General features: G+C 45.7%; 5 protein-coding genes and 1 non-coding gene across 6 annotated transcripts; 1 reads left to right on the plus strand and 5 right to left on the minus strand.

Annotated features, from left to right (window-relative positions):
* Positions 1 to 9,963: 9,963 nt before the first annotated feature.
* LOC149125917 (olfactory receptor 2T27-like) lies at positions 9,964 to 10,917 on the minus strand. The gene has a single exon (XM_089334623.1). It carries the CDS (start codon positions 10,915 to 10,917, stop codon positions 9,964 to 9,966), a length of 954 nt encoding a protein of 317 aa, XP_089190749.1.
* Positions 10,918 to 20,234: 9,317 nt separating this feature from the next.
* On the minus strand, positions 20,235 to 21,316 carry LOC149125918 (olfactory receptor 2T1-like). Its single transcript, XM_089334624.1, has one exon. It carries the CDS (start codon positions 21,189 to 21,191, stop codon positions 20,235 to 20,237), a length of 957 nt encoding a protein of 318 aa, XP_089190750.1. The 5' UTR covers positions 21,192 to 21,316.
* A 10,589-nt stretch (positions 21,317 to 31,905) lies between these two features.
* LOC127485912 (olfactory receptor 2T6) lies at positions 31,906 to 32,891 on the minus strand. The gene has a single exon (XM_070075734.2). It carries the CDS (start codon positions 32,889 to 32,891, stop codon positions 31,932 to 31,934), a length of 960 nt encoding a protein of 319 aa, XP_069931835.1. The 3' UTR covers positions 31,906 to 31,931.
* Positions 32,892 to 45,982: 13,091 nt separating this feature from the next.
* Positions 45,983 to 46,501, minus strand: LOC149125919 (olfactory receptor 14J1-like). The gene has a single exon (XM_089335601.1). The coding sequence runs from the start codon at positions 46,499 to 46,501 to the stop codon at positions 45,983 to 45,985; it is 519 nt and encodes a 172-aa protein (XP_089191727.1).
* Positions 46,502 to 49,846: 3,345 nt separating this feature from the next.
* Positions 49,847 to 50,803, minus strand: LOC149125920 (olfactory receptor 2M3-like). The gene has a single exon (XM_089335602.1). The coding sequence runs from the start codon at positions 50,801 to 50,803 to the stop codon at positions 49,847 to 49,849; it is 957 nt and encodes a 318-aa protein (XP_089191728.1).
* Positions 50,804 to 56,933: 6,130 nt separating this feature from the next.
* Positions 56,934 to 57,040, plus strand: LOC149125921 (U6 spliceosomal RNA). The gene has a single exon (XR_016236668.1). It is a non-coding gene; the product is annotated as a U6 spliceosomal RNA (small nuclear RNA).
* The last annotated feature ends 14,468 nt before the right edge of the window (positions 57,041 to 71,508 follow it).

Genomic DNA, 71,508 nt, shown 5'->3' on the forward strand with positions numbered 1-71,508 from the left:
TACGGATTTCAAAAAATTTATGATAAGAACATTTAGAAGTTTTCAAAAGCAAATCCTTGAACTACAGAAATCCTTAATGGACAAGATTGAAAATCTCTCTCGTGAAAACGAAATTTTAAGGAAGAGTCAAAATGAAACTCAGAAACTAGTAGAACAGGAAAGTGTTATAGTGAAGAGAAATCAAAATGAAATGAAGAGCTCAATAGATCAAATGACAAACACATTAGAAAGCCTTAAAAACAGAATGGGTGAAGCAGAAGAGAGAATATCGGACTTAGAAGATAGAGCACAGGAAAACATACAGTCAAACCAAAGAAAAGAAGAGGAAATTAGAAACCTAAAAAATATTGTTGGGAATCTACAGGATACTATTAAAAAAACCAACATTCGAGTTCTAGGAGTTCCTGAAGGCATGGAGAGAGAGAAAGGATTGGAAGGCCTTTTTAGTGAGATACTAGCAGAGAACTTTCCAGGTTTGGAGAAGGACAGAGATATCCTAGTACAGGAAGCTCATAGAACCCCCAATAAACATGACCAAAAGAGATCCTCACCACGACACGTGGTAATTAAACTTACCACGGTGAAACATAAAGAAAAGATCCTAAAATGTGCAAGAGAGAAACGTCAGATTACTCTCAGAGGATCTCCAATCAGACTCACAGCTGACTTCTCATCAGAAACCCTACAAGCTAGGAGGGAATGGCGAGACATAGCACAGGTGCTAAGAGAGAAAAATTGCCAGCCCAGAATATTATATCCTGCCAAGCTCTCATTTGTGAATGAAGGTGAAATAAAGACCTTTCATAGCAAACAGAAATTGAAAGACTTTGTGGCCACTCGTCCGGCCCTGCAAAAGATACTTAAAGATGTGCTACACTCAGAAACACAGAAACACGGCCATCAATATGAAAGAAGGGAAAGGAAGAACACCTACCAGTAAAAGAGCATGGGAAGCTCAAAGCATATACTAGAAAATATTTCCGGGAAAATGGCAGGGCAAAGTCACTACGTATCAATAGTCACATTGAACATTAATGGTCTGAATTCTTCAGTTAAAAGACACCGTTTAGCTGACTGGCTCACAGAACACAACCCAACTATTTGTTGCCTACAAGAAACACATCTCTCTAACAAAGAGGCATGCAGACTGAAAGTGAAAGGTTGGAAAAAGATATTCCATGCCAACAGAAACCAAAAAAAAGCAGGTGTAGCCATATTAATATCAGACAAAATAAACTTTAATACAAAAACTGTTAAGAGAGACAAAGAGGGACACTATATAATGATTAAGGGTTCAATTCAACAGGAAGATGTAACTATTATAAATGTATATGCACCTAATTACAGGGCACCGGTCTATTTAAAAGATATGTTAAGGGACTTAAAGGGAGATTTAGATTCCAATACAATAGTACTGGGGGACTTCAATACTCCACTCTCAGAAATAGACAGATCATCCGGACAGAAGATCAACAAGGAAACAGCAGATTTAATTGACACTATTGCCCAAATGGATCTAACAGATATCTACAGAACTTTCAACCCTACATCTACAGACTTCACATTCTTCTCAGCAGCGCATGGAACCTTCTCTAGGATTGACCACATACTAGGCCATAAAGCAAGTCTCAGCAAATTTAAAAGAATTAGAATCATACCATGCAGCTTCTCAGACCACAGCGGGATGAAGCTGGAAATTAGCAACTCAGGAAACCCCAGAAAGTATGCAAACACATGGAGACTGAACAACATGCTCCTGAACGAACACTGGGTCATTCAAGAAATCAAAAGAGAAATCAAAAACTTTCTGGAAGTAAATGAAGACAACAACACAACATATCAAAACTTATGGGATACAGCAAAAGCAGTATTGAGAGGCAAATTTATAGCAATAGGTGCCTATACCAAGAAATTGGAAAGGTACCAAATAAATGAGCTTTCAGCGCACCTCAAGGACCTAGAAAAACTGCAGCAAACCAAACCCAAATCTAGTAGGAGAAGAGAAATAATTAAAACCAGAGAAGAAATTAACAGGATTGAATCCAAAAAAACATTACAAAAAATCAGCCAAGCGAGAAGCTGGTTTTTTGAAAAAAATAAACAAAATTGACACCCCATTGGCCCAACTAACTAAAAAAAGAAGAGAAAAGACCCAAATCAATAAAATCAGAGATGAAAAAGGAAATGTAACAACAGACACCACAGAAATAAAAAGAATCATCAGAAATTACTACAAGGACCTGTATGCCAGCAAACAGGAAAACCTATCAGAAATGGATAGATTCCTGGACACATGCAATCTACCAAAATTGAACCATGAAGACATCGAAAACCTAAATAGACCCATAACTGAAACAGAAATTGAAACAGTAATAAAGGCCCTCCCAACAAAGAAAAGCCCAGGACCAGATGGATTCACTGCTGAATTCTACCAGACATTTAAAGAAGAACTAATCCCATTTCTTCTCAAACTATTCAGAACAATCGAAAAAGAGGGAATCCTCCCAAATTCTTTCTATGAAGCCAGCATCACCTTAATCCCTAAGCCAGAGAAAGATGCAGCACTCACTGAAAGAAAATTACAGACCAATATCCCTGATGAACATAGACGCAAAAATCCTCAATAAAATTCTGGCCAATAGAATACAACAACACATCAGGAAAATCATCCACCCAGACCAAGTGGGATTCATCCCTGGTATGCAGGGATGGTTCAACATTCGCAAATCAATCAATGTGATTCACCACATTAACAGACTGCAGAAGAAAAACCATATGATTATCTCAATTGATGCAGAGAAAGCATTTGATAAAATTCAACACCCTTTCATGATGAAAACTCTAAGCAAATTGGGTATAGAAGGAACATTCCTCAATATAATCAAAGCAATTTATAAAAAACCCACAGCCAGCATCCTATTGAATGGGGAAAAGTTGGAAGCATTTCCACTGAAATCTGGCACCAGGCAGGGATGCCCACTCTCACCACTGCTATTTAACATAGTTCTGGAAGTTTTAGCCAGAGCCATCAGACAAGAAAAAGAAATCAAAGGAATACAAATCAAGAAGGAAGAAGTCAAACTATCCCTCTTTGCAGACGATATGATTCTGTACTTAGAGGATCCAAAGAACTCTACTAAGAGACTATTGGAACTCATAGAGGAGTTTGGCAAAGTGGCAGGATATAAAATCAATGCACAAAAATCAACAGCCTTTGTATACACAAGCAATGCCATGACTGAGAAAGAGCTGCTAAGATCAATCCCATTCACAATAGCTACAAAAACAATCAAATACCTTGGAATAAACTTAACCAAGGACGTTAAAGATCTCTACGATGAAAATTACAAAACCTTAAAGAAAGAAATAGAAGAGGATACCAAAAAATGGAAAAATCTTCCATGCTCATGGATTGGAAGAGTCAACATCATCAAAATGTCCATTCTCCCAAAAGCAATTTATAGATTCAATGCAATCCCAATCAAGATACCAAAGACATTCTTCGCAGATCTAGAAAAAATGATGCTGAAATTCATATGGAGGCACAAGAGACCTCGAATAGCTAAAGCAATCTTGTACAACAAAAACAAAGCCGGAGGCATCACAATACCAGACTTCAGGACATACTACAGGGCAGTTGTAATCAAAACAGCATGGTACTGGTACAGAAACAGATGGATAGACCAATGGAACAGAATTGAAACACCAGAAATCAACCCAAACATCTACAGCCAACTTATATTTGATCAAGGATCTAAAACTAATTCCTGGAGCAAGGACAGTCTATTCAATAAATGGTGCTGGGAAAACTGGATTTCCACGTGCAGAAGCATGAAGCAAGACCCCTACCTTACACCTTACACAAAAATCCACTCAACGTGGATTAAAGACCTAAATCTACGTCCTGACACCATTAAGTTATTAGAGAACATTGGAGAAACCCTTCAAGATATTGGCACAGGCAAAGAATTTCTGGAAAAGACCCGGGAGGCACAGGCAGTCAAAGCCAAAATCAACTATTGGGATTGCATCAAATTGAGAAGTTTCTGTACTGCAAAAGAAACAGTCAGGAGAGTGAAGAGACAACCGACAGAATGGGAAAAAATATTTGCAAACTATGCAACAGATAAAGGGTTAATAACCAGAATCTACAAAGAGATCAAGAAACTCCACAACAACAAAACAAACAACCCACTTAAGAGATGGGCCAAGGACTTCAATAGACATTTTTCAAAAGAGGAAATCCAAATGGCCAACAGGCACATGAAAAAATGTTCAAGGTCACTAGCAATCAGGGAAATGCAAATCAAAACCACAATGAGGTTTCACCTCACCCCGGTTAGAATGGCTCACATACAGAAATCTACCAACAACAGATGCTGGCGAGGATGTGGGGAAAAAGGGACACTAACCCACTGTTGGTGGCAATGCAAACTGGTCAAGCCACTATGGAAATCAGTCTGGAGATTCCTCAGAAACCTGAATATAACCCTACCATTAGACCCAGCCATCCCACTCCTTGGAATTTACCCAAAGGAGTTCAAATTGATAAACAAAAAAGTGGTCTGCACCCTAATGTTTATTGCAGCACAATTCACAATAGCCAAGACCTGGAACCAACCTAAATGCCCATCAACGGTAGACTGGATAAAGAAATTATGGGATATGTATTCTTTAGAGTACTATACCGCAGTAAGAAACAACGAAATCCAGTCATTTGCAACAAAATGGAGGAATCTGGAACACATCATGCTGAGTGAAGTAAGCCAGTCCCAAAGGGACAAATACCATATGTTCTCCCTGATCGGTGACAACTGACTGAACACCAAAAAGGAAACCTCCTGAAGTGAAATGGACACTATGAGAAATGGTGACTTGATCAGCATAGCCCTGACTGCTAATGGACAACTTAATACATTATCCCTCATAGTATTTTTTTTTCTGTCTGTTCTACTTAATATGACTGGTTTAATTCTGTAATTATCACACAGTTATTCTTAAGTGTTGAAAATTAACTGAAATGTGATCCCTGTTAAACATAAGAGTGGGAATAAGAGAGGGAAGAGATGTATAATTTGGGGCATGCTCGGGCTGACTTGCCCCAATTGGTAGAGTTGGAAACATACCAGGGGATTCCAATTCAATCCCATCAAGGTGGCATGTGCCAATGCCATCTCACTACTCCAAGTGATCAATTTCAGTTCACAATTGATCATAATGAAAGGACTAAGAGTCAAAGGGAGCACATAAACAAGTCTAGTATCTGCTAACACCAACCGATAGAATAAATAAAGGGGAGAGTGATCCAACATGGGAAGTGAGATACTCAGCAGACTCATAGAATGGCGGATGTCCTAAATAGCACTCTGGCCTCAGAATCAGCCCTAAAGGCACTCGGATCTGGCTGAAAAGCCCATGAGAGTATTTCAGGCATGGAAAGCCAAGACACTCTGGCAAAAAGATCTCTGTGAGTGAGATCCCAGTGGAAAGAACAGGTCTTCAAAGAGGGAGGTACCTTTCTCTGAAGGGAGGAGAGAACCTCCACTTTGACTATGACCGTGTCTAAATAAGATAAGAGTCGGAGAACTCAAGGGGCTTCCATAGCCTTGAAAACTCATAACTGGTGCATAGGGAGATTACTGATGCCATAAACAGGAGTGTCAATTTGTAAAGTCAACAACAGGAGTCACTGTGCACTTACTCCTCATGTAGGATCTCTGTCCTTAACGTGCTGTACACTGAGGCTTAATGCTATAACGAGTACTCAAACAGTATATTTCACTTTGTGTTTCTATGGGGGTGCAAACGACTGAAATCTTTACTTAATGTACACTAAACTGATCTTCTGTAAAAAAAAAAAAAGAAAGAAAGAAATTATCAATTCCCAACTTGACTCTCACTGGGCTTAAACATGACAATAGGTCTGATCTGATTTCATCATCATTTAAAAAAAAATCATCTATTATTTTTCACTTTATGTTTCTGTGTGGGAGCAAACTGTTGAAATATTTACTTAAGGTATACTAAGCTGAGCTTCTGTATATTAAGATAATCGAAAATGAATCTTGATGTGAATGGAAGGGGAGAGGGAGTGGGAAAGGGGAGGGTTGTGGGTGGGAGGGACGGTATGTGGGGGGAAGCCATTGTAACCCATGAGTCGTACTTTGGAAATTTATATTCATTAAATAAAAGATAAAAAAAAAGTTTAATCAATCAGAGACTCAGGAAGTAAAACCTACAACTTGGATCCAAGTTGCCAGTGACTGTGTGTTGAGTGTGTGTGTGGCATGCACTTGTGAGCATGAACAGGTTTTTGAGTGTGTATGTGATATGTGTACATGTGAGTGAGTTCTGTATTGTATGTGTATGTGGAGTGATTTAGTATGTCTGGGGCATGTATGTATATATGTTGAATGTGTGTGGCATGCACATGTGTCGTGAGTATGTTTTTGCTTGTGCAAGTGATATGTGCACAAGTGAGTGAGTTCTACTGTATGTGTGTGTGTGTGTGTGTGTGTGTTTGGAGCATGCAAGTGTATATATTGTTGAGTGTATGCAGGGAGGGCCTTCCAGGGCATTGCTTGGGAGAAGCTGTACATTTTAGGACTTCAAGCCAGCATTGTTCTGAGACAGGCCCAGATCCAGGCACTGCTGGTGACCCTCACAGCAGCTTGTGAGAGGAACCCTCCACATGAGGCCAGACAGTATTTCACCAGGGAGGAGAATTTGGCCAGTCCATTCCAACACGTCTGCATGAATCCAGCTCAGCAAGAGCCCTGAGATGTCAGCTGACAGAGCCCTCTCTGTGAACCAACCAGAGTGGTCTCTGCCACCTGTCTCCCTGGTCCTGGGATGTTTCATGGGGGTTTCCTGTGCCACTCTGAGACAGGAAGACTCAGGTGCACAGCAAACAGGCAGAGGGAGACTGAGCAATGTCAGCCCAGGTTTGCCGGAGGAACCATCAGCATGTGGGGTGGGGAAGCCAGGGTTCAGCACCATGGAGAGCTCCCCTGGGCCAGGGAATAGAGGCTGAGGACTTTGGCTCAAGGTATCTAGGAAAATAGGGTGTAGTGCCAGATTCATTTTAGTAAGAAAGTTACAGGATGAAATGGGTGTTTAAGAAAGATACAAATTCTACAGTTCTACAATGTTGAAAGTAATATGAATAATATTAACTGTCACAAAGATGATTAATATTAATTATTATTAATAAGCTTTTGGTAACTATAATTAGCTGTGATCACTGAACTATAACCTTTTTCTGCAATCAGAAATTAGGAAACACTTTGGAAATACTTTAGATGTTAAATAATCAGAGTTTACGATTTCTGGCAATTTCATATCCAGAGGTAACAACTTGTCTTTTTCCTTTGCCTGATATCTAATTCTAATGATCATATATTTTTGTAGATATCCTCTTTACCTGCACTGTTCTTTAAATGGTAACGGATTTGATCAGCAAAAAAAATCAACCAGTACTCTAGTTTCCCTCTTCATCACCACAGCCAATTTAGCATTAAAAAAAAGAAGAAGAACCTTCCCTTGCCTAAAAGAAATTAGCATGATGATGCCACATAGGCATATTTATTGCATATTGACTGCCAGGAATGAGTGCAGCAGGGAGAGTGTAACGTACCTAGAAAATGTCACCAAGGCTACCAGCAATGGAGCAGAAAGTAGAGAGCAGCAAGGTTCTTGGGGTACCTGGTGGATGATCTACAAGCCGAGCTGCCAGCTGCCAGCTGCCAGCTGCCAGGAGGCTCCTATTATCACCCACAGAGACAGGCTTCTGAACAGGGTGTCAGTTTGCCTGCTGGGAAACAGAAGTGAGGACATTGTGTCTGGGCCATGGAGTCCACCCTACTAATGCTGCAGAGAAGGAAATGGGGGCAGGAGAGAGGGGCTTCCCATGGCCCTCAGTGGGTGGGTGGCCGAGAGGCAGAGAGCTGCAAGTCTGATCACTGGGAGTTTGCCACTGCACCTAACAGTCCCCCAGCTCACCACATCTCTGTCCCCATCTGCCTCAATCATACAGCCACCAGCTAGGATGGCTTTGAGGGGATTTCTTTACAGAGCATTATCTTTATTTAAAAATACTATATCTTATGTTTCATGGAGTGAGATGGGTGGTAGCTGTCTTCAAAAAGGAAAAAGAAAACATTCAGCATTTTATTTTTCTCCCAAATATGCAGAACACCTTCACACACACGTAAGAACATACAAAGAGGGTGTCCTTTGCCTCCCAATCTGTCATCCCCTCAATCACACACACCCTTGCCACCTGCCCACACTTGCCTGATATGCCTCCTCATGAACAGGAAGCTCTCTTTCCACCATCACTGTGCCACCCTCTCCCTATTCACTAGATCCATGCATGCCCCTACACCATTGGCCTAATGCTTGTCCATTAGTCTGCTTGCCTGAGTCTGGGCATGCATTCGTCCACCTCTCTCTGTGTTATCAGCAGATAAGGTCACAGCACAGCCAGCTGCTATTGGTTGCAGAACAATTCCCCCCCACACACAAAAAAATAAACACTGCAGTGTTGGGGTAACTTTCTCTGTGCTTCCCATGAAAACCCAAATCCCACCTCAGATGGGCTGAGTCCAGCGTAGGATGTCAGCTGTGGAGTGACCGACTTACTGAGGCACAGAGGTGAGGCTGGGCCAAGAGAAGGGTGTTCATTAATAATAGAGTTCCACCCCCCAGGGGAGTCCAGAATTGATGCCTGCATCAGTTAGCAACACTCAGTACACTGGAGGAAGACTAGCGCCTCTTGTCACAGGCTGCATTCTTCTCCCAAGTGAAAACCTGCAACACTACCTGACATTTAATTATAGAACACCTTGTCTAGTCCTAGCATTGCCCCTGGATCCCTGATCCAGGGATATGGGGAGACCCAGGCTAACCCTAAATGTAAAGGTGAGATTTGACATTTCTCAAAGGTGCTGTGGCATAACAAAAACCACTTCTTTCCAAATCATTGGCTTGTTTTCTTTGGGAAATTATATTTAGTTATAGACATCTGACACAGAGGGCAAATGTTTCTCAGAATTATTCATCTTAGGGGTAGAGTGGAAGGATATCAAATGGTGCAGGAAAAAGGGACAACAGGAAGAGAAAGAAGAAAGCAGGAAAGGCTGCCAGAGTGGAGACCAAGGAGTCGTGGAGGTCACACAGGGCCCTGCAGACACAAATAAAATAGAAATTTTGACATGTGAATTATTTATTTCTTTGGAGAAGAAAATAAACAAGAAGGTGGTCTCGTCTGGAAAGTAGAACAACTTGTTGTAAGCATGCCAACACCACACAACCACATTTTCCTGTTTTACATCACAGCTATTCTGGGGTTATGTTAACCAAACATTGTGTGGAAACAAATGAAGGCAGGTGCCAATGTTCTGGTTTCCTCCCAAATTTGACACATATGTTTGTGTCTCCATTCTACAATAACAGAATTCATTTGAACGATTGTTTCATAGGGTGAAAGCATGTTTTCCAACCAATAATGAAGCATTAATTGAGTTACACATGTTCTGTGAGTGACCAAAAAGTAACCTGTAGAAAAATCAGACCTTGCAATAATACTTGAAATAAGATATAAAGTTAGCACTTCACAACTCAATTGCACATAAAATGATTTGTTAAAGCACCCAAAGAGTGAGGGTGAGAAGTCAGAACAGCAGTGAGCTGTGAGTGTTTCCTTTGCACACTGTGTGTCGCCAGAGCAGGCAGTGGCACCATTTCCAGTGGGATTGTTATGAGCAGAAAGGCTACCACTGAAACCTAAGCTTTGTCCCCACCAGACCCAAAATTCTCCTTTGCTCAGAACCCTCAGACTGCTCATAAAATGAACAAATTCTCAAGATCTCAGCCTTTCTACCCCAGTGTGCTACAGCAGGGCGAGCTGTTGAGGAGGATGGACTCTTCCCATTCAAAGGTGAGGGGGAGTACCGCCCACCTTCAGAATGCGGCCACCCTCCCTGAGCACAGGCCCCGCCCCAGAGCCTTCTGCAATGCTGTGGTGACGTCCTTGTTCCTGAGGCTGTAGATGAGTGGGTTCAGAAGTGGGGTGAGGATGGTGTAGAAGGCAGACACGGCCTTGTCCTTCTTGGGGGTGTGGTAAGAGTGAGGCAGCACATAGGTGTACATGGCGGCCCCGTAGAAGAGGCTGACAACCACCATGTGCGAGGAGCAGGTGGCCACAGCCTTCCGCCGCCCCTCTGCCTCACTCATCCTGTACACAGTGAGCAGAATCCTGGTGTAAGAGGCAGAGATGACAGAGAAGGGGATGAGCAGCATCAGGATGCAGCACACGTACATGGCCGTCTCGTAGGCTGAGGTGTCCGAGCAGGAGAGTTTCAGAAGGGCAGGCACCTCGCAGAAAAAGTGGTCGATTTCCCGGGAGCCGCAGAAGGGGAACTGCATCGTGACTGGGGTGAGCAGGAAACCATCCACAGACCCTCCTAGCCAGGCCGCAGCCACGATCAGCAAGCAGACCCTGCGGCTCATCAGGACAGGGTATCGCAGAGGGTTGCAGATGGCTACGTAGCGGTCATAGGACATGAGTCCCAGGAGGAAGAACTCGGCCCCTGCCAAGGTCAAGTACAGGAAGTGCTGAGCAGTGCACCCCGCAAAGGAAATGGCCCTCTGGCTCGTCACCTGGTCCACCAGCATCTTGGGCACAATGGTGGAGATGTACAGGATGTCCATGACGGACAGCTGGCTGAGCAGGAAGTACATGGGCGTGTGCAGGCGCGCGTCCGTGTGGATGAGCAGGATCATGACGGTGTTGCTGGCTATGGAGATGACGAAGACCAGGAGAATGAGGGCAAAGAGAAGCCAGGGGAAGCGCGTGTTGCTGAACAGCCCCAGGAGGACGAAGTCGGCGTACATGGAGTAATTTCCCCACTCCATGTCTCTGCAAGCACACACAGGGGAGAGCACTGGGGTGAGGGGCAGTGTTGGGAAATGCATCTGGTTTGCATAAAACGCTGCAATGCGGTCATGGACACATCGGAATCAAGTTTGTCTCAGGAAACCCAAGACTTAACTTCCCTAGACCAGGCTGTGTCATGTTTTGCCATGATTCACTCAAGGTACACAATGGCACCTGGGAGACTTAAAGCCCAAGAGTGACAATGGCCCCCAGATCCCCCCCACCCCCAGGGCACAGGTGTCCACATCCCTGATCACGAAGGCTCCTGCCACTGAAACCCATGGCTGAGACCCTGGAGGTCTCCCCAGCATGTCTCACAAAGGGAAAGGGAGGTGTGAGAGGCTCCGCAGTCCTTTGATTTAAAGAGCATCTTCCTCCCACACAGCAGAACTGTGCGTTGACATTGCAAGGCAGCACAGCAGAGTTGAGGGGTCTTTGGAGAGAACAGGAGAGGGGTCTCCATGTTCGCTGATGCATCTATGCTTCCCTTTGAACGTAAGCTTTCTTTCAGTCTTACGTGTACTCTCTAGTACCTCCCGTGTACACCTGCTCTCTTTACCCAGGGTGTGCTATGCTGAGTGGTGTGGCTTGCATGTAATTGCTCCTCAGTGGGCTGACACTCTCACTACCTCCAGCCAGGTTCACTACAATGTGTGATATTGTGGGGTTCATTCTCCAGGAAGGTCCACTGAAAACGAGCTTTTGAAACCTGTCACCGCACTGTTAGGCAGAGTGCTGATCAGCAGTGGACCACATTGGGCTGTGCTCACCCAGTGCTTAGCATCCAAATGCACATTACTGAGCAGTTTTTGATCACCAAGAAGCTTCAACAAGTTATGGGTGCATGCTGTGTTCCTATACTGGGGATTTCTTAGTATGCTTACTAAAGAATAATGATGTTCTTTTCTGTAACTTTGATTGCAACTATTTTCCTCACACTCTCACTTATAATTCTCACTTTATTTGATTTTTAGGCCAAAAGTTTTAAATATATATATATATATAGTTTTAAATATGTATATAGTATTCTGAGTTTATTTTGAAAAACTGTTCTCTATATAGATGTGTGATTAGTGTGCAGTTCTCTTTTAATTCCATTACTTCAAGAAGGTGCTACATTTTTAATACATGTAGAATTCATTTTGATCTTTGTTGGAAACCATGAGTTTCTCAATAATGTTAAGCACGAGCCCTAATTTCTAGTTCTTCAAATAAGCAGAAGAGATCAGGGGTGAGTGAGGGGTAGGAGTGGCTACCCCTCACTGAGTGCTACCACTTCCTGTTGATAGGGGAACACGCTGCCCAGGGTGACATCAGGCGTCCACCCCTGGTGCAGGCGTAAGCTGTGGGACTGAAGAATGGGCGCTCAGTGGTGGGAAGGGAAAGAGAAGCAGCAGCCACTGCTTCCAGACTCTCAGTCCTTTATCTTTCTTCCCAGTAACAGCAAATCCAACAGCAGGCAGCCAGATTTCCTCTCCTTTACCTTTTCTGACATTTCTGTTTCCCTGTCAAGTTCTGCAGGTGATTAATACTTGTAGAATAAAATACATTCTCTAGGATAAAATCATTTGCTGCATCTTTACAATGGCAGAGACATTTTTATAAGGATCAAAGCCAAGGGACTGTCATTCACTCTGAAAGCAGCACAAGGCCTGATCACAGCCCAGCTCCATATGAGGAGAGGCTGAAGAGATACCTTCCCTGCCTGCTGCTGCCCTGGACAACTATGCATCCTTGGCCCTTGGTTTGGTGCCATGGACATGAAAGGTTTGGGGTGAGACCCTGAGTCTCACACCCTACCTCACTCTCTACCATCTATGGTCATATTACTGGATGTCTGACCATCCACTCAGACGTCCTCTGTGCCTCCAGTAACTTATAAACATCAGAGGAGAATGTGTGGTGTGTGCTTCCTGGAGCAGGTGTGGAGGATTTCATAGCAAAAGATTCAGTGGAGATACTGTGAGATGTGAGCCTGAATCAAGGTGTAACTATTTTAAATTAGGCCTCCATCTTGTAACTTGGGCCCGACCAGGCCCTGAACCCTAAGCCAGAAGCTCCTAAAAGTAAATAAATGAACTCCCCTTGCGATAAACTCTCCTAGCAACAGCCTATTAGCAGATAACAGAGAAATACCTAGAGTTTCTGGTGTCTTCTCAGGGCAGATAAGGTCATTAATAGCTTCTTGAGACCCTGCAGTTTGGCACATATACCCCAGCAGCTCGGACCCTATGCTTCGGCCAATCAATTTAAAAGGCATCCACCCCAAAGCCATCCAACCACTTTTAGTAGGTGTGTTCCTGCCACTGGATGAACTAATCAATTCTAGGAGATGTCCTTTGAATTTCCCATGGGATGAGATGATTTGCTAAATGGTACCATGATATATAGAATGTCTCTGAAAACCCTATAAAAACCCTGTTAACTGAAGGGTCGGGGCTCTCGATTCAGACCCGCTGCGTTGGTGTTGATTGAAAGTCCAGGCCTGGACCTACAATAAAACTCTCTGTGCTTTACAATGGTATTGGCTCCTTGGTGGTCATTGGGGACAACTGAACTGCGCATAACAATACCTGTGAGTTACCCAAGGAGATGGAACAGCATAAACAAGTGAGACAAACTCCTTCCCATTTCAACAGTTCAAAATCTCCCGAGTGAATACTCCATTCTAACAGTGAACACTCGGCTGAGTCCTCACATTGAACCAAAACTGCACCAGGTTCTCCTGGGTGGAGAAGTCAGCTGTGTCCTGGTGCATGCAGCCCCTCCCAGAGCCTTCACAGCAGCTGAGAGGACAATGATAAACATTGCTTGAGTAGCACCGAGTTTCAAATACCCCACTTAGAGTGCTGAGACACAAGAACCTCATGTTACCCAGTATTTCTCTCATTTGCAGAAAGGTTCGGGAAGCCCAGTATCTGCTATTTTGAAGACCTGGTAACTGAGTGATACACACTTCTCAAAATTACTCACCTTACACAGTGGCTTCCTCAAATCTGATGATGTAAATGTCAACCAGCTCCTAGTCAGAGAAAAACCTTACAGAACTAAACTAGTCAATGTGGTCATTCAGCCTGTCTTGTAGCTGGGGTGCATGGGCATCTCAGGGCATGAAAGCCAAATCTTCCTGAAGACGTTGTATGCCCTGGAGTGAAGCAGGGCCAGAGGAGAGAGGGAAAGAGGCCAGGAGTGGGCACGTTTTCCGTGAAACCAGAGGAGCAGGTGTAGGCAGGAGTGTGGAGTTACATCTTGTCTGCATGAGGCTGAGGGCCAGTCCCTAACAAATAGGGGACCCCTTAAAATAGATGAAGGCAGACAGCTTGAGGAGCTAGAGACAAAGCAGCCTGGGTCCTTAACTGCTCAGTGAAGATGGTGCAGAGGAAGCTGACTGAAGCTAAACACAAGGAGACCCAGCCACAAATAGAGAGCTTGCATCATGTTGGAGGACCAGTATTCCCACCTGGAAGGGCATTCAATGCCAGAACACTCCTCCCTGGGGCATCTTTGTCCCTAGCCTGCAATTACACAGCTCCTGGAAATATGACAAACTCCTTTCTCTGACTGGATCTGTAACTCAGTCCTTCAGCATACAAAGAGTTGGAATAATGAAACTGCCCCAGGTAAATCAGGTTGCAGGCACCTGCAGTGCCATTGAAATCTTCTCCTGCTTGGTTCTCAGCATTGCTTGGGAAACATCTTTCCTTCCTTTACACTTCCAATTCTTATGCATTCTTGTCTTCAAAGAATAAAGAAAACAAGTCCAAGCTTCTTAAGAAGCATGTCTTGAGGAAAACACTACAGGAGGGGCCCTGTGCCATCACTGGCCTGTGCAGTGGGGATGGAATCCTCTTCCTTTAGCCCTTGATGCATTAGAAGAGAACTCTGTGCATCACAAAGCACATAAGGTATAAAGTGAAACAACCAGGAGCAGCAGGAAAATCAAATTTCTGGGTAAATGGCCATGGCAAACCCTCCTCTCCATTTCTCAATATTCCTGCGGGTATCACCCCCCACCCTGGGTTCTGCCACATGATCCACGTTTGCCTCATTGGTGCCAGATTGGAGTTCAGGGATCCTTTCTAACACTCTGACCCAGGCTGGAATCCATGAGAATCTCCTAGGAGGTCTTCCTGCTGTTACTGGAGGAATGGCCCTGGGGTTCTTGTCTTCATGCAAGACAGAATTCAGGCATGAGACAGAGAGCAGAGTGATAAGGCTTTATTAGGTACACAGCATCTATCAGAACAGAAGGGACAGAGAGTGCCCATTCTCTCGAATGGGGGGTGGGGTGGGCAGTGCGAGGTTACATGGTTGAGTGGAGAGAATACACCTGGGCAGGCCAGGCAGATGGCTCAGCAGAAAGGAAAGAGCTAAGCTCCCTGTCTGTTTGGACTCCCCGGGTTTTTAAGGGAGTCTGTTTACCCACCCCCCTCCCTTCAGGACAAAGGATGGGGAGTCCTGGCAGAAGAGTTTGTTGGGTGAAAGTTAGCAAATTCCTCCCCAGATCTGCTGGCTCCTGGGCAGAGTAGGGGGGCTTCCCTTAGGGCATCTGAGAAGGTTTTATTGCCCCATGTTATCAGGTCAGGTAAGGCCTTTGGTCCTGAGGAGAGAATTCTCCTGGGAGCTTTCCTTGGGGAAGGGCTGGGACCACTTGGGAGGTTATCAGGTTCTGAGCAGGACTTTGAAGTGCAAGATGCTGGGCTTCTGGGGCTTCCTCAGTAGTTGCTGGTCTTCAGGCCTGTCTCCACACACAGGTTCAATTTCTGACTTGCTACCTAACACTGCTGCAGTTTTTCTCCCTACAGCCCACCCTCTGCTAGAACACACTCTCTGCTTGCAGGTCATGATCTGTCTTTCCTTTGCTTAGAACTTCAGCAGCTGCTCTCTGCAGTTTGGGTGAAGGTCCAGCATTGGCACACAGCATCCTGACCTGGCCCCCTGAGTTTTCATTCTTGCCTTCTCTGCCCATCACGAACACTCCCAGCCTTCTGAACTCACTGCTCCTGTTCTGTCCAGTGGTGTCTGCTCTTCTTCCTATCTGGAAGGCTCCCCACATGGATTTTTCTATGTCTAAATCATACTTTTGCTCAAATGGAACCTCCCAGAGGTTGAATGCTGTGGGGAGCAACTGGGAGCAACTCAGACTAGACTAAGTTACTGGAATTAAGACTTATTCTATGCATCTGCTCTCCCACAATATGGCGCTGGGAGAGGAGGAAACAGCTTCTACACAGCTGCCTCCAGTTCAACCAACAAGCTGCAGGACCTGCTCCTGATTGGAGGAGAGCAGCGTACTCGGCGTGTGGGTAGCAGAGTTGGGATTGGTGGAAGAGGACTATAAAGGAGGAGAGAGACAACATGCACCAGGAACATCTAAAGGGAACACCTGAGCAGCCCCCAAGAGAGCCGGCCGGTGGTGTGCCGCTCCCCCGCGGAAGTGGGGAAAGTGGCAGGGGGAACCGCCCTTCCACGGAGGTGGAAGGGACGGTAGCCAACCTGGGAAGAACCAGCAGCAAACCCGGGGAGGGCCGAGCAGACGAAAGAACAACGCAGGGTCCTGTGTCGTTCCTCCACGAAGACAGGGAGCGACATAATGGTGCCGTGACTCGGATAGGAAACCTAGGAGGGAAGAAACGGGAAGAAGTGGGAAAATACCAGAGAGAGAGACTAGCAAAGAGCCTAGGGAAAAGCCGGATGGAAAAGGTTCCGGAAGAAGCTATTGAAAGCCTAGGCATAGACTCAGATATGGACTGTGGGAAAGAAGTTAGGATTGGACGTTAGGGTTGAAAGTGAAAGTGAAACCTAGAAGAAACTTAGACTCAGATACAGACTGTGGGGAGAAGTCAGGAGAAATGAGGGAGGAATATTGTTGGAAGAAAAGTTAGGAAACATACCGGGTAGAGAAAAATGTTAGGGAAATAAAAATGAAGCCGCCGCGGGGCAAGGTGCCGAGAAGCTGCCTCGGGGCGGGCGCCGGGAAGCCGCGGGGATAAGAGAAATAGAAGTTTAGAAGTAAAATGAGAGAAATAGGAATGCTGGTAGATAGAAGTAAAATAGGAGAAATAGGAATGCCTGGAGATAGAGAAATAGAGAAAAACAAGGCCTCCCCACACCATGGCAATGAGAGAGCTTGGATTCGGTCTGCCTGATTAGTAAGACGATAAGCACCTGTGGGCGGCTGCAGGTCACCGAAGACAGGCACGTTATCAACATCAATAAGTCTCCCCACAATATGGCAATGAGAAGGCTTGGATTCGGTTTGCCTGATTGGTAGGGCTTGTAAGCACCTGCAGGCAGTTCTAGCAGAGCAGAGCATGCGCTGCAGGGCACTGAACACAGGCATGCATCAGCACCTAAAAACCTCCTCACAACATGGCGAAGAGAGGACCCGGATTCGGTTTGCCTGATTGGAAGGGCTTGTAAGCACCTGTGGGCAACTCTAGCAAGCAGAGCAGAGTGTGTGCCGCGGGACACCGAAGACAGGAGCGTATCAATGCCAAAAATAAAAAGAAAGGGGGATCTGTGGGGAGCAACTGGGAGCAACTCAGACTAGACTAAGTTACTGGAATTAAGACTTATTCTATGCATCTGCTCTCCCACAATATGGCGCTGGGAGAGGAGGAAACAGCTTCTACACAGCTGCCTCCAGTTCAACCAACAAGCTGCAGGACCTGCTCCTGATTGGAGGAGAGCAGCGTACTCGGCGTGTGGGTAGCAGAGTTGGGATTGGTGGAAGAGGACTATAAAGGAGGAGAGAGACAACATGCACCAGGAACATCTAAAGGGAACACCTGAGCAGCCCCCAAGAGAGCCGGCCGGTGGTGTGCCGCTCCCCCGCGGAAGTGGGGAAAGTGGCAGGGGGAACCGCCCTTCCACGGAGGTGGAAGGGACGGTAGCCAACCTGGGAAGAACCAGCAGCAAACCCGGGGAGGGCCGAGCAGACGAAAGAACAACACAGGGTCCTGTGTCGTTCCTCCACGAAGACGGGGAGCGACAGAATGCCACAGCAAATGTAGCCATACTCTTTCTTTCTTTCTTTCTTTCTTTCTTTCTTTCTTTCTTTCTTTCTTTCTTTCTTTCTTTCTTTCTTCCTTCCTTCCTTCCTTCCTTCCTTCCTTCCTTCCTTCCCTCCCTCCCTCCCTCCCTCCCTCCCTCCCTCCCTCCCTTCTTTCTTTCTTTCTTTCTTTCTTTCTTTCTTTCTTTCTTTCTTTCTTTCTTTCTTTCTTTTTAAGATTTATGTATTTCTTTGAAAGGCAGAGTTACAGCGAAGCTGAGCCAATTCAAAGCCAGGATCCAGGAGCTTCTTCCAGGTCTCCCATGTGTGTGCAGGGTCACAAGGACTTGGGCCAACTTCTGCTGCTTTCCCAGGCCACAGCAGTGAGCTGGATGGGAAGTGGAGCAGCCAGTCCTTGAACCAGTGCCCATATGGGATGCCAGGACCACAGGCAGCAGCTTTACCAGCTGCGCTAGAGCGCTGGCCCCCATAAACCTATTTCCAATGTTCTGCTATGTTGTTGTATGTGTTGTATATTTCACAATAAATTATGAACTACAGGTTTTTTATTGAAGTAAAGTCTACATAAAAAAAGTACTACATATCCAAAAACCTTGAATTTCATGAGTTTTCTCAAGCTCAGCACTGGGTGTGCAATCAGCATTCACATCAGGAAAGAGAAAACTGAGAGCTCCTGAAACCTGCTCACACATCCTCCAGCCGCCGGCCCCCCCAGGCACAGGGTAGCTCTGTTGGATCTGCACTGTTTTCTCAGTGCAGCAGTGGGTTGTGGTCAATCCATGTTGTTGCCAGTAGCATCAGAAATCCAGCTTTTCTGAGATCATACAGCACAGCTCAGGGACTCCCTTCACCATCAGCACATTTGTGCATTTCACCTGCCACCACACCTATTTTGGTTGACATTATACATGGATGGTCTTGCCCAAGGATGACTTGCAGGGCTCTGGATACAGAGATGCCCAGCTGTGGTCACTGCTGCAACACTCAGTGTGTGGGGGATTTATGTGTTTTTTATCTGCTTTCTTTCCTCACTGGAATGCAAATTGTTTGAGTGCAAGGGCATTGTCAGTCTTGCTCACAGGTATGAAGAATTGGTGTACACACCAGTGAGTGCATGAATGAGGATGCTGAAGGGCAAAGGGTCCAATCAACTGTGTCCTCGAAACCATGCAGTCTGGTGCACTCACTCACAAATGTGCTGCTAGTGAAGTCATCAGGGCACTACTTCACATTGCTGGCCTCTGGAAGTCCTCGCATCTCTGAAGCCCACTGCCCTCACCCCTGAACTGGAACTCACGATGAGTGGAGACTGTGGGAGGATGAACAGGCACTACCAAGGCTTTGAGAGATTGATTAGTCTACTTATGTCATGACCATGGTTGTGTCTGGTGCCTGCATGAGCTCCTCACATATCAATCAAGAAGACCGACATGGTCTGTTCCTTCTTGTCCCCTATCAGTTCATGGACTGACAGCGGCATCCCCTGGCCAGTGCAGCCTCCGTTTTGAAGGCATTGGACATGTTTGAAAAGCATTTCACTGTTCCCACCCTAAGGCCTTGCAGGTTTCTCCAAAGAGCTAGAAACACCTGCTCACCCCCGCCATGGCATACCACACTCTCACATTGGTTTCTCTTGGCCATGCTCCTTGCTCTCATACATCATTTTTTACTTATCTGACAAATAGTTTTCACTCACACATTGCAAACAAAACTCAGATGCCCTTTTTGACTGAAAGCAACAAGCACAGAATGGTTTTACTGACTCCGATGGCTGTTTGAGAGAACTGTGCCTAGTGACTCTGCGCCTACCACGCTGGCAGAGCATGGGAAGCAACACAACCCTCTCCCATTGAGGTTGGGCCAAAGACGGAAACAGTGGTCTTCGCTTGACCACAGAGGAGGAGCCAGGCTTCTGGAGTAGTGACCCAAGTCCCCACACAGCTATCCTCCCTCCTGCACGTCTTGATGCCGTCCATGCCACTGAAACTTCCGTGAGACTTCCTGTCCTCCAGGAGGTAGAGTTCTAGAACAAAACTTTCTAATCCTTTTTTTTTTTCTGGAAATCAGCAGGCATTCATTTTGGAGATGTATGAATGAGGCAATGAAAGGAAAGGGATAAGAAACAAAGTAGAGAGGGAGAGATGTCACGAGGACAGTTTTTTTAGTGTTAACTTTTACCCCGTCCCTTGTTGAACTCTTCCTTCCTGTTTCCACGTTTGATGCTAGTGTGGTTGCTGGGACAGTGGTCCTAGTTGCTGTCTGCATGGGCAGGGGTGGGCATCAGAAGTTGCCTCCTGCCACTCTTTGAGAGCCTTTGATTCTACCCAGTGCCCGCTGCAGGGCTCCCATCACGTCCTTGTTCCGCAGGCTGTAGATGAGGGGGTTCAGCAGCGGGGTGAGGATGGTGTAGAAGGCAGACAGCACCTTGTCCTGGGCCGGGGTGTGGTAAGAACGAGGCAGCATGTAGGTGTACATGGCGGCCCCGTAGAACAGTGTGACCACCATCATGTGGGACGAACAGGTGGCAAACGCCTTCTTCCTCCCCTCTACCGAGCTCATGCGGTGTACCGTAGTCAGTATGCGGGCATAGGAAGCAATCACCACAGAGAACGGGATCAGCAGCATCAAAACGCAGCAGGCGTACATGACGGTTTCATAGAGGGCTGTGTCTGCGCATACCAGCTTCAGGACTGCAGGCGCCTCACAGAAGAAATGATTGATCTCCCGGGATCTGCAGAAGGGAAAGCTCATGGTGATAGGCGTGAGGAGGAAGCCATCCAGGGAGCCCCCAAACCAGGAGCCCGCTATGATCATCCAGCAGACCCGGCGGCTCAGGAGGACAGGGTATCTCAGCGGGTTGCAGATGGCGACATAGCGGTCATAGGCCATGAGCCCCAGGAGGAAGAACTCGGCCCCGACAAGGGTGAGGTAGAGGAAGTGCTGGGCTGTGCACCCCACAAAGGAGATGGCCCTCTGGCCACGCAGGTGGTCTACCAGCATCTTTGGCACAATAGTGGAGATGTACATCATGTCAATGAAGGACAGGTGGCTGAGCAGGAAGTACATGGGGGTGTGGAGGCGGGGGTCAGTGTGGATCAGGAGGATCATGATCCCATTGGCTGTCAGTGCGGAGAGGAAAATGATGGAGATGATGGTGAAGAGCAGGCCTGAGGTTTCCTCACTGCCGAATAGCCCCACAAAGGTGAAGTCTGTGGAAGTCATGTTGGACCCGTCCATGACTCACAGCGGTGCTGAGGGAGTCCAGAATTTTCCAAATGACATAGTAGCATTCCAGGGAATCAGAATGACAACACAGAGATTAATGTCAGGCAGCAAACTTCTAAAAGTTAAAAGAGAACATTTAAAAATATTTTCTTGGTACATGGGACCTGATACCTAGCAACTAGTCTATGCCACATTTTTTTAGTAAATAGGCCATTATTAGCTGATACTTCTTTCCACACATTGGACAAGATGTCAGCTGCTGTGCTACAATGATGCTTGTGACAACACCTGAGCAAGTGCACACGGGAGTCGGTGGTTTGTCAGTGTGTATGTGCATGTGTGTGCTACCTTAAATGCATACATGCGTACACATGCATGTGCCACATTGGATGCATCTGCATGCATTTCTTTGTGTCAGCATCACCATCACCTTCAAAGCTCCCTTAATTTTGACTGTGGGCAGTCTCTCTGCCATGAGCCCAGTGCATGAGTAACCTTCCCCTTGGGCCTTGAGTTGCTGTCTCTATCACAAGATTTTGCTTGGTGTTAGTTCATCTCTATTGCAGACAGAATGGATGGCATGAAATGAGCTGAGCAATGGAGGCTACTCTTACAAATTCATCTATACGAGGCATTCACAGTTCTAGAATTTATGATGTTTATTTTTATTCATTTGAAAGGCAGAGAGAAAGATGGATGAGAGAGAGAAGACACACCCATCTGCCAGTTCACTCCTGTAATGGCCAAAATGGCTAGGACCTGGCCAGGCTGAAGCCAGGGACAAAGAATCAGTCCAAGTCTCTCTTATATGAGGAAGAACCTAATTACCTGAGTCATCACTTCCACCTCCCAGTGTCTACATTAGCAGGAAGCTGGAGGTGGAACTTGAACTTAGACGCTCTGATAGAGGATGCAGGGTGAAGCTTCTGGCGTCTCAACCACTAGACCAAATACCCACCCCATCCAAGAATTTACTTTATTTTTAATAAGGAAAGTTCAATTTTAGGATATAGAGAGTTAGCATTAGAATTATGATTAGCATTGCAGTTAGCATGATTAGCAATTGGAATACAGAGGAAATCGAGAGGTATACACATGTTGAGCTGTAACCCACCTGTCAGTTTTGGAAATTGGTGCTTCATGATTAAGAAAAGAGGAGTGACTGTGGTTCATGTAACTTAAAGTCATGGTAAAGAAAAAAAATATCCATAGGAAACTTTCTGAAAGTAAAGGATGATGTCTTATATGTTTAGATACTAAATGTGCTCACTAGGAAATATTTAATTATGTTGGGAGCTAAACTGATCAAACAAATCTAATGATCCTCTTATGTATTTGAAAAATGTGGGCATTATTTAGAATAATGGTTTTAACATTGCACAAAGCTTGCAGGAAAGGAATTTACAGGGAAGCTGGGACGTGGGTACTCGCATGCTGCAGAACTGGCAGTGATGTGTCTGTGCTGTGTGGCCCATGAGCAGGAGCAGGGTTTGGACCAGGCAGGATCAGTCCATCCTGTGCACCTTGCACAGCCCAGGCCTCCATGGTGGCTTCCACACAAATGCACCTGCCATGGGATTGTGGCCAGCTTTCAGCTCCATGCAGTCTTCAGTGAGATTACTGGACGTTAGTCCTGACGGGGAGTGGATCCCATAAGCTATAATCATCAGGGCTATGGAATTTTGGAGTGTAAACTGTCTTCTTGATTTCTTTTTTCCCTAGCTCTGAATGTTTTGTGCTAGGTTTCATGGATTTTCTTGACAACAATTCTATCATCATTTACAATGTGCCTTGTTTCCTTACCCTTGTGAGTTTTCATTCATGGATTGCAGTAAGACCTATGGGGAAACCCACCCAGCTGCAGCGATCCTACTGCTTGCCCCTTCCTGCATTCCAGGTTCAACTTTGATCATCTCTCAAGAGTCCAGACATGGACTGTCTCACACCACCAGAGTCTTCTCTGCTCTTGGCCCATGCTCAAGCCCTGGTCTTCCTCTGCTTGCCTTTTCTGTGGCCAGTGTCAACACTGGCGCTAATCCAGAGGACTCCTCTGCCTTGCAGTTTGCCTGCCTTGAAATGATCAGTGACACCTACTGCGGGCTCCCTGGCTGTGGAGTGGTGCGGTGAGAGGGCCTGCAGTGCTGAGTCTCCCCTGGGTGCACATTGCTCACCTTGCTCTGGTTTAGTCCACGTGAAAACAGCCAGGGAATGTTCCAAACAATTCTGTGCCTGTATTCAAGAAGCTGCTTCTGAAACGCTATGATAGGCGCACAGTGAAATAAATGTAGAATCAGATGAACCGAGTTCTCCTGGTTGTGACGGTGATCAATTCTTTAGCACTGGACTCCCTGCAGACTCTCTGAGCCTCAGCATCTGTTTCTGTTAGGTTGAGACAATAACACATTCAGAGCTGAGCTAAGGATTAAATAAGAAATGTGTAGTACAGGTGAAATATTTGTTTCATATTATACATATTTATAATACAAAGTAAAATGGTGGTGTTATATAATCACATGTAAATTATCTCAAAACTATTGGTAAATGTGTGAGAATTCCCAGCCTTTCACTTAAGGAAGCCACACTTCTCCTGAAGTGTGTGGAGTTGAGATGTAAGTGTCTCCCGCTCAGCAGGCCTGTGAGCCCAGTGAAGCCCCATGAAGCTACAGCAGCTGGGCTCTGCACTTCCCTCCTTGACCTGCAGCAAATGGCATTTAGTGGAAATTCTCAGAAAAATGTCTGTCTTGCAACTAAACTTGTAGAAACTCCAAATGTCTCTGAGGAACACAGATTTGCTTGCTCTGCAAATGGTGAGGACATAGAAAAGAAAAGGCTATTGGGTAAAATAGCCATGGGTTTTAAAGCTAGCCTGCCTGCCTTCCTTCCTTCCTTCCTTCCTTCCTTTCAATTTATTTATTTGAAAGGCAGAGTTACAGAGAGGCAGAGACAGAGAGAGGTCTTCCATCTGCTGGTTCACTGCCCTGATAGCTACAATTGATGGAGCTGGGCCGACTGAAGCCAGGAGCCAGGAGTTTCTTCCAGGTCTCCCACACAGGTGCAGGAGCCATCTTCCACTGCTTTCCCAGGCCATAGCAGAGAGCTGGATAGGAAGTGGAGCAACAAGGACTCGAACCGGCACCCGTATGGGATGGCAGCACTGCAGGCAGTGGCTTTACCCACTATGCCACAGCGTCAGCCCCTAGAGCTGTCCTTCAGGCTTACTTAAATTGCTCATTGTTTCCTAAGACTGCGCGTCCACAGGAAGCAGCACATGGATACCACCCTGACCTGCACAACTTTCTCTCCTGTTCTGCCCAAGGAGCAGGTTGGGTTAGATCAGGATGGCGCCCATTTCTTCCTCCCACTCACTACAGTCTGAAGTCAGGACACTGTCCCTGCACAGGACGGTGATGATCCCTGACGCTGTCCCTAAATGAAGTGACAGGTGTGAGGGCAGCTGTCACCTGCCTCTGCGTGGCCCAGTGCTGCCTGCACTAGTAGCTGCTCATGCACCTTGCTCCTGGCCCTGCCCATCTGCTCAGGAGCAATTTTCTTCCCGTTAAACGTCCGACCCTCCGTGGGATGGATGAGACGGTACACTTGCTCCTCCTCTCCGTGCCACATTGTGCTGCCTCGTTCCTGTCTGCTTCTCCTGCAAATTTGTTGCTGAAATCCTGGAGCCCAAGTGTTCACACGGGTGAATCTTCACAGTGTCCATTGTAAAATGCCGCGTCATCATTTCTCAGGTTCCTGCAGATCCAGCTCTTCCATATGGAACACACTGGGGCCAGGCCCTCTCTGCTGTTACAACAGTCTGCGTGCTGCTGACTCCGAGCCCGCGGAGACTCACAGTGGAGTTTTTGCACGGGGATCTCAATCCAGCTCAGAACACACTAGTGTGACTCTGAAACTAGATACACAGTACGTGTTCCTGAGTCTTCTCTGGGTTGTCTTTATTCTGCTCAGTATTTCAACAATGGGCTCCTTAAGAATAGACTCAGATTGGAGGAAGAACCACAAAATTATCAGTTTCCTCAGTCTGGGGGTGACTTGGGGCCAGGTGTCACTGCCAGCCACACAACCCTCCTGCCTGTCACAAGAACATAAGGCACAGGCAGGCCTCAGGCGAGGGCCCCGCTGTTTCCGACACAGGTTTCTGCTGCATGTGAGTACCGGCAAAGCGCCCCTCAAGGGGTCGGTGTCCACACACCCTTCCATCGTGATGGGGCAGTGGCTTGCAGAGTGACTGCATCTCCAGGTGGAAGGCACAGGGCCCGGGCTCGTGTCCAGCCAGCTGCCAGGTCTCAGGCCAGCACTGTATCTGCCAAGCAGGCACCTCCACTTGGTCATCAGCGCCCTTCCCTGTGAAAGGAGGGCAGGGATACAAGCAGTGTGCCGGGTGGAGACCTGGGGATCCTGGGTGCAGGCTGTGCTTCAGAAGCCAAGCGCCAGCTGTGCCTTAGCCTCTCCATGCCCTCACCCACTCCTGCACAAGAATAACATGCCCTTAGATCAATCAGAAAATAACAGTAAACAGAAGCAAAGGGTTTGCTCTAATTCTACGCAGACAGGGAAGCCGGCCTTATAAAGGAAAGAAGGCTGCTTGCCGGGTGCCCTCGTGGTCCTCTCCCAGGCTGAGGCTCGCTGTGCCTGTGCCAGGCTCTGCAATGACCCTGTCGTCCTGCCGCCGACGTGCACCTGTGTCGTGCAGCCCAGCAGCTGCACACAACCCTGCTTCATTTCCCTGAGGCTCAGCCTGAGCGATTCTTGCTTGTGTCTTCTGCGAATGGCTTCCAGAAGCTTCATGGGAGATAGAATCTAAAGATATATTGATTAGGTGTAATTTTTTTAAAAGCAGATGTGTAGGAGAGATCTTCAAAAACTCATGAATGTGCATATAATGAAAAACCTAGGGGTGGACTTCACTTTTTTGAGCCAAAGTAAATTTACCTTGTGATTCTATTTTTCCACAAACCGTTTGCAGTATCCTAAGAGGGGATGTGAATTCACTCATATTGCTACGAAATGTTGAAGAAACTCAGTTATTTGCTCTCAAACAGATGTGCCAGGCGATGCTTCCTGGCACCAGGCCGGGAGCACAGCCCCATCCAGACTGCCACCTGAGGAACCCCATCTGGCTCTCCTTTCCGGGTTTGGAGTCTCAGAAAGGGAGCTGGTCTGATGGTGGCAGAAGCTGCTAGGGGAGTCGCTGACTTGCTTACTTTTAACCAAGAATTTCTCATCATTCAAACTAAACATCAAGCTATTTAACCCAATAGTTTAAAACCTTAAAATAATTTATTCGCTTTTCCTACATCACCTCGTATCCATCTTGTCATGAGTCTACCGCACAGCCTGAGTGCCTGCGGCTCCAGAATCAAAGTCCCACACGACCCCTAGCAGGTGTCCAAGAATGAAGCACACATTCCTAACGTCAAAACACATCTGAATGCCCAGAACGGCTCTTCTGTCACTTCCTGAGTGCCCACATCTGCAGGTGGCCCTTTGGACTGCAGTGCTTTGATTACAAAGAGATCACCAGGCATGGTTTAGGAAAACCACAGCTTACTGCAAACCCAGGAACTCGGTGCAAGCAGAGAAGGCGTGGAGAAACAACAGAGCTAAGAAGTGGAAGAGCTTTGCAGCAAGGGGAAATGGCGATGCTCAGTGAACTTACCTCCTCCTCCGCTTCATACAGAGATGGAAATGCCAACACAACCCCCAGCCGTGGCCGTCCAGGAGAGCCCTCAGGGAGTGGTCACTCTGCATGCACAGGTGTTGTCCACAGTGGCCTCTGAGGACCCAGTCCTTTGGACCCTGCTGCTTGACACAGCTGAGCTATCAACTGAGGGTGGAGTCGGCACAGAGACAGACAGCGGGTTACTGGGAGCTGTTCTGTGATGTGCTTGCAGAAGGTAGAATCGTTACAACAAACTAACAAACACTGTCCCAGCTATCCCGGAACCACTGTGCATTACACAACCCATCACACAACCCTCCTAGAAAGAAACGTGTGATGACACCCACCTGCCATCTTGCTGGGAAATACTCAGCAAAGAGGGACAAGCAGATGTGAAAAAGGAAAAGGCAGGCAGCAGGGTCCCTGGCACAGCAGGGAGTGCACAGAGCCAGAACAGCCAGATGTAAATAGTTTACTGGGAGCTGCGCAACACTGCTGAAAAGAGCAAGCCCCCTCCCCCAAGGGTCTCGGGAGACTTCCATGAGGCAGACGGGCCACAGCTAATGAGCAGGTGATGGGTGCAAGAGAGCGCCTGACACCACAGGAGCACCCTGCTGTCCCCGGTGCTCCGTAAGAGACCTCGGCCAGCACAGCTTCCTTGGGGAAATGTGGGGACAAAGACAGGCATGCAGGGGCAGCAGGAAGTAGCTCCTTTCTGCCGCGCTGTCCTGCCATGACGGTGGTTTAACCGGATCATTTTGCCTGGCTATTCAGGCAACGCTTATCCCCTGGAAAAAGATGTGAAAGCTTACAAATGCTTCCCTCCCTATAAACCCAGGGAAAGTCATCAAAAGCCTCATACGGCATCTACCTTTGCAAAACTGCTTTCCACTGTGTGTGCAGGTGTGTGACGTGCTGGTGTGCTTACACACACATACACATACAACCAAAGAGACTTCACAAAGTGTGTAGGAAATGGACTTAAAAGATAAACTTAGTTTGGCCTAACAAGTTTCTGAAATGCACACATACCTACGTCCATTCTGTGCATTCTCCATGCATTTTCTGGAATCCCTTCGTGGCTTTTCTTGGATTAGCACCAGCCATGTCACTCGCTGCGATGTGACTGACAGCCTCACAGAGCCGCTCTTCTCATCGAGGCCTGTACCCAGCCCTGTGGGCCAGTCAGGGACTGCTAACTTTCTCCCTGAGATTTGTGATCTGGGGGTGGGTGCTGGCTTAGCAGTTAGGATGTCATGTGGGAGGTCCATATTCCATAACCAAGCTCCTGGGTTCCAGGCTTGGCTCTGCTGCTGATCTCAGCTTTCTGCTAAGGCGCATACTGAGAAGCACCCATGATGACTAGAGCTTTGGTCCCTGCTGCCCATGTGGGAGTCCAGCATGGAGTTCCTGGCCCCTGGCTTCAGTCTGCCCTAGCCTTGTCTGTTGTGAACATTTTGGGGAGTGAATCACCAGGTGGAAGATCTCTTTTTGTCTCTCTTTCTCTCTGTCTCTCTGCCTCACTTATATGTGTGTGTGTGTATATATATATAAATTATTATAAAGGTTATGATTTGTATGTAGTAGATAGATACGCATGTGTGTGGCATGTAGATATGTATTCATGTATGCATGAGGTGTGTACATGTGTGAGTGGTATATAGAAATGTGTTGTGGTTTAAATATTCATATGTGTGTGTGGTGTAAATGTATATGGTGTGCACATGCATGCTCTGGGTACCTCTCACTTTACTTTTGTTTATAATTAAATTTACCCCAAATGTTTATTTATTATTGCTTCTGGATTTTTAAAATATTTATCAGTGTTTATTTATGGCAAATTTGAAGGCTTCTGATTTTTATATACTAATTTACTTTTTAATTTTACTGATCTACAACCTCTAATTAGTAAGTAATTACTATTTAGAATAATAACGTTGCCTTTGCTTACATAGTTATTGAATGCACAAACATAAATATTTCCATTTTTTTAAAAAATTTTGAAGTTTTCATAATATGCATTATGTTGTCTAAAATTTTCAAAGCTGTGCCAGCCACCATGCATGGGAATGGGACGTCGTGCCCTGCTTGTGGCTTCAGCAGTGTCACACAAATGGCTTCATCACTGCACGGGGATCCAGCCCAGGTTTGAGACTTGCCAGGTCTTCTGTGGACACAGACCTCACTTTTCAGCAGCTGGTTTCCACCAGAGGAAGCCACAGTCCCGAGATGTGCTCTGTGGGCTCTGGGCACTGATATTCAGCTTTTCCTGCAGACACAGCCAAGGCCGCTCAGCTTCAAATTCTGTCAAAGGCCACGTCTGTCTGGGAGCTTAAAGTGAGGCTTTCAGTGCTGGGTGAGAGGGGTGATGTTTCCTGCTATCCTTGCACAGCTTTGATGATCTGAACTACATGACATTTTAGGGCATTCTTGGGGAATGGTACTTGCTATGATAGATAACAACCTTCTAAGAAAAAAATATGGAAGAAAGTATTCCACTCACTCTTGTTTATTAATTTATTTGAAAGGCACAATGACAGACAGAGATTCCATTTGCTTACTCATTCCTCAAATACCTGCACCAGCTAGGGATGGGCCAGGCTGAAGCCAGGAGCCAGGAACTCCACCTGGCCTCCCATATGGCTATCAGGAGCCCAAGTCCTTGGACCAGCATGCGCTGCCTCACAGGGTGCATTAGCAGGGAGCTGGATCCAGAGTATAGCGTGGTCAAGAGTGGCACTGGCCCTGAATGGCATGCTTCATCCCCTGCTCTCAGTCTGCTAAGGCTTCACCCTGCAGTGCAGCCTCATCTCCAAAGGCTGTGTCCTCTTGGGGAGAGGGAAGTCAGAGTGCAGGAAAGAGAGTACTGTCTCTCCTGAACACACAGGTGGTGCAGACAGGTATCTCCTGTGCACGGAAGGGAGAGGAACATGTGATGACAAGGAAGTTCTGCAATATCCCCTGTGTGAGACTAAAACCACCTGATCCATGGTCTACAAAACACATGGGATTAACGGCCACCTGACCCTCATCTACAACATATGTGAGACTGACGGCCCCCTGACCCATGATCTACAACATGTGTCACCACCTGACCTTCATCTACAACACACAGAAGACTGATGGCAACCTGACCCTCATCTATAACATGCATGAGGCTGACGACCACCTGACCCTCATCTTCTACAACACACAAGACTGACAAACACCTAACCCATGATCTACAACACACGTGAGACTGACGACCTTCTGATCCACATCTACATGTGTGAAATTGATGACCACCTGACCCTTTTCTTCTACAACACACATGAGACTGATGACCACCTGACCCATGATCTACAACACATGTGAGACTGACAACCACTTGATCCTTGATTTGTAACATGTGTGAGACTGATGACCACCTGAACCATGACCTACAACACGTGTGAGACTGACAACCACTGGTATGCAAGAATTATGCACACCAGCCTCACCTCCTCTCCCATCCCCAAATACACATCACCAAAGCTCTATACCAAGCCAATTAAACCAACAGTTACACTGCATGCCTGCCTCCTCCTTACTTCTGCCTGGTGACGGTTTCTTGTGGCTTATTGACTGAAATACAGCATCAGAAGTTTTCCTGGTCTCTAGGAAGATGTTGTGAACAACATTATGTTTTAGTACAGATTCAGGTTTAACTCACCAGATCATACAAAGTTCCTTCTTCCTCTCACTATCAGCATATTGCTTGTCATAACTGGTGAGTCACTTTGACACGTGACTGTTAATTAGGGTTGTGGTTCACATTAAGGTTCATATTTTTTGTTCCATGGGTCCGTGAGTCGTGGAAAAGGCTTCCCGTCCTGTGGCCTGCCACTTCTTGTTGTCTGTGGTTGGTCCCCTGCCCTGAATCCTCCATGTTCTGTTTGTCCATCCTTCTCTATCCCCTGACCTTAGCAACCCCGGGTCTGTTTACTGTCTCTTGGCCCCACATAAATGATACTCAGTCATTTCCAAAAGCATCCCAGGTCTAACCTCCAGATGGAAAGCTGGCATTTCTTCCCATTGTGTACTGTTTTCCAGTGCAAACCGGTGTTATAAATGCATGTTGTTCACTATTTCTTTGGGAGAAAAGTGTTGAGATCCACCCCCAGAGTGGCAAACCTTAGCAGACTAGACAAAACTGGATGGTAGCTATGAGGCACCCATTTCTCAACAGTGGTTGTTTGTCCCACAGAAAATACAACATAGTAGAACCCTGGTTTTGCATTTCTACAAAAACTCATGAGTCATTTTTCCCATGTGCAGATTTAGAAAATACTCTTTTTCCAGTTGCTAGTCAAAGAAAGGGTTATTTGGATTTTCTAAATCTGTTTCTTTATGTAAGTATTTCCTTTGAAGTCTTTCGTTTGTTTTTGTTTTTGTTTTATTATTCAAGAGGCATAGAGAGAGAGAACACTGATCTGCTGGTTCACCCCGCGGACGCCTACAACCTATCCCTGACTGAAGTCATGAGCCAAGGACTCCATCTGGGTCTATACCACATGGGTGGTAGGGATCTAAATGCTTGGGCCATCACTGCTGTCCCTCTGGACTGCATTAGCAGGAAGCTGGAGTCAGAAACCAGAGCCAGGTATTGAACATCGACATCCAAAATGGAACACGGGAATCCTAATCATTGTCTTAGCTGCTAAGCCAAATGCCCTTCCCCTGTTGAGGTTTAACAGTGCTTCAGATGTCAGAATCCCCAAATATTCCATCGGTTCCACAAACTGGCCATTTAAATCCTGTAGCCAAAGTCACCGGTCTTAAGAGGACATTGAAGACGGGCTGAGTATGAAACAGTAGCCAGGCATTTAGGGACAGTGGTAACCACGAAATGCGATCAGAGCTGAGATGAAAGAAGAATTGGAACCAGTGGAAACAAAGGAGGAACAAAGCCAAGTCGTGTGTGCAGGGCTCTGGCACTGCTTGAGTGTGGAAGCCAAAATGGAAGCATGGCTGAGCCTGCTTTGACACATCTGGTGTGGTAGCTGCCGCAGCACCAGTGGCACTGTACTAGAATGAGCTGTGGAACAGGTGCAGTTCTAGAATTCTTTCTTTGCAACACCACAGGCCCCTCGGTGTCTTGCCACAACCCTCTTGAAGGCCCCTGCCACGTCCCTGTTGCGCAGACTATAGATGAGTGGGTTTAACAGGGGGGTGAGGATGGTGTAGAAGGCGGAGAAGACCTTGTCCTGTGCTGGGGTGTGGTAAGATGGTGGCAGCATATACGTGTACAGGGCGGCCCCATAGAAGAGCGTCACCACCACCAGGTGTGAAGTGCAGGTGCCCAAGGCCTTCCTCTGGCCCTCCACGGAGCTGAGCCGGCGCACAGTGAGCAGGATCCGGGCATAGGATGCTACCACCACGGAGAAGGGGAGCAGCAGCATCGCGACGCAGCACACGTACATCACCATCTCATAGGCGGCTTTGTCCCCGCAGGCCAGCCTCAGCATGGTGGGCGCCTCACAGAAGAAGTGGTTGATCTTGTGCGAGGCACAGAAGGGGAGCCTCATGGTGAGGGGCGTGAGGAGGAAGCTGTCCAGAGCCCCACCAGACCATGAGCTGGCCAGGATGAGCCAGCAGACCCGGCGGCTCATGAGGACAGGGTATCTTAGTGGGTTGCAGATGGCCACGTAGCGGTCATAGGCCATGAGCCCCAGGAGGAAGAACTCGGCCCCCACGAAGCCCATGTACAAGAAGTACTGGGCCGTACAGGACACGAAGGAGATGGTGCCCCGGCCCAGAAGGTGGTCCACCAGCATCTTGGGCACGATGGTACAGATGTACATCATGTCAAGGACAGACAGGTGGCTGAGCAGGAAGTACATGGGGGTGTGGAGCTGGGGGTCCACGTGGATCAGGAAGACCATGACCCCATTGGCCAGCATGGCCGAGAAGAAGATGGCACAGATGATGCTGAACAGGAGCCCAGCGGCACTGCTGTGAGGGAAGAGGCCTGCCAGGGTGAAGTCCCCAGAGAGGGTCCTGTTGCTCTCATCCATGGCACTGAGGCTGAACTGGGGGCAGAAGAAGAGAAGCGTGGGGTTAAGGAGAACCGCGAAAGGCACAGGGGGCATTTAGGGGTTTGTGCAGGTGCAGGCGCTGTCACAGTGAAGTGCTCTGGTGGCTGGTGTTGGGCACTCTATGTGATGTGGGTGTGCATCTGGTTTCCTGCCCATTTCTTCTTCTGGAAGAGGAATTTGGCAGGTTTCCCTGGTGTGGTGGTGAGGATATTTGACAACTGATGCTCCAAGTAAGCTGCTTTAATGACTGTGGACCATCTGAGCCTGGGAAGGGATTCTTCACCTGGAGTGGACTCCATGTATTTCAATAATTTTATTTATGTTCTTATTTTTAAATTTTACTGTTTATTTTTATTTGTTTGAAAGAGCGAAGAGGAGAGAGAAAGTGTGTGTGTGTGTGTGTGTGTGTGTGTGAGAGAGAGAGAGAGAGAGAGAGGAGAGAGAGGAAAATTCATTCACTGGTTCACTCCTCAAATGCCTGAAGCAGCTGGGGCTGTGCCAGGGAAATCTAGGAGCCCAGAGCTCAAATCATGTTTCCCATGTAGGTGGCAGGGAGCCAAGTGTTTGGGCTATCACCTGCTTCCTATGAGGGTGTGCATTTGCAGCAAGCTGGATCAGACATGGAGCCAGAACTTGAACCCGTACACTCTGGCATAGGATGTGGGCATCTCAAGCAGTGCCTTAAACCCAGTGCCAACTGCCCACCCCACTTATTGAAAATGTGGATACGGCAGCACCATGATTGATGCAATAAATTCAAATCACCAAACAATTTAATAAGATGCTTGATTGAATGGGGAATTTTGGTGGCAATTTTAGAACATCATTCCCAACTGGAAGTATCATTCCATTGTAGACACAGCTGCAAACTACAGGGAACTGAAGTGAATGTGATAGCTGTGTCACCCGTTGATCATCAACCATCCTTGGATTCCTCCACTCTGTTGCCGATTTCTCGTTGGTTCATTTACATGTACTCATAGAGAGTCCAGTGCCATGTTTTCAGGCCTGGGAGACTGTAATAAATAAAGGAACAAAGCAAAATATTTCCATGTGATTTAGGAGGAAGCCAATAACCAAGCAACTAAAACATACAAGGGCTGGCCTGTGTCACAGCAAGTTAGACTGCTGCAGCTCGTGATGCCAGCACCCTGGATTGGAGTGCTAGTTTGAGTCCTGGCTGCTGTGCTTCCCATAAAGCTCCCTGCTAATGGGCTTGGGAGAGCAATGGATGATGATTCAAGTACTTGAGTCCTTGCCATCTGCATGAGAGACCTAGATGGAATTCTGGGCACATGGCCTCAGCCTAGACGAGCTCTGGCCAATGCAGCCATTTGGGGAGTGAACCTGTGGATGAAAATCTCTCTCTCTCATTCCCTCTGCCTCTCCCTCTGTCTTCTCTCTCGGTTGCTCTGCCTTTCAGATAAATAATTCTTTAAAAAGAAGACATACAAATAGCCAACAGATATATGAAAAATGTTCCTCATGGCTAGTTATCAGGCAGATGCAAATCAAAACCACAGTGAGCTCTCTCTCACTCCACTGAGAATGTCTGCTATCAGAAAGACAAAAGATAAGACTCTGGCAACAACCTGGAGAAAGGAGACTGCTTGTCCACTGTTTATGGGAATGCAAATTAGCCCACCATATGCAGAGCAGTGTGGCGATTCCTGAAGAAAACATTAAAAGCAGAAGCTCCAGATGTTGCAGCAATCCCATCACCATACAAACCCAAAGGAAAAGAAAACCCAGCACCAGGGAGACCCCAGAATGCCCATGTTTGTTGTAGCACTATCATGATAGTCGAGACACAGAATCAATCTCTGTGTCCCACAGTGGAAAGAGGGATACAGAAATTTCGGAGGCATACACAATGGCATACTATTAATCTATAAAAAGAACAGGACTTGGCACTCGCTGCAATGCAGATGAACCTGGGAGACACTATGCTTAGTGAAGTAAGTCAGACACAGAAAGACAAGCACTGAATGATTTCACCAGTTTGTGGAACCCGAAACAGTTGATCATAAGGAACAGAGTGCACAGTGATGACTGGAAGCTGGGGGTGGTGGAGGCGGGGGATGGGGACAGTACAGGATGCACATGAATAGGAGGAGTGATTGCTAAGGCATCAACACCCTTTCTAGTGGTGCAACCAAAGGGAACACCTGACGTAAAGCACACAAGACGGGGACCCAGGGAGGGAGACAACTGCTTTGCCAGTTGTCTTCTGAGTTATTAAAATGATAGGATCTCAGAATGTTCTTCCCCTTCACACAAATATTTGTCAATACTGAGAATGCTCAGAACCAGGTAAAAGACATGAAAGATGATCTTCTGGGTAAATGCATTCCAGGAACAAGACCATCCTTGTTCAATGTTAACCTCAGAGTAAGACACCAATAATCATTAGCACTGCAGGGATACCCAGAACCTGCAAATAACTTAGTTATCAACACACTTTCCAGGGAGGCATGTCTTACACATCTCACTCATACCTTGAAGCTGCATAAAAATCTTAACTCCTCACCAACACTGAAACTGAGAATCTTGCTCAATGGGGAAAGATGGGCACTAATCACTCCTCAGTTGGGAAAGACCTATGACCTCCCCACCTTTGACCTTTATAGGTGCAAGGTGTTCGGGTGTGGACTACTCAGGAAAGGGTTGGCTGCACCTCTCTGGGCAGCTTCTGGGCTGGGGCAAGGTCTTCTATGCCCCGTCTCACCCTCCGAGGAAGAAGAGGAAGGTTTTCAGGTAGACCAGCAAGCACAGTGCCTGGAGGAGCATTTTCCCCACAGTGAGTGGTGAAAAACATGCAAGCTTGCTAGAAAGCTAACCTTTTTCTGTCCGAGTTTTCTAGGACAGACACAACTACAAAGCCCAGCTGCCCATTAGGGAAGGGTGGTGAGGGAGAACGAGGGGATGGTGGGTTAGTCTGTCCCCATCCGTCTCACCTGTGGTCCACAGCGGTGACCTGGAGACTAGAAGGGGCCAACAAGGCTGGGAGGAGCCAAAGGGCTGCAGAGCAGGGGACCTTCAGGATACTCAGGTAGGGCACTGCTTTGCCTGCGGCACTTAAACAGTACTGGGAGGAACAGTGACTGGAGAGACAGCAAGAATCGGCTGATGGCGTGAAACTGTACCTTGCGTGAGGACAGAGCTTGAATAGCCCTCCAGGAACACAGAGAGATGGATGCTCAATGTGAAGAAGAAAATAATAGACATGGAGTAATGAGCATACAAAAGCAAAATAAAGTATTCAATGATTCTAAAAGAATAATTCCACAAATTTAAGAAAATTATAAGTAAAAACTGAAGAAAGGAAAAATTTTATTAAAGGGACAAGAAGACCGTGGAAAGATGTCTCACTGAATACAAGGATGCACTCATGCATATTCCAGCAAGTTATTTGAAGTAAAAGCATCTAGCAGCTCGCACACAGATGAAAGGAAAGGAAAACAGGACCACCTTCAGCAGATTGGAGTTCACACTAGCCTCAGATGATAACATCCACCAAGAGTGAAGAAATCTGCAAAACCAAAACAGAATTTGGGAGTTAGAACCAGCATTTTCTTGGGTTTGGTTTCCATTTCCAAATGTGTGATCGCAGGCAATTTGTTTTGCATCAGTTTCCCCATTTTCTCTGTAAAAATATGAAGGACACAGGTTTCCAGGGCAACTTCATTAGTCCACGGAAGTTTTTTAGACTGGTGTTGAAAACTGCTCTGTGCTCAGTAAAAGTTACTGATGATACTCAGATCCACTGGAGGAGCCAGTAATGTGTCAATCAAGCAGGAAGACGTTCTGAGACATATTTAGGTCTGACAAACACTAAAATACACTCCACTGTTTATGTAGATGAAACAAAACTGAGACTAAGAATATGGAAGAAACCATGCAATATCACTAATAGTAAACATTAATTCAGTTTTAATATCCATGTTTACCAATCACGTGATTGAAAAATTGCATAGAATTCCAAGCAATTCACAGGAACAGATCTATCTACTTACCTATCTCTCTAAAAGCGGAATGCCGATTTTCTGCATAACACAGATCACGTTCCATGGAATTGGGGAATTAGGAAGCACCAGTAAGTGAATCCCGTGCGTGCGTTGCCCCAGGAGCTGAAGACATTGTCACAATACCCCCCTGTGTGCAGCACCCAGTGAAGGGACTGGCAATGAATGCATTTGTTTGCAATTGTCACAAGGCTAACATGTAGATGAGCCAGAAAAGATAGACATTTACAGATGGCTCCAACAAAGACAACTACAAGGGTGAGGACAATTCTGAAAAGCACTAGCAGAATTGTTATTAATAATATGTGTGTATTCTAAAATACCAGAAAACATGGAAGAAAAATGTATAATGTAACAGCAAAGAAGATTCTTAAAACTATTAATTAGATTAGATAAGAATGTTAATTAGAGTTACAAAATTCTGCAGGACAAACACCCCCTTTTAAAAGCATGGATTTACTCTTTAAAGAAAGAAAGTGCAAAAACAAAAAGATAGAATTAAAAGACACAAATTACAATCCATACCTATTATATACATGTATTGAAATGTCACAATATACCCCATAAATGTGCATAATTACTAAGTGGCAATTAACTGTAATTAATACACAGTTATTCTTAAGTGTTGAAATTTAACTGAAATGTGATCCCTGTTAAACATAAGAGTAGGAATAAGAGAGGGAAGAGATGTACAGGAGTCACTGTGCACTTACTCCTCATGTAGGATCTCTGTCCTTAATGTGCTGTACATTGAGACCTAATGCTATAATGAGTACTCAAACAGTATATTTCGCTTTGTGTTTCTATGGGGGTGCAAACTGTTGAAATCTTTACTTAATGTATACTAAACTGATCTTCTGTATAAAAAAAAAAGAAGAAGAAATTATCAATTCCCAACTTGACTCTCACTGGGATTAAACATGACAATAGGTCTGATCTGATTTCATCATCATTTAAAAAATCATCTATTATTTTTCACTTTATGTTTGTGTGGGAGCAAACTGTTGAAATCTTTACTTAATGTATGCTGAACTGATCTTCTGTATATAAAGAGAATCGAAAATGAATCCTCATGTGAATGGAAGGGGAGAGGGAGTGGGAAAGGGGAGGGATGCGGGTGGGAGAGACGATATGGGGGGGAAGCCATTGTAATCCATAAGCCGTACTTTGGAAATTTATATTCACTAAATAAAAGTTAAAAAAAAACATTTTGAAAAAATTTTAAAAGATGCAAAAACAGAGTGATTTGAGTGTGTGCAGAATATTATTTAAGGAAATAGTGAAATGGAGCAAGGAAATCATTTTATAATGTAGATTTTAAGAGAAATTGCGTTATATCTTTAATCTATTCCATTGGTCCGTATCACTGAGCCAGTAAGAAATACAAAACAAGAGCAGACTTACACGTACTCGGAGTAGAATGAAAACACTGCTTAAGTAAAGGAAGCTCAAAGCTGCGCCACAGCAGGAATATTATGTAGGGAGCCAAAGGCTACCCAGAAAATGTTTTATTATTGCACTTTGCAACGTAACTGTTACAGAAGAAAGATGTGATAGAATAAAAGATCCAACCTAATAAGTTATGAAAACATGCACCTAATAAATTCAAATAAGAGGTGTACACACGTGGATTCTAATGTAGGGAGACTGGGTATCCAGGAGCTGGCCTCTGTGTGGAGGCTGCAGGATCAGGAGTGCCCCGTGCACCTCACCTCACCTGGCATACACGCAGAACTGTTTATTTCCTGCCTTTTCACATGAGGTGGATTAGACTCTGGTGGTTACCAGAGACCGGTGTCCGTGATGCCCCTAGCTTCTGACCACTGCGAGTCCCACACGGCCCCCTCCCATCATCACCTCCAGCTTGCACCCAGGCTGGTCTGCCTGGGTTTGTCTGCTGTGTGTTTCTGTCTTCTCAAGTTACAGAGAGTTGAGGGTGAAAGTCCTCTGAACAGTCAGTGTGTACAAGGACACTTCATTCAGTTCAGGACAAAATGAAATTAAAACATGTTTATCTGGGTGCAAAAAACTGGCTGAGACACATGCATAGAGTCTTACAATGCACATTTTATGTGAACGTTTTGAGGGTCCCATGTATGTGGGATTTAAAATCTTTGCACCAAAATAAACTTACGTTTTCATTCCATTTTTCACAGAATTTGCAGCACCTTCCTAAAGTGCCCCTAAAACTGAATGACTTTGACTCTCAGTCTTTTTCCATTGCAAATGTGTGCGATTATTGCTTTGATATCCTCAAGGTGTCACCCTGTCCCCCAGGATAATTCTGAAGACCACGGGGGTGGGAGGGAGCCTCGTGTCTGAAAAGAAGGAAAGTGAAAGGCAGGGGCCAGAAGTGCAGAGGAACATGCAGGCTGTCCAGTGCCCTGCAGCCTCACACCCAGCGCAGCCTGGCTGACCCTGCCTGGCCAGCCACGGCCACAGCTACGGGAGCAAGTTCCTATCTTCCACGCGCTGCCTCCTGATGTGTCCAGAGCAGGTCATAGGAAACAGTGGATGAAATCAGTTCACTGAACATTGGTGGCCTTGTGCAAGGCTGGAAATAGGATTTATTGTTTGGTCATCTCTGATCTGGACACCAGGGCCAGGAAGTGATGACCCTCATCAATGAGTGGAAGTTTTGTACACAAAAGCCAGAAATACAGCCAACTTCACCAAGTGTTTCCATGACTCTTGCTGCTCCACTCCACTAACTTGCCAACATTTCACTCTCACCTGACACGCATCCTGAAATGTGCTAAATGAATACTCTGGTAACCGATGCTTCAGTCCTGTCCAAGTTTAGCTCACTCTGCGGTCACAGCTGGTTTGTGCTTCATATTTTCCAACCTTGTCTTCTCAGGGCAGTGTCCTCGCTACTCACATCTCCATGGCCGTCCTGCTTTCCAACTGATTTTCTCCTCTCCCCCAGACCCTGCACGTCTAGCTCACATTAGGCGTGTGGGAACTGAACATGCACAAAACGTGAGTTATCTGAAAGCATTACCCTTCCTTGCCCGTTTTCCTCTCACCGAAACCCGGCACACAAGAGAACAAGCATTTCCCTTACCCTGACACTGGAGATGGCAGCTGAAGACAGCAGACCCCTCACGGTGTACAGTGTCTCTCCAGGAGGAGGAATGCTGGTCAGAGGCGAAGTTGTTCACAGAAATTTTCACCCGAGGGCAGATCTTAGGAACTGGAGAGAAAAGCCGACCTCCTCGTCTTCCTGTTTCATGTCTCCATTTTAGTCTCTTCTTTTCCCTGAAAAAAAGGACATTCACGAGGAAAGGCACAAAAGTTAAAAAAAGAGAGTGTTAGAAGTGTTCCAAGATGACCACTGAAATGCAGGCCTGGGATTCACACTGCAACACTGCACACTGGGGCACACAGCAGAGCACAGCCAAGTTTAAAGCCCTGGTGAGTGACAGAAGAGGCCCCTCCCTGAGCCGGCATGCAGTGAAGCTGTCCCCAGGCGGCTGTGACAGCCTTGCTCCCCACCTCTGCGCGGCAAGCACCGAACAGGCTCCAACCAGGGCTGCGCAATCTCCTCCCCAGGTCTGGTTTTAATTAATGATTTGAGAACAACTGTTGAATGGATGTTCCATGGCCACACTCCTTATGTCCCTCTTGCCCCAAGGGGGCAAATTAGTAAAATCAGGAACACAGCCAAAGGAAGGGAAGAGCCGTTCTTCGTGTGGTCTTTAATTCCTCACTGCAGCAACAAGTGTGAGCTCAATTCCCATCCGCCTCCTTGCCTTCTGTTTTTTAAGATTCATTTATTTATTTGTAAGTCAGAGTTATAGAGAGGGAGAGGCAGAGGCAGAGAGAGAGCAAGCGAGCGAGCGAGCGAGAGAGGTCTTCCACCTGCTGGTTCACTCCTCAAATGGCCACAACAGCCAGAGCTGGGCTGATCTGAAGCCAGGAGCTTCTCCCGGGTCTCCCACGTGGGTGCAGGGTCCAGGCATGTGGGCCGTCTCCTACTGCCTTCCCAGATGCATCAGTACGGAGCTGGATGGGAAGTGGAGCAGCGGGTAATCGAACCGGCACCCAGAGGCGATGTCAGCACTGCATGCAGAGGCTTTATCTGCTATACCACAGCACCAGCCTCCCCCCTTGGCACAACTTTCCAATAAACAGTCATTAACTAAATGGCACTGAGTAAATGTAATCACCAATTTAGTAAATATATCAAAGAATCTGCTAAGAAACTATATTTAGGCATGTATCGGCTGCACAGATTGATTGATAACTGCAGAGATCCAGTTTATGGAAACTGTTAAATAATTGCTATCAAACCTTTCTGAACACACGATCAGAGATCAACATGTTGAAAAGTACCCGGGTTGAGGATTCTTATTACGTGAGGAACACATCACTTCCATTTGGGAAAATAAGCTTCTGCTTTATTTCTAAGGCAACAATGCATTTTAGAGAAATTGAGAGGTATGGAAAATCCTTATGCAAAGACTCTACCTCAAAGAAGTAAAAATTAATATAGTCAATCAGAAAGCTTCACTGTGCTCAATTTCTCTCCAGGAAAATCAGACTCACAGGTCTGGAATGAACTTTTCTCGTGACTTTCCAAATTTAGAGTAAGTGAAAGTAATTAAAACTATCAAAACCACGACACTCCACCAAGGAGCTGGTGTTACATGTTGGTGCACAGTCTTACCTTTAATACCTTGTATAATAAGATGGGTATGCACAACCTCTGTGTCAGTGAAAAATAAAGAAACTTACAAAAATAAAATAAAATTGTGCTTAAGATTATGTAGGTAAAATATAAAGATCAGAAAAATAACTCATAACATGTACAGTAGCTATACTCTTAGAGAAACATTTAAAGTGACTTTAAAATTTAATGTGGTATAGGAAAATCATTTAGTTAATCAGAATTGTAGAATTTTCTTAATCTTATGCTCAAGAATTTTATGACTTAGATGTTTTTTGAAAGAGTAAAAGAAAACGACGAGTGGTATAAAAGTATTGAAGTGATGAAAAAGCAAAATCAAATTATAAAATACATTGAAATGAATTCCATGCCCAATGGCATTGAAATGGACTAACAATAAAAAACAATGAAAAAGTTTAAAGAATATGACATAGTTTAGACTTTTGAAGCATATATCTTTATTAGAAATACAGAAACAAAGCAGAACATTATGTATGTTACATATGTGATGACATACTTAAATGTACCCAAACAAAAGCATCCAAATACCCTACCAAACTCAAGGAAATTTGTTTGGAATGTGATTCAAGTCGACCCACCATGAAGTTATCTGTTTTCTGGTTCAAGGAAATTTGCAGGGTCTGTGTCTACTGGTAAGCCTCAGCCCTTCTGAAATGTGCCATGTAATTGTGTGAGACAGTGGAGAAAAATCAGCAGGACCAGGACCACTGAGTCTTTTGCGCTGCTGCTGTCGTCTGTGTGTTGTGGAAGACACAGACTCTGATTTTGGAGAAGAGCAAAGTCTGAGGCTTCCGAAGCACACCCTGCTCGAACCCAGGTCTCCTTGTCCTGGTCCTGAACTCCTCTTATTCCGTGCAGTTTTTGAATAATTATGGGTTATATTTATAATCTCCTACAGATTTAATTATTGTTTAATTGTAAGGTAATTTAATCCATTTAATTTTATATCTTAATATTTGAATACCAATTTCACATGTTATTGGACATGATCAGATAATGTGACCTGGAAATTATTTCTGCATTTGACCATTAGGGTCTCCTCCAAGACATTTACATTGACATTTCCTAAATATTTGTTGAGACAGAAACATCAAATCTAGAATGATTCTAAGAAATTATCTTGAAGTGTACAACCATTCATTAAATCATGCAGTTCTGAAAATTTCTTACACATCTTGTGGAGGATAAAAATAAAGGAAAAAAGGAGACACAAAGCTATTTCTTGGGCTAATTTCCCAAGTCTCAATATGATGATATTGCAGTAGAAAGACTATTTTGTAAATCCAGCAAGGAACTGCATTTTGGATAACTGAATTCCTCCAAGGGAAATCTGGGTAGTGGTATAACATGTCTTTATAACATTCTTGAATAAAACTTTCCTAGTATTGTTTTCCTTACAGTTCGCTTTATCCGTTGGTTTGGAAGATGGTAGACAACAGGATTCAGCTGCCACCAACCAGCACGATGGAGAGCAGAAGTAAGAGCCCACTGCTGAAGCTGTCAGAGCAGGGGAGCCGGAGCAGACAGCAACAAAGGCACTCAGAAAGGTTCACACCCGCAATGGGCTAGGTATGACCTACAGTACACCCCCTCTCCTCCATTATGTCCAGCCTTGGAGTTCTGTTGTTCCAGTTGAGAATGAATTTGTTAATTTTTCTAAAGTACCTAGGGTGGAATAAATTTCCAATAGCATTTCAGCCTTTTATTTTAAAGTCTATGTATTTATTTGAAAGTCAGAGTTAGAGAGAGAGATGGGAGAGACAGAGAGAGAGGAAGATCTTCCATCTGCTGGTCTTCCATCAGTTGGCTGCAATGGACAGGCTGGACCAGGTGGAAGCCAGGAGTCAAGAGCTTTTCCTGGGTCTACCACATGGGTGCAGGGATCCAAAGACTTGGGCCATCTTCCACTGCCTTCCCATGTGCATTATCAGAGAGCTGGATAGGAAGTGGGGCAGCCAGGACTCAAACCAGTGTCCATAGGGGATACTGCCATCGCAGGTGGTGGCTTTACCTGCTAAACCACAGTGACAGCCCCAAGCACTCTTTTCTTGTTGAAATGCCTAAGCACCCTTGTTGAAAATCTATTGGCTATAACTCTAGGATGTTTTTCCTCAGGAGTCTCAATTCCGTTCTGCTTATTTGCTTGTCTATCCATTTACGAATAACCCATTGAATGGATTGTGAAGATCTTTACTGCATCTTAAAATTGAGATTTATGAGTTCTTGACTTTGTTATTTTTCCCACTGTCCTCTGGAGGGTGCTAGATCCCACTGTGTTCCTCAATTTCTTTCTTTTTTCATATATATATATATATATATGTATATATGTATATATAATTTTTATTTTGATTTTTAATTACTTTTAACAGATTCGGTGTGATTTGGAGATACAATTCTAAGAAGTCAGTTTCTGAGGAAAGTAAGATTTCCAGCTTCTAATTACCTGCGATAATGTCTCAGATTTTGCCGTTTTAACTGATAGAGTTTACACATGTACTTTTCTTTATAATAGAAAGTGTTTTGAAAATGAATTGTGAGTAGATTCATTAATTGAAAACTTATTATTTTTAGCCCATATTTTCTTTAGCTCCTATGAAAAGTAAATATGTCACCTGTCATATTGGTCGTGCACCTGAGAATTACATTAGGATTGTGCTCATTCTTCCTTCCATCTGCACAGCTTTCATCAGAGGGGTATGCAGCCTCTCCTCTGGATGGGTGCTCAGACTTCTTACAGGAGATTATGGCATGTGTAATTCACGCTGAGGCCCTATGTCTTCAGAATGCATTCAGGGAAGTCATTGGTGAGTAAATCTGTGCACTTGACAGTGAACTATTTTGTTCTCCTTGACAATATATGAAAGTAATTCTGGCATCTGCTACTTAATACAGAGTTTCATCCGCTGGCCTCTAATATACATCTACTGGATATAATTTTCATTTAACTTTTTATTTGATTAGAATATCTTTCTACCCACATTTAATAAAACACCAGGTTTTTAAACCCAGGGATGACTACTTTTTTCCATTCTACTCTTAATAAATCTATTACCCTTTCCTCAATCTGACTACTCCATGTTCTGCTTAAGTTGCAAGATTTGGTTTTATGATTTCTTCCATGTGGGCTCATTTTTCTTATTGCAAATTCCTCCTCCTCTTCCAGCTTCTTAACATCCCAGAATTTGGTGTTTTCTTCCTTCACGGCCAGGCTTTCTTTTTTGGGGATGGCTTTCTTTTTTTTTTTTTTTAAATTTTTTTTATTGTTATTTTTTTTCCAGGCTTACTTTTGCTTAGCTCATAAGCTGGCTCTTTCTTACCATCACTAGGCCACATACCCTCAATTTAAGTCTCTTTTTCTGGGTATCACTTTTGAAGTCCAGCTTTGTTACACAACAGCCCAATTTGAAGTTTCTAATAACATGCCTGTCTACTAAGATGGGGATCCTTGTCCCATTACCCTGCAAACGTCCCCTGGGGCGGGCTCTGCAGCCTCTCACCTCCTAGATCCTTGCTCCACTCCCATCTGTTGACAAAAATGCAGTCAGTGCCCCCTCTGTTCACACCCAGGCAGGACTCACCCTCTGCTCACCGTGCTACAGACACCCCCTTGTTCCTCACAGCCCTCACAACAGTCTACACAGGCAGGACATGGCTAACCTGCTGTGTTCACGGTGTCTTGCCTTTGATCTCCTACTCTCTGGATCAGGCCACATCTTTTCTCTGCCTGCCTTGCTGTCCTTAAGCAGAGCAGATGTTACACCCTCCCTTCCATCTGAATGTCCTCCCTGCCAGGATACCCTCCCCACACACGTCTGTGCAGGGGCCACATCCCCACCTCCGACTTTCTGCTGAAACATCACTTGCTCTGGAGGCCCCACTTGAAAAGTACAGCCCTCTAAGAGCCCCCGTAGCACTGTACCTTGTGGGTTTTCTGTTTATTCTGTAACATCCCTGAAGTCACAGAACTCAGTTTACTTCAGCCTTCCCTGGTGGGAGATCAGCTCCCCATCCTGTTCAGTGAAGTGTCCCGAGACCTTGAATAACTGTGGCACATACCAGTGAATGTCGTGGCATATAACAGGTCATTGAGGACCACACACAAATTTTCCTAGCTTTGAAAATTACTTACACATGTTTTCTATTTGCTGTTAAAAGGGAGAAATCAAAAATGTAAAACTGGAAAGATGGAGTTGGATGAAAATTGGAGATAATACTGAGCTGGAGGAAATTGAGGCAACTGGAATACAAGCAGGGAGAACTCTAGATAAGGTAGGCTATTAAGAATATCACCCAAGGGAATTAACAGGTGCTATACCAATAATTTCAATTGGCTATCCTAGACTTCTATCCCTTCAGCAGGTGATAGAATCAAACGACAGGATCTTTAAGTATTTCCTCACAGCAACATTCACGTCCTTACTCCTTAGGCTGTAGATGACGGGATTAAGGGTTGGGGGGACTACTGTATAGAACACAGACACCAACAGGTCAAAAGTCGAGGATGCATCTCCTGCTGGCTTCAGGTAGGCCATCGCAGCACCACCGAGGAAAAGAGTTACCATGGCAAGGTGAGGGACATAGATGGAGAAGGCCCTGGACTGACCCTCGGTGGAGGGAATCCTCAACACGGTAGAGAAGATGTGAGTGTAGAAGAGAGCAATGGAGAGAAAGCAGACAAAACCCAGTGAGGACGTGACGGCGACTGCCCCAACCTCAGCCCAGTAGTCATCTGAACAAGAGAGTCTGAGCAGCTGAGGGATCTCATAGAAGAACTGGTGAACCACGCTGGACACCACAACGGGCATGGAGAAGGTGGTGGCTGTGTGCAGGACTCCAGAGAGTCCGCCGCTGAGCCAGGAAAGGGAGGCCATCTTGATGCAGGTGTGTGTGGTGAAACCAACACAGACACTTTTTAATTAAGTCATGTTTGGTTTACTTGCTGTATTTGTCTTAAAAGAATAATTGCTATCTATAGGACACTTTGGAAAATTAGCACTCTTGTGTAGGGTAGAGCTCACTGGAAATGTGTGAACCATGCAATCCTTATCAAAGGCTATTGCTGAGTTGAAGTGTGCAGCATGGAGCCTTTCTGGGCAAGGTGGCCTCTCTGGAGGTTGGGCCTTGTGTGCTTTAAGGCTGGAAAAATCCCCCACCAATGATTTACTCCCCTAATGTCCACAGCAGCTGGGGCTGGGTTAAGCCAATGCCAGGAGCCAAGAACTCATTCTAGATTTCACATGTGGGTGGTGGGGACCCAAGCACTTAGCTATCACTGCTGCCTCCCACCACACACATTACCAGGAACTTGGAGTTGAAAGCGGAGTTGGGAATTGATTACAGGCACTTCGATATGGGATGTCGGCATCCCATGTGACATCGTAACCAGTGTGCCAAACACTCTCACTTGTTGTTTATCTCTCATTTAGTTACCATAGCTCCTGTGATTGTATTTCATTGGCAGATAGTTGTTCAGATTGACATTTCTGCAGAAGGATGGCTGCTGGAGAACCTATTCTGCAATTTTGCCCGATCCTCCCTCCTCTCCCTTTCATCTGTGGTTTGTCTACCTGGTTCTTCTTTCCCTTTCCTTTCTCAGTCTAGCTAAATGTTTGTCAATTTTGCTTACTTTTTCAAAAGACTAACTTTTAGTTTTGTTAGTCTTTCCTGTAGTTTTTCTAGTCTCCATTTTATTTCTGCTATGATCTTTATTATTTCTCTTTTCTCATAAGTTTTACTTTGTTCTTCTTCTATTTCTTTATTTTGTGTATTTATTTCTTTTTTAAAAAGATTTATTTATTTATTTGGCAAGTCAGAGTTACACAGAGAGAAGAGAGGCAGAGAGAGAGAGAGAGAGAGGTCTTCCAACTGCTGGTTCACTCCCAAATTGGCCACAACGGCCAGTGCTGCACTGATCCGAAACCAGGAGCCAGGAGTTTCTTCCGGGTCTCCTACATGGGTGCAGGGGCCCAAGGACTTGGGCCATCTTCTACTGCTTTCCCAGGCCACAGCAGAGAGCTGGATCGGAAGTGGAGCAACCGGGTCTTGAACCGGCACCCATATGGGATGGTGCACTTCAGGCCAGTGCATTAACCCACTCTGACATAGCGCCAGCCCACTATGTATATTTATTTCAAAGGCAGAATAACACCTACACACATACAGAGACACACACACACACACACAGAGAGACAGAGACAGAAAGAGTCAGAGAGAGAGAGACAAGGAGACAGAACTAGACAAAGAGAGAGATCTTCCATCAGTTGCTTTGCTCCCCAGATGGACTGGGCCAGCCTGAAGCCAAGAGCCAGAAACTCCATCTGGGTTTCCCATGTGCGTAGCAGGAGCTCAAGTACTTGAGCTGCCATCTGCTTCCCGGGGCTTGCATTAGCAGGAAGCTGGACTTAAAGCCAGGCGTGCAGGTGTCCCATGTGGTGGCTTAACCTCCTCTGCCACCCTGCTCCTCTTTCGTTCTGTTTTGTTGAGGTATGGGTCTAGCTCACTTATTTGTGACATTTACTCATTTTTAAGGCAGAAGCTTATTACAACAGACGTTCCTCTCAGGACTGTCTTTGCCGAATATACTTAGTGTTGGTATGTAGTGTTTCCATTTTTATTTGTTTCATCATATTTTTAATTTCCTCTTAATTTTTTCTTTGAGCTGTTGGTTTGTCAAGAGAATAGTGTTTAATTTCCACCTATTTCTGGGTTTTCTAATATTCCTCCTGACATTGATTTCCACTTTCATCTTATTGTGATCAGAAAAGAGACTCAGGGCTGGCGTTGTTATACAGCAGTTAAACTGCTGCCTGCAACACCAGGATCCCCTACAAGTGCCAGTTGGAGTCCCAGACGCTCCATTTCTGGTCCAGCTCCCTGCTAATGTGCTTAGGAAAGCAGCTGATGATGGACCCTGACACCCATGTGAGAGACCTAGATGGAGCTCCTGGCTCCTGGTTGCATCATGATTCAGTCTCTGCTGTTGTGGCCATTTGGAGAGTGAACCAGCAGATGGAAGATATCTCTCTCTCTCCTTCTCTCCCCATCTCTCTATCTGTCTCTCTCTCTCTCTTTCTGTAACTCTGCCGCCTTTCAAATAAATAAATAAATAAATACTTAAAAAAGAAATGATAAAACAATTTCAATATTTTAAAATTTGTTAAGACTTGCTTTGTGGCCTAACATATGCTCTATCATGGATTATGTCCCAAATGCACTTGAGAAAAATTCCTATTCAATTGCTATGATGGAAGCAAGTATCTATGGGGTCCAATTGGTGAAGCACAAAGCTTCCTTAGGGATTTTCTGTCTAGATCATATGTCTGTTGTTAAAAGTAGAGTGTTGCTATCTCCTACTGTGACTGTATTGCAGTCTATCTCTGCTATCAAGTCCATCTGTAATGAGTTTGGTGCCCTAATGTTGGGTGTAACCATATATATTTATAACTATTATATGCTTATTATGAATTGACCTATTTATCATTTATAATGACCATAGTCTCTTTTGAAAGTTTTGCCTTAAAGTCAATTTTATCTGAAATAAATATAATTACCTCTGGTCTCTTGGTTTTCATTTGCATGGAGTAACTTTTCCTTCCCTTCGCATCCAGTCTATATATCTCTTTTAATGTGAACTGAGCATCTTGTAGGCATCATATAATTTCATCTTTTAAAAAATACAGTCAGGCCTTCCATGTCTTTTGAATGGGGAATTTACTCCATTTGCATTTCAAGTGATGCTTGATAAATAAGGATTTACCCTTATGATCTTATTACTTTTTTTCTGATTGTAGACTTTTTTGTTCCTTTCTTCTCCTCTTTATTCCTCTGTGATCTGATGGTTTATTCCACATATTTCTATCTACTAAGTGTTTTCACTCTGGTTACCATGAGGCTCACATAAAACATTAGGCTATGGAACACAGATATCAACTTAACTTTGATCACTTGCTCAAACTCTACATTTCCTCCCCAACAATTTGTTTTTGAACTCATGTTTTACATTTTTTATTAACAAGTTATTTTAGCTATTATTTTCATAACTTTCAATTTTATCCTTCATATGAGAGACATAATTGAGTTTGGCTATATATTTACTTCTCAGTTCATTAACCTTAGTGATGGCTGAAATGGGTAAATATTGGGTGCTGGGATATGTTGGTCCAATCTTTACATTTTTAAGCATAAAGTATAAGGAAGAAAGCAAAGCATACAGATAATCAACCAACCTGATGTCCAGACTTGCGCTTCACCAGCACCTTCCTGAGGGCTCTGGCTACCTCCTTGTTGCGTAGGCTATAGATGAGGGGATTCAGCATGGGAGTGAGGATGGTGTAGAAGGTCGACACCACCTTGTCCAGTGTGGGGGAACGGTGGGAAGTGGGCCGCATGTATATGAAGATGGCCGCTCCATAGTACATTACCACCACCATGAGATGGGAGGAGCAGGTGGCAAACGCTTTGCGGCGCCCCTCCCCAGAGCCCATGTGAATGACAGCCCGAATAACCCGCACATAGGAAGTAATGATGACTGCTACAGGCAATAGAAGCATAACCACACAGCAGGTGAACATTATCCTTTCAAAGGTCGAGGTACTAGTGCAAGAGACAGTGAGGACGGAAGGCATGTCACAGAAAAAGTGGGGTATTTCCCGGGCACCACAGTACTGAAAGGACAGTGCAACTGCAAGGACAATTACACCATCAGAGGAGCCAAGGAGCCAGGAAGCAGCTGCCAGGAGCCCACAGATTTTCTGGCTCATGAGAATCTGGTATCTCAGTGGGTGGCAAATGGCCACATAGCGATCATAGGCCATGGCAGCCAGCAGGAAGCATTCTGCTCCGAGTAGGGAGACATAGAAGAAGATCTGGGTTCCACAACCAGCCAGCGAGATGGTCCTCCTGCCAGACAGGTAGCTGAGAGCCATCTTGGGCACGATGGTGCAGCTGAGCATGAGGTCCATGAGGGAGAGCTGGCTGAGGAGGATGTACATGGGCGTGTGCAGCTGGGGATCCAGCTGGATGAGAAGCACCATGGCAGAGTTCCCCATGCAGGTCACCGAGAAGATGGTTAGGACGAGGGTGAAGAGGAAGGTGTGGGCGGGGCTGTGGTCGAAGATTCCCAGCAGGATGAAGTCAGAGGTGAAGGTCTGATTATTGTAGGACATGAGGAACATGTTCCCTGTGGAGACAGAACACGCAAGGAATGGCCAAGTTCGTGTCCTAGAAATATGAAGAACTTGAGTGTGAGATCTACAGAACTCCCTCTGCCTGGAAAAGTGATTTATGTGAGGTATAGTTTCTTCATCAGTGAACTAGGAGTCAGGCATCTTGCTTTTTAGGTTGAAATGATTTTCAGATGTAAGGTACTTGCACGGCTTACAGACCCAGGAGGTTTCTCAAGAGGAGGACAGCCTCCTTTGAGCAAGAAGTCAAGTGTGTAGTGTGTTTTCCTTCCACAGTTAAACTGAGAGCCAGAGGACTGACAAATTCTGGGGCGCCAGTGACATACTCTGTTCTCTTTCTCCACTCAAATAAGCACAACACTCTGTGACGCCAATAACAGTCCTGTCTTCCAAAGGGAAGGGGAGCCAGGACTGGAGGACATGGGGCAGTGAGCCAGACGCCAGGAACCAAGAAAGCAGCACTCAGAAGCCCAGGAGTGATCTTTATTGCCAACAGTGCTGAGCTGCCACGGAAATATGTAAAACACGAGTTCAGAAACTAATTGTTGGGGAGGAAATGTAGAGTCTGAGCAAGTCATGAAAGTTTTGGCCAAATTTATCAAAATTTGGTGCATTTGATTAACAAAACCTCTGCATTGTTTTACAAATCTTATACTAATGTCTATAGGGAGAAATGTATGTTTAGCCTATTACTGTTTCATACACCCACAATGTTAAATTGAAAATCAATTAAGCTTGAATGAAAATGTTATCATGCAAATACATATAAAACATTTCAAGAAAACATCACTGATTCTTAATACATTCAATACTATTTCAACCAATGTGTATACCCTGTAAGAGAGCAGGGTTTTTATTCCATACCCCCAAATTATTGCAAAATAGTATCCAGGCATGGTTTTGTGTGTGAGAGAATTATGTGAATTGTTCTAATGTAAATCACAATGATTAAATGTCTATGGAGTGAGTATTGCATACTTTATTTCTCCTCATCTTTTAAAATAATCAATTAAAAATCCAATTATAGTTTCAGTCAGGGATGGCTTCGGTTTAATATGGTACTATTAAACTATTTTCTTCTAATATTTTCAGTGGGAATATATGTGTGTGTTTATTTACTTTTTATGGGTCTGAAACACAACTGAAATGTGTGTTGAGTGTCATGGGTGGGAATTGTATATGGATCTAAACCGATGTGAACACCATATCATCACAGTGAGGGCTCCCTCAGATCACCCCAGAATTACCTGCAGTGTAGTATCTGTCTCCTATGCCGACCTGTTGCCTGCTGTGGGACTTTCACGCATCAGTGTTCTCTCTCTCTCTCACTCTCGCTCTTGCTCTCTCTGTTGTGCAAAGAAATGGGTCCTCCAATCCCTGCCCTCACCCCCTTTGCTTCCTGCCTCAGGAGCCCAGCTCCTGCTCTCTCAGCCGCTTGATCTGGAGCAGTGGCGCTGGGAACTGGACCAAGGGGGATATCCTCCAGCCCTTACAGCAAGTCCCTCGTAGCCCCGTCCTGCTTCACAAGGCTCTCCTGCCTTTCTCTCCAAAAGTGATGCCTGCAACACTCATTTCCTGTTTGGTTTGGTATTTCCTCCTTTCTAGTGCACGTCTCCTTTGCGCCTTCAGTGCCTTCAGAGGCGGGGGAGGGAAGAGGCAGAGTGCAGAGGTGCAGCTCTGCCCACAGCAGTGGCCACTTCATCCTTCACCGCGAGGCAGCTTGCACCTTCGGCTCTGCCCTGGAGAGTTCAGGGGCTCCCCGGCCACAGTGTGGGCAGGCTGGCTTTCATTCACGTGAGGGGTCTTCCACAGCTCGTGGGAGATGGATATCGTGAAGCACGCTCCACGGAGCTCCCCTTTCAGCCCTGTTTTCCACATTGCCTTTGGAGTGCCTTTGGGCTTCCTTGGGGCGTTGTTTCATTTATTTACCTGCTTCCCCTGCTTTCCCGCATCCTCCTATGTGCTGATTCCTAACCTGCTGATTAGTTATTGTCACAATGAAGTCGTCTCCTCTTCGCATTGGCGGGCACCGGGACCACAGACAGGAAGTGAGAGCCTGGCCCTGCTCCTGCGCTTGCTTGTGTCAGTGTCATCCGTTGTCTCAGAGGCATCCTCCACTCACCTCTGAACACACTGTAAGCTCACACTGAGTCTCCCACCCTGGTCTGCTCAAACTCAACTCTGCGAATACAACACCACACTGTAACTCAGATGTTCCACCCCACATTCCTAGTCAGCTCTAAGTTCCTGAAACTGTCCACGCATTGACAAGCTTGCACAGAAACTCGACCGCCTCCGTGAGCACGGCTCTAGAGGATGCCTGAGCTTTCTGCAGGGACTTTGACCTTCCACACTGTTCCTGCACAGTCGCAGTCAGAGCTCTCCTAAGCTGCCTGCCTTATTCATCCTCAAGCAACACTGTCAGCCAATGCCGATCTTCCCAAAACCAGCAACCAGCACAGCGCCTGAGACAGGAGTTCAGGGTGAAAAAAGCCCCGGAATATTTTCAGCTTGCTGACTGAAAGAGTGCAGCAGGAAATCACCACCTCACTGGGCTCGGAACATCACCAGCCCCTGGAAGTGTCCTGTGCTTTCTGCTTTGTCTTCTCTTACGTTGTTAGGCACATGTAAAATTCTCCCTCTCCTTGGTTTGAAACGTAATTTGTGCTCAAGGTTCTTGGACAGTTCAACCTACAGCAGGTGAGCTGCTGAAAATGTGTCTCTGTGTGTGGTTCTGTGAGCTCAGGTGTCAGCTCCATGTGCTGTGTCCAACCCGCACACAGGACATCAGACTCCTGGCTTCTTCCAAGTGGCCCCTGAACTACATCATTACCTGCTACAAACTCTCACTTGGTCAGAGTAAAGAGAGGCCACCGTAAACATGGTTCATGTTGTCCGAGCACTTTTTTCTAAACACTATCAACTCAGGCATGCGACTGACATAAGCAAAGCCTTAGTAGGAGTCACCTGTGTGAGACCAAGAAGAAGTTTAATCATAGATGCAGTAACATGAGACGCTGCGGAAGATGTTAGAGCTATGTGCTTCAAAACGTAATGCACATCACGAGGTGGCTTGATAAATATTCCATCATTCCCCTATAAGATTATCCACAAGCTTGCAAATTCTCATCAAACCTCCTGTAGTATGAATTAAGAGTATTTGTATGCCTTGATATCTTTAATGCACCCTGCAATACACTGTAGCTGAACGGCTAACTTGTGCTTCTATATTTATGGGCTAAACGGGAAACTGAGGAAAGTAGGGTTGGAGACAGGAGATAGAAGGAGTTTTGGTGGCTGAGTAGAGAAAGGGAAAATCAACAGAATACAGCGAGGAGGTCGTAATCACAGAAAGAAGTTGTACAGGAACTGTTATCAGTAGAGAATAACCGAGAGAACAGTGAGGCGAGAGAATGTCAGTGGGATGGCTGAATCCCACGTCTGCCCTCAAGGTGCTGCGTTCTGCCAGCGCACAAATCACGTTCCAACCTCCAAAGACAAAGAGCTGGCACTGCTCCTCGCAGAGGCTCAGCGCTCCAGTGACTCAGGTTTCTGCAGAAGGGGCCTTGTCTCCTTGCAGATTTTACTTGCAAGGTGCTGCAGGAAGTTGTTCTAGTCTCTGTGCGGATTTCAGGTCATCTGCTCTCTGCTACCCAGTGCACACCCAGGCATCTCCTCTCAGGCCTCTGCCACACGCAGGTGCAGGAGGTGTTCCCCACATGTAGCGTCTTCCCTCCCACCATTCTTAACCTGTGCGTCACCTCCTCACCTCCTGCAGGTTGCAGCACACACGCGTGCGCCTCTCTCTGTGCCTCCTTCTTCACTCGGTGCGGCCTGAGCTCTGTGTGTGCTGAGCTCACAGAACACGTGTGATCCTACCTCTGTTACATAAACGGCAAAGACTAGTTTATGTCTGAAGCCTCCGCCAAGCACTCGGTCACCAAAATGATAAATCTCTCTGAGATGTAGTCATTTCCTGCAGTGTAGACAGAACAAGTTAACTTTCATCAATGCCACATCGAAGCGCACCTCACAGTATTCATTTTCAGATATGCGTTATCACTCTGCAGTCCTGCCACACTTTTTAAATACCGCTGCAGTGAGTGCCGCTGTTACTTACCCGCAATGACTCTTGGAAATGTTTTCTTATCAGATTGCTGGCTCCTGACTGGTCAGCTGTGTGCTTGTTTCTTATACGCACTTGATCAAACAAGCGAGTGTGACATACACGTGGAGTCTACAAGTTTCCCGTAGAGACTGAAACCAGAAACAAGGAGACAGACCCAGTACAGCGTCCCGTGGTGCTGGCGATGCTTCACCCAGCTGCTGTTCCACTGCTCTAAGTAACGCCCTGCATCCACTTAGCACAGCAGAGCTGCTGCGTCGCTGAAGCTCAGAGCATCTGTGGTAAATAAAGCAAGAAAACGCTCTAATTTATAGATGATGTGAAGGAATAGAGCACCACGAAAAACGATGTCCGTGTGTGCTGGACTCCGAAATACCAAAATCTCCTATGACAGCTGCTGACTAAAGTGGGTTTCCACTTGTCGACCTGGGTGATGAGTGCAGTCTCCCTGACTTCCCTCCTGGTGAGCAGCCCAAGAGCTGTGCCTTTCTAGAGAAAGCCAAGGGAGCAGGTCATGTGTGGCTTAAATCTGCAACCCCACAGGGTTATCCTGTCCCTTGTCTTTAATTAAACGCTGCACGCTATCAGACATGTTGGCCTCCTAGGGTTTGAGACTAAGTTAGCTACCTATCCTGAAAATGTGAATTTCACTGACATTTAAGATCAAATGAAGGATTCTGCTCCTAGATTAACAAATACAAACTCTCTATTTAGAATAAAAATTTCTGTGTGTTTCCTGGCTCATTCCTGATTTAATGACCCCATTTTCACTGTGCTTTAAAAAAAATCCTTTGAGAGGGTGTTATTCTATTTATTTGAGAGGAGAGAGAGAGAGTGAGAGAGAGACATTCCCATCTGCTGGCTCATTCTCTAAATGCTGGCCACAGCAGAGGGCTGGGTGGGCTGAAGCCAGGAGCCAGGAAATAAATCCAGGCCTCCCCCATGAGTGACAGGAGCTAAAACCCTGATGCCTCCCTGGGTCCACATTAGCAGGAATTTGGAAGTGAGCACTGGAGATTTGCACCCAAGCACTCCAATATGGGACACAGGTGTCCAAACCAGTATCTTTTTTTTTTTTGACAGAGTGGACAGTGAGAGAGAGAGAGACAGAGAGAAAGGTCTTCCTTTGCTGTTGGTTCACCCTCCAATGGCCACCGCGGCCAGCGTGCTGCGGCCGGCACACCATGCTGATCCGATGGCAGGAACCAGGTACTTATCCTGGTCTCCCATGGGGTGCAGGGCCCAAGCACTTGGGCCATCCTCCACTGCACTCCCTGGCCGCAGCAGAGAGCTGGCCTGGAAGAGGGGCAACCGGGACAGAATCCGGCGCCCTGACCAGGACTAGAACCCGGTGTGCCAGTGCCGCAAGGCGGAGGATTAGCCTAGTGAGCCGCGGCGCCGGCCCAAACCAGTATCTTAATCACTAGGCCAAATGCCTGTCCTTGCCTTTTTTTTTTTTATCTCTCATCCTTTCAGACTTTTGTCTTATTTACTCCACAGGCATGAAGGAAAAACAGGCTGCTGGATTTCCCATTTTTTAGATGAAATAACATCATCACGGTGCTTTGCCATTAGTTACCTGGAATCAGCACTCTTATTTTATTTTATTTTATTTTTGACAGGCAGAGTTAGACAGTGAGAGAGAGAGAGAGACAGAGAGAAAGGGAGAGCAAAGAGAAAGGTCTTCCTTTTTCCATTGGTTCACCCCCCAAGTGGCCGCTACGGCTGGCGCGTTGCGACCAGCGCTGTGCTGATCCAAAGCCAGGAGCCAGGTGCTTCCTCCTGGTCTCCCATGCGGGTACAGGGCCCAATGACTTGGGCATCCTCCACTGCTTTCCCGGGCCACAGCAGAGAGCTGGACTGGAAGAAGAGCAACCGGGACAGAATCTGGTGCTGCAACTGGGACTAGAACCCCAGGTGCCAGCACTGCAGGCGGAAGATTAGCCTATTGAGCTGTGGCACTGGCTGGAATCAGCATTCTTAAGAGTTCACCTCGTGCTCACTTCGGCAGCACATATACTAAAATTGGAACGATACAGAGAAGATTAGCATGGCCCCTGCGCAAGGATGACACGCAAATTCGTGAAGCGTTCCATATTTTTTAAAGTGCTTTTGTGGAAAAAAAAAAAAAAAAGAGTTCACCTCGTCCCAGGGCCCTACACCTGCACACCCCACTAGGGCACCTGCCAGGATTCTGTGTTCAGACAGTTAGAGTCTCATTTTTTTTTTAATAGAATGCAGGGTATTTTAAAGCCATTCTTGATGATTTCTCATTATTATCAAGAGGAATAACCAAAGAAACATTGAAATTGCACAGTTAGATAAAATAGTCGTGGACTATCTCCTTGAATTCTTAGTCATTGTGGTTCCACATAATTATTTTTAAAGTCTGTATGTGATGGTTTTACCTTTTCCTTCACAAATATGAAAATCATGTAAAGTATTTTCACTCTTAAATATAATTTTTATTTCATTCCTGAATACTTCTCTTACTCTCACTTTTCATAAAATAAAGCATTATTTTCCTTCCTCCAGTCAGATATCAGTTAATTGGTTTCACAAATAATTCACACATAATTAAGCAAAGGAAGGACAAAATAATGGGATAAGATTTGGATGCAGTAATCTCCTGCTAACATTCCAGAAGTTTTGATGACAATATGAGAGAGAGAGAGAGAGAGAGAGGGAGAGAGAGAGAGAGAGAGGTCTTCCATCTGCTGGTTCACTTCCCAGATGGCTGGAGCTTCCACGCGGGTACAGGGGCCCAAGGACTTGGGCCCCCTTCTACTGCTTTCCCAGGCCATAGCATAGAGCTGGATTGGAAATGGAGCAGCCAGGACTCAAACCAGCACCCATTTGGGATGCCGGCCCTACAAGTGGTGGCTTTGCCAGCTATGTCACAGCACCAGCCTCATACCATTCTTTTTCAACCTATTGTATACTCTTCTATTTCTTTACATTCCATAAAGCCTGAAAATTAATATGCTTATTTATGTTTAATAGTAATAATTTTTCCAGATCTGATGATTCTCTGAAAAAATGGCTTAAGATATCCCTCTGGATAGCCTCAATTTCCTTTGGCAGGTGTATTGATAGCTTATAGCTGAATGAACGATCTCTCTGAGTGCATCAGGAAGTGAACCAATAAATATGATGTACTTCAAAACATTCACGGGATAAACGAATCAAAGATAAAATTATTTGATGCAAACATTTTTAAATCCATGCATTTGAGGGGTATTTAAAAAGTTCATGGATAATGCATGTTATTAAAAAACATTCATACAATTAAAGTATTTTTGTCTCCTTCAGGATCTTGATCCCATTTGTTACAGTCTGCACTGCTGTGTCTGCCACTGATCTGGACACTGATGGAGCAGATTGCAGACAGTGTGTCTAATCCTGTCTACACAGGGATTGTTAGCAGATTGCAGACAGTGTGTCTAATCCTCTGTCTACACAGGGATTGTTAGCAGATTGCAGACAGCGTGTCTAATCCTCTGTCTACACAGGGATCGTTAGCAGATTACAGACAGCGTGTCTAATCCTCTGTCTACACAGGGATCGTTAGCAGATTGCAGACAGCGTGTCTAATCCTCTGTCTACACAGATATTGTTAGCAGATTGCAGACAGTGTGTCTAATCCTCTGTCTACACATATATTGTTAGCAGATTGCAGACAGCGTGTTTAATCCTCTGTCTACACAGGGATCGTTAGCAGATTGCAGACAGTGTGTCTAATCCTCTGTCTACACAGATATTGTTAGCAGATTGCTGACTCGTGTCTAATCCTCTGTCTACACAGGGATCGTTAGCAGATTGCAGACTCGTGTCTAATCCTCTGTCTACACAGATATTGTTAGCAGATTGCAGACAGCGTGTCTAATCCTCTGTCTACACAGATATTGTTAGCAGATTGCAGACTGTGTGTGTAATCCTCTGTCTACACAGATATTGTTAGCAGATTGCAGACAGCGTGTCTAATCCTCTGTCTACACAGGGATCGTTAGCAGATTGCTGACTCGTGTCTAATCCTCTGTCTACACAGATATTGTTAGCAGATTGCAGACAGCGTGTCTAATCCTCTGTCTACACATATATTGTTAGCAGATTGCAGACAGCGTGTTTAATCCTCTGTCTACACAGGGATCGTTAGCAGATTGCAGACAGTGTGTCTAAACCTCTGTCTACACAGATATTGTTAGCAGATTGCAGACAGTGTGTCTAATCCTGTCTACACAGGGATCGTTAGCAGATTGCAGACAGTGTGTTTAATCCTGTCTACACAGGGATCGTTAGCAGATTGCAGACAGCGTGTTTAATCCTCTGTCTACACAGGGATCGTTAGCAGATTGCAGCAGTGTGTCTAATCCTCTGTCTACACAGGGATCCTTAGCAGATTGCAGACAGCGTGTCTAATCCTCTGTCTACACAGATATTGTTAGCAGATTACAGACTCATGTCTAATCCTCTGTCTACACAGATATTGTTAGCAGATTGCAGACAGCGTGTCTAATCCTCTGTCTACACATATATTGTTAGCAGCTTGCAGACTGTGTGTGTAATCCTCTGTCTACACAGGGATTGTTAGCAGATTACAGACAGCGTGTCTAATCCTCTGTCTACACAGGGATCATTAGCAGATTGCAGACAGCGTGTTTAATCCTCTGTCTACACAGGGATCGTTAGCAGATTGCAGACAGTGTGTCTAATCCTGTCTACACAGGGATTGTTAGCAGATTGCAGACAGTGTGTCTAATCCTCTGTCTACACAGGGATTGTTAGCAGATTGCAGACAGTGTGTCTAATCCTCTGTCTACACAGAGATCGTTAGCTGATTGCAGACTCATGTCTAATCCTCTGTCTACACAGGGATCGTTAGCAGATTGCAGACTCGTGTCTAATCCTCTGTCTACACAGGGATCGTTAGCAGATTGTAGACAGCGTGTCTAATCCTCTGTCTACACAGATATTGTTAGCAGATTGCTGACAGCGTGTCTAATCCTCTGTCTACACAGGGATCGTTAGCAGATTGCTGACTCGTGTCTAATCCTCTGTCTACACAGATATTGTTAGCAGATTGCAGACAGCGTGTCTAATCCTCTGTCTACACAGATATTGTTAGCAGATTGCAGACAGCGTGTCTAATCCTCTGTCTACACAGATATTGTTAGCAGATTGCAGACAGTGTGTCTAATCCTCTGTCTACACAGATATTGTTAGCAGATTGCAGACTGTGTGTGTAATCCTCTGTCTACACAGGGATCGTTAGCAGATTGCAGACAGCGTGTCTAATCCTCTGTCTACACAGGGATTCTTAGCAGATTGCAGACTGCGGGTCCGAGCCCTCTGCATCCCTGAGAATTGAGGACAATCGTTGCCTGCTCCAAGGAGACAGCACTGGTTTCTGTCACATGCTGCTCATTCAGTCTCTGCCGTGGAATATTTTACTGCTCTGAGTAAGTTGATTTAGTTTTACTGTTTGAAATAAACCTGGATTTTATGTTTTAATGACATAACCACATATTATGATCTGCCTCATCCTTGAAGGCACTAAGTAGAATGTCCCCAATACGTCCTTCAGATGAAATTCACGTGCCATAAAAGTCAGTGGATTAATATGCACAATTCAGTGGATTTTAGTGTGAATATCAAGCTATCTAATTACAAACATTTTTGTTCTCCATAAAGAAAACTCGCAAGCGTAAGCACTTCCCCTCTCCCTCCCACTGCTTTTCCAGGCAGCCACTGCTTTTGTCTGCGATTTTGCCTCTTGTGGCCACTAAAAGAATCCTTGTTAATCATTCATTCTTGATGAAGTGCATCAGTTCATTTGCTTGGTGCAAATCATAGCATTCCTTTGAAAGGCTGTGCCACATTTTCTTTATTCACTCAACCATTGATAGTCATTTGGGGTATTTTCACTTATTGGCTATTATGAATAATAAGTACTATGCGTACCCATATAAATCTGTGTGTGCAGTGTGTTCAAATCTCTTGGGTTTACACAGAAGTGAAATTGCTCAGTCATACGGTAATTCTTTCTAATTTTTAAATTTAATTTACTTGAAAGGCAGAGAGACAGAAGGAAATGAGGGAGATGTCCAATCCATTGGTTTATTCCTCAAATGATCTCAGCTGCAAGGGCTGCAGCCGGCAAAAGCCAGGAAACAGAACTCAGCTCCAGTCAGGGAGCCAGCTACTTGAGCCATCAGCACAGCCTCCCAGGTGTGCATTGGCAGGGAGTGAACCCAGGCCCCGGACACAGGCTGCAGGTACTCCACCTAGCACCTTAACCACCAAATTCCTGCCGCTGTCACTGTTAAGATTTTTGAGAAGCTGCCCAATTGTTTTCCACGGTGACTGCAAACTCTGACATTTGCACCAGCAGTGCAGAAAGACCCAGTTTCTCCATATTCTCACCAACGTTTGTCACTTCCCACTTTTGGATTGCAGCCACTGTATCTGGTCCTTGTTGATTTGTACTTCCTGACTAATGATGCTTGGCATTTTTTTTTCATTTATTGTTGATCATTTGTGTATCTTCCTTGAAGAAATGCCTACTCAGGCCATTTAAATTGGATTATTTGTCTCTTTGGTGTTGATTTATGAGAGCTCTTTATATTCTCTGGAATCTAGACCCAAATAAATCAGAAAGATTTAAGCCTATGTTTCCTTCTAAGAGTGCTACGGTTTTATCTCCTGTGTATGTCGCTAGTCCGTGTTGATGTGATTTCCTTGTGCACCTGCCATGAGGCAGGTGTTCAGCTCCACTCTGGCATGGATCTGGTTGTCACTGCACCACTAGTTCAGAGTTCATGTTTTCCCTACTGAATTCTCTATGCTCCTCTCAGTGATCAATTGACTATATATATATATATATATATATATTTCTGGACTCTGAATTCTGTTTCACGGATCTGTATATCTATCTTATGTTAATATTATACGGCCTTGGGTTTTTTTTTTTTTTTTTGACAGGCAGAGTGGACAGTGAGAGAGAGAGACAGAGAGAAAGGTCTTCCTTTGCCGTTGGTTCACCCTCCAATGGCCACCACGGCCGGTGCACTGCGGCCGGTGCACCGCGCTGATCCGAAGGCAGGAGCCAGGTACTTATCCTGGTCTCCCATGGGGTGCAGGGCCCAAGCACTTGGGACATCCTCCACTGCACTCCGGGCCACAGCAGAGAGCTGGCCTGGAAGAGGGGTAACCGGGACAGAATCCAGCACCCTGACCGGGACTAGAACCCGGTGTGCCGGTGCTGCAAGGCAGAGGATTAGCCTAGTGAGCCGCGGCCAGCCAGCCTTGGGTATTATAGTGGGTCCTCTTACTTTTTATTCTTGGCTGTCTGTTTCTGCTATTCTGGGCCTCTTGAATTCTCATATAAACATTGGGATCAGCTTTCTGTTTCTGAAAAAATGATAGGGACGCTATTCCATGTGCTGATCAATTTGGGGACTATTTTTACTTTAACAATAACTCTGCTAATTAACAGATACCAGATATCTTTGTGTTTTTTCATTTCAGCCTTTCTTTCTTGAATATTTTGTAGTTTTGTGGTATATATATTACAAAATGTTATTATTGGAGTGTCACATGTTTTACTTATGCTGATTCTGTTATAAATGGGCTTGTTTTCCTAAATTTGTGTTTTGATTGCTCATTGTTAGTGTCAGTGTTATTTGTTGACTAGCAGATGATGCTACATTTGTTGGTAGTTCTGACCTATGTCTGATTCTTTCACATCCTTTTTTATGACCTTTCTGTATTTTTATAATCATCTTTATGGAGATGGTTCATTTAGTAATCAAGTAATTCAATACTAAATCTATGTTTTCACTATTTGTGTCGATGAAGTCACCTGTCAGGTTCCCTTGTAGAACCCTCACTTGGGTTAACTTGTAGTGCTTCTTTGACAAATGCTTAGTTGACTGTCCTGATAAGTAAACTTTGGAAAATAATCTTCCACATATTCTAGAGAGATTTGTATCATTCTTGTCTTACACATTTTTAATTCATCATCTATGAATGCAAAAACTGGACTTGAATATTGCTAAAAGTTATACAAGTTATATTCCACAGAGTTGAACTGAGAGCAGCAAAAGGTTTCATTCAGCAGGCAGCACTCAGGGGCAAAGTGGTTGAGAATGTTCCAAACTACCAGGGTGCAGGCTGTGTTCACAGCTGGAGAAGCAGTGCAGAGTCTGAGTCGCTGCAGCGTGGTGTTCGCCATGCTTGGTCTAGTTTGGTAGCCTCCAGCCTCTGACTGGCTGAGTTTTGGCAGCTGCAGTTGGTGGAGCATCACCTGACTGGTACAGGAGTGTACCCTTGGGTTACAGCTGGCTTATACATTGTAGGGCTTTGGCTCACTCCCTGTGGAGGCAGTGTTTTGCCACACTTGATTCAATTTAACAAATTTACTTTGCAGATGTAACTAAGGTCACAGATCAGGGGACCTGAGGGTACCGAGAGCACAATTTATACCTAACCTAATCACAAGGAACATTTTTTGACTTAAAAAATTACTTTATATATGAAAGGCTGAGGGTTGGCTGAGTTTAGAAAGGGAGAGAGAAATCTCATACCCACTGGTTCACTCTCCAAGTGCCTGCAAAACCTGTGGCTAGGAGAACTGAACCCAAGTCTCTCACATGGGTGGCAGGGACCCAGCAACCTGAATCATCACACCTGTCTTCCAGGGTGCGCACCAGCAAGAAGGTGGAATCTGCTTCTAGCTAACCTTTGGTCCATGCTTTTCCATATGACCTGAATCCAGCCTCCTCTTGTAGGTGTAGGGAACTGCCCGAATGAGGAAAATTCTGAAATACTCACACTTCTTGCACAGATTCAAGCATATGTAAAAGGAAATAAAACATCCTAGAGAAGGAGGAGCTAGCCTGTGACTTACTTGTGACAACTAAAAATGATTCTTCCTCATGTTACACATTTTCTTTAATTTCATGAGGATTTCTCTAACAACCTGTGTTTATCAGCCCTCATGATTTAACTTCCTTCCATTGTCAGTTTAGTACTCATGACTGTTAGGCAGGAAGTTAGGTATGAGCTTATGTGTGTGTGACAAAGGCCTCTGGAGAAGACTTGATGTCATCCCGATAATGCTTCAGGGGCAGCCCAGTGTTCGCATCCTGCCCTGCCCCCTTCTACATGATAACCTGCCAGGTGGAGGTCCCCACCCCTTCTGCCTGAGAAATCTTCCACAATCTCCCAGATGCAGCCCAGTATCTGCATTTCAAACACTCTGCTCCAGATCCCCATTCTCTAGGGGGTCCTGCTCACCCTTCCTCTGAACCCAGGATGGCACCAGTTAGGCTTCCTCCTGTCTGATACCTTCAAGGGAAAACTCAGATAGGAGCTTCTTAGTATTTACAGCCATAAAATCCTTTGTTTCAGGAGGAGATGTGTGAAGACAAAGACCCATCCCATCTCCTTAACCCTCCCCCCCACCCCACCCCACCCCCCCACCCCCCCCCCCACCCCGCCTCAACCAGACTGTGCGCTCAGCCCTCTGCCTTTCTGCTGAGCCGCCCACCTGGTCTGGCCAGGTGTATTCTCTCCACTCAACCATGTAACCTCCAGCCACCCCCCCCCCAGTCTCTCCCCATCCATCCTTACGGATGTCCCTTCCCTAATAAACCTTGCTATTTTACCTCCCACTACTCTCTGTCTCATGCTTGAATTATTTCTTGTGCGAAGACAAGAACCCTGCAATTTCTCTGGTAACAATGATCCAATATCCAAACCTTTTATTTCCAGTCTCATTGTCCTGCACCTGCTGGGCCAATGACCATGTTGATTCTGTCCACTTCTGTCCCTGAGTGCTGGCTGATGGGACAGGTTCTTGGCTTTCTTATTTGGGGGCCGTTTCCATAGTCACCTGCTTTGCAGGTTCCCCAAACTACCCACACATTCACAAGGAAGGCACACAAGCCTCCGTGTGTGGCTTTATTCACATTAAAGTTTACCACAAGGAAACAGTGAGGATGTACAAGGGGGCCACAGGGGAAAGAATCCTGAGGAATCCATGTGCAGAATTCCTCACGCTCTCTCCCCTGGTGCGTGCTCGTGCTGAGTACACTGTTCCCCCACACAATGCGTGTGCACCAACACAGGTGCCACGACTCTGCCCCAGGAGTCCATGCATGACTTAGTGCTCGTGGTTCTCATCCAAGACTGACCACACTGCCACACATCAACACCACAGACCAGGCAGGCAGCTGGAGGACAGGTGTTCCGCATAGACACAACTCTGAGAACATGCAGGGCCAGATCTGAAATAGGCACAATGAAGATATATACATTTGTTGCTAATTTTAACAACTTAAATACAATGAAGTGCTAGAACATAAATGACAGTGCATTTCCAATTGATAATGGAAGTCCACCTATGCTGTGTGACAATAACATTTGTTGTAAGGCAATATCCAAGGTGACATATTACTATTTAAAGATACACCCATACATTAAGGTTAGGAATCCCATTTAGAAAAAAGAGGCGTCACTGGAAGCTAAGGGTGAAACCGGTTTCTCATCAGCACCTGAGGGCAGAGCATGGGAGAAGTTGAGTCTTTCTCTTGCCGACTCACGTCCACTTGTGTTTACATGCAGCTGGCCACGCACCGAGCCCCACGCAAACTTCTTCCTGCTGCAGTAAGAGCACCGTACCCAGCAAGGCATCAGCAATTAAGCCCCTGCCAACTCCATTTGCCTCACTCCGCTCTCCCCCGTGGGGACCATGCTATGCTGCTATGATTGAGCAGGGCTCCGATGTCACAACAACAGTCTCTGAAATGCCCCTCCTGGAATGCACTGTTGCTTCTGATTTCACTGTTGCCCGTGGGGAGGGTAATGAAAGCTTCCACTTCCTTATCCCACTGGCCCTAACTGCACAGCTCAGGGGACCAACGGGATGACAGCGACAGTGTGAAGCATTTCTGTGGATTCCATTGCTGTGTCCTATGGGAAATTAACACAGAGATGATTACAGTCAGCATAGCAGTGCTCCTGTTTCCCTTCTGATCAGAGGGCAGTGATGCCGTATCCCAGATCCTTGTGTTTCCAGTGCTTCTTATGTCGTTCCCCCAAGCTCAGCACCCCTGCATTCCATGGGCATCGACACCACACCCCCATCAGCAGTGGCACACCCATCCCGTCTTGAGGACCTTCTCCCAGAGCACGCCTCCTGTAAGCATCCCTGTCCCAGGACTGCAGAAGGTGAAGCCTGAAACATTGGCTCAGGCTCCGCCACATCAGCAGAGAGGACCCTCCAAGGGTGCGGCCAGGGAAGGAAGGGAAGAGATGTGGCCCTAGCCCGCCACCACCAGGTCACTAGTGGTGTGATTTCAGAAGACCCGTGCACTGTCCTCCTCAGGGGAGATAGGAAAGAGGAGAAATTGCCCATGGGAGCTCATCTGCTTCCACGCTTTTGAACGGCACACACGCAGTCAGCAGTTCTGCGTGCCGCTTACTGTGTTGGTGTGAAGAGGCAAGCTCAGAGAATGCTGGTCTGGGAGGGTGGATGCCTGATGGGTGCAGCCCTCTGAGAAAGCAGCTTGGCTCTAGGCAGTGAGACAGAGTGCATGAATAAACAGACCCACAGCTCAGCCTCCAGCTGTAACCAGAAACAGGCCCCACGGAGGTGCACCCTGCGGGCTTGCAGGAGACCCTTCCTGGATCATTGTTCACAAGCACCGCAGTCTGGAAACAGCCACTGCTTTCACCCACCGCCTTCAAATCCTGTTGGTTCAGGCTGCAGGTGAGAATGTGCAGACCATAGAGAAGTGAGAACGGGGCTGCCAATTCTCTTCTGATTTCCTATCACAGCCTCAGGCCATAGCTCTTTACAGCCCTGGAGACAAATGCCCAGCAGCTCATGAGAAATGCAGCAAAAGTCAGGATATGTGGCCTCGAGGGCCATTAGAACTTGGCTCCCAGACTCCCCAGATGGAGAACAGCAGGTTGCCCTGGGCTGGGCAGTGGCACAGTCTCTGGATCTGGAAGACAGACCTTCAGGTGAGCAGAAGGACGGGGAGATCTTGTGCTTCTGCCTGGGTGCCAGTGCCGGGCAGGCCATGGCATGCCTGCCGGAGCAGGCACGAGGCAGCCAGATATTCACAACCGAGGCCCATGGGAAGAAGTGCATCTTACCTCATGCCCCTCCCTCAGGAATGGCCGTGGAAGAGATCCCAGAGCAAGACTGCAAGGAGAGATGTCCCCACCTGTTTTGCATTCTGTTATGAGGGCCATAGAGTTGCATGGTGACCAACAGACCTAACGGCATAGCTCAAATCCAAGTCTCCAAACCAACAAAACCTTTCACAGAGAGGCGTTCCTCCACTCACCTCTGGCGACAGGAGACACATTCCCTGCCTCTCAGGGTGCTGCAAGAACAGGAGTGGTCCCTGGGATGGCACAGCATGCCCCAGAGGCTTCGTCAGGACTGGGGAAATGCGAGTGTTTAGAGAGGGCCCTCTGCCCTGCCCCCAGCACCGCGTGGCTGACCGGGGGCTACAGGAAGTCAAAGCGGGAAAGCTGGGGACCTGAATTCTTGGATCTGGGGTCTCAGGATTTAGGAACCCACAGTGCCCCCCACACCAGGATGCCTGCCTGTCCCTGAGAGAATGCCAGTGATGCCTGCTGCCCCTTGGACAGGGCCTCAGCCCTCTGTAGATGTAGAACAGGTGAAATGAGAGGCTTCAGGCGCAGTGTCCTCAATGCCTGCATGTTGAAGTATCAAGAAGAAGACAGGCTGGACGTCCCAGGGTCCCACTGACCGGCAGGCTGCCACCCCGTCCCTCCCAGCCACTCCTGGGTGTGTGGGATGTACTGTGCTGTCCTCCATACATGTCTGTTTTGGTTTCTGTGCAGGGTAACGTGTCTGAGAGACTCAACAGATCATGAGCAACAGCTGGTGAAAGGAAGTTGAAAGTCAAGCCGACGTAATCACAAAAGTGGCTTCACTTTCCCCACACCTGCGGGACTGGGGACATTGACTAACAAGGAAAGAAAGGCGCAAAGCCGCCAGTGCTGTGTCCCTGCTCCTCTGGGGTGGGAAGGGCCTTAATTGGGAGAGCAGTGATGGAGTCTCATTAAGTCAGGCGCTGGGGACTGCAGTGGAAAACTTTTAATGAGGTTGGCAAGGCAGAGCACACAGGGCTGTTAGAGCCTCCCAATTAGCAAGAGTTGCAACTTTATTTGTCCCTTTGGGATTTGGGATTAATTGGAGCCTTAACATATTGGAAGATTTAGGGAAGTTCCCAGGGATCCATGGGGATCCTTGGAGCAAAAATGCACAGGAGACAAAGTTGAGAGGTTGCTGTGGTGACACTTGGCAGGGAAAGGAGTCTGGGAGCTGTGAAGTCCCTGCTCTCTGAATTCTGCGCCAAACTGGTCAGCGGCTGCCAGCCTGTGCCTGCATAGGAAAGTTACCAGCCACAGGACAAGCTTGTAACAGCAAAATGCTTTCAGCCACAGTGCTACTGGAGTGGCAGGAAGTTAATTCAGACTCACAAGTGCAGAGAAAATTAGGCTAGTGTATCACTGTTACAGAAAAGCACAGATTTCCCTTGCAGATGTCATAGATGTAGCATCTACCGTAAGAAGTGTGGTGGCCCCCTGCACACTGAGAGCCTGTTTCCCACGCATTCCCAAGGGGTGTGTTCCCCAGCTCACGTTGCACAGGGCATCGGAGACTGAGAATCCAGCATGATTGTCCTGGATTTTGAGCATTTTAGCAATCCCATCAGCTGCACAGAATTATGTAAAAAAAGGAAGAAGTCCTTAGTTTGAGAATGTTTGAAACACACAGAGAGGAGTGGGGGTGACATCATGAGTACGTGGACACCTAGCACGTGGTCTACAACGTGTCTCCCCGGGCTACTTCTTTATTAGATGCCTGAGACGCAGGCAGCAGCAGGGCCCAGGGCCTGTCCTAATCCTGCTTTGCTTTCCTCTGTCTACTGCTGGGGCAGTGACAGTAGCCTCGGGACAATAGTGGACAGTCCCCACCTGTCTGAGTACGCTTTTCCTCACTCAACACAGCAGCGCCCCATCAGCTCCCTCGCTTCCCTGCTCCTGTACAGGTGATAACAGCCAGGACTTGAACCCGTGTCCGCACGGAATGCCGGCATAGCTGTGCCATGTGCCAGGCCCTTATTTCCCATTTTTATGTTGGGTCATTGGGGATTTTCTTTGATAATGGTTTGTTTAAATTCCTTGTGTGTTTTGAATATTAATCCTTTATCCCATGCTTGGCTTGCCGTTATTTTATTCTCAAGTATTTTATACCTATTCCAATGTCCTGTTGTTTTTCTATTTTTTCTATTGTTTTTAAGGTTTATTTATTTATTTTTTGTAAGGCAGAGTGTCAGAGGAAGGCACAAACAAAGAGAGAGAGAGAGAGTGAGAAAGAGAGCATTCTTTCATCTGCTGGTTCACTGCCCAGTGGTCACAACTTGGACTGGGCCAGGCTGGTTGCAGCCTCTAAGAACTCCATCCATGTCTCCCATGTAGGAGGCAGGGCCATCGTCTGCGGCCTTCCCAGGCACATCAGCATGGAGCTGGATCAGGAGTGGAGAGGCCCTCTACTAGGGGATGCCAGCATCTCAAGTGGTGGCTTGACCAGCTGCCCCAGTGTCAGACCCCCACTTTCTTCTGTAGCTTTACAATTGCAGGTCTTACATGAGGCAATTTTTGTATGTTAGGTGTCCTTGCACCTTCTTCATCAAAAATCAATTGACCATAAGCTTGTGGGTTCATTTTTGGACACCCTGTTGTAATTATGTTTAATTTTATGCCAGTGCCATGCTACTTTAACTAGTATAGCTTTGGTATATAGTTTGAAATCAGTAGCATGATGCCCTCTAGCTTAGCTGCTTTTGTTCAAGATTGCCTTGCTAAGATTTACAGTCCTGTGTTGAACTGAAATGATGAGAGTGGACAGCCTTACATTTTCCCTGACTTAAAGGAAACATTCAGCTTCCTATTTTCATTTATGAAGCTGGCTGTGGGCTTGTCATATATGACCTTTGTTGTGTCGAAGTATATTCCTTCTAGAAATAATTTGTTTATAATATTTATCATGATGAATGTTGAATATTGGCAAAGCATTGTTCTGCAGCTACTGGAGTGATATGAAGTTGTTTTCCCTTTCATTTTGTTAAAATGGTAAATTATATTTACAGACTTACTTGTGATGTACCATCCTACATCACAGGGAGAAATCCCACCTGATTTTGGCAATGACCCTTGGATACTCTGCTAAATTCAGCTTGCTGGTATTTTGTCAAACATTTTTGCATTTATCTTCATTAGGAATATTGGTCCATAATTTTATTTTCTTGTATTGCCCATTTCTGGTTTTGGTGTCAGGGCTGTGTTGGCCTAGCAAAATTAATTTGCAAAGATTTCTTCCTGCTCAATTTTTGGGACTGTTTGAGAAACATTGGGGGGCCAGTGCCATGGCTCAATTGGCTAATCCTCTGCCTGCAGTGCTGTCATCCCATATGGGTGCCAGGTTCTAGTTCCGGCTGCTCCTCTTCCAGTCCAGCTTTCTGCTGTGGCCCGGGAGTGCAGTGGAGGATGGCCCAAGCACTTGGGCGCCTGCACCTGTGTGGGAGACCAGGAAGAAGCACCTGGCTCCTGGCTTCGGATCTGCGCAGCACTGGCTGTAGCAGTCATTTGTGAGGTGAAGCAACGGAAGGAAGACCTTTCTCTCTGTAAAAAAAAAGAAAAGAAAAGAAAAGAAAAAAAAGAAAAAAGAAACATTGGTGCTGGTACTTATTGAACTATTTGGTAGAATTCGGCCATCTGTGGGGTTGGCATTGTGGCACAGCAGGTTAAGCCACTGCCTGGGGTGTCTGCACTCATGTTGTTTTGACAGTCTGAGTCCTGGCTACTGTGCTTCCAGTCCAGGCCCTGAGCTAGTGAACCTGGAAAGCAGCAGATGGTGGCTGAAGTACTTGAGTCCCTGCAGCCCACAGGGGCAACCTGAATGAAGTTCCTGGCTCCTGGATTTGTCCTGGCTCAGCTTGGGCTGTTGTAGCCATTTGGGGAGTCAACCAACAGTTGAAGATCTCTCTTTCTTTCTCTCTGTCTCTTTCCCTTTAAAATAAATAAATAAATAAATAATTTTTAAAAATAATTCAGCCATGGAGCCATAAAGTCTAGGCCTTTTGTCAATGGAAGATTTTTATTATTGTTTTAGTCTCTTTAGTCATTACTGGTTTCTTTACACTTTCCATTTCTCCATGATTCAATCTTGGTAGATTTTTTCTGATCATTTATTGATTTACTCAAATTTATCTGATTTTTAGACTTACATTGTTTGTAAACATCTTTGATGATCTTTATCATTTGTGATTTATTTTCTTTCATTTCTGGTTTGTTTACTTGAATCTTCTGTTTTGTTTTCTCAGTGTAGGTAAGCATTTTCTGTGTTTGTTTACCTTTTTAAAAATGACTATTTAATTGTTTCTGTTGTTTTTCTATTCTTTAATATATTTATTTCTGCTCTAGTTTTTGTTGCTTTCTTCCTTCTGTTAGTTTATTTCTT

Source organism: Oryctolagus cuniculus, chromosome 6 (genome assembly GCF_051225735.1).
Source record: "Oryctolagus cuniculus isolate XC-2025 breed Fujian yellow rabbit chromosome 6, ASM5122573v1, whole genome shotgun sequence".
NCBI lineage: Eukaryota > Metazoa > Chordata > Mammalia > Lagomorpha > Leporidae > Oryctolagus > Oryctolagus cuniculus.

Bases quoted from the DNA above. Each gene is read 5' to 3' on its own strand.
- LOC149125917 (XM_089334623.1), bottom strand. From the start codon at position 10,917: ATGGAGTGGGGAAATTACTCCATGTACGCCGACTTCGTCCTCCTGGGG.
- LOC127485912 (XM_070075734.2), bottom strand. From the start codon at position 32,891: ATGGATGAGAGCAACAGGACCCTCTCTGGGGACTTCACCCTGGCAGGC.
- LOC149125918 (XM_089334624.1), bottom strand. From the start codon at position 21,191: ATGGACGGGTCCAACATGACTTCCACAGACTTCACCTTTGTGGGGCTA.
- LOC149125920 (XM_089335602.1), bottom strand. From the start codon at position 50,803: ATGTTCCTCATGTCCTACAATAATCAGACCTTCACCTCTGACTTCATC.
- LOC149125919 (XM_089335601.1), bottom strand. From the start codon at position 46,501: ATGGCCTCCCTTTCCTGGCTCAGCGGCGGACTCTCTGGAGTCCTGCAC.